At 51.5% G+C, this 63,346-nt stretch overlaps 2 protein-coding genes across 3 annotated transcripts; both read left to right on the top strand.

Moving 5' to 3' along the window:
• Positions 1–3,638: 3,638 nt before the first annotated feature.
• Positions 3,639–37,991, top strand: Bcar1 (BCAR1 scaffold protein, Cas family member). 2 transcript variants are annotated; one of them, XM_052166742.1, is made up of 7 exons: positions 3,639–3,797; positions 26,492–27,124; positions 32,553–32,714; positions 32,917–33,033; positions 34,085–35,182; positions 35,839–35,928; positions 37,094–37,991. In XM_052166742.1, exons 1-7 carry the CDS (start codon positions 3,786–3,788, stop codon positions 37,604–37,606), a joined length of 2,625 nt encoding a protein of 874 aa, XP_052022702.1. In that variant the 5' UTR covers positions 3,639–3,785; the 3' UTR covers positions 37,607–37,991. The 2 variants fall into 2 exon arrangements, with proteins under 2 accessions (XP_052022702.1, XP_052022704.1); XM_052166744.1 differs by lacking the exon at positions 3,639–3,797 and adding an exon at positions 15,394–15,493.
• Positions 37,992–56,120: 18,129 nt separating this feature from the next.
• Positions 56,121–61,517, top strand: LOC127671882 (chymotrypsinogen B). The gene is made up of 7 exons (XM_052166969.1): positions 56,121–56,236; positions 58,635–58,738; positions 58,826–58,905; positions 58,984–59,062; positions 59,300–59,480; positions 60,822–60,955; positions 61,298–61,517. The coding sequence occupies exons 1-7, from the start codon at positions 56,185–56,187 to the stop codon at positions 61,457–61,459; spliced, it is 792 nt and encodes a 263-aa protein (XP_052022929.1). The 5' UTR covers positions 56,121–56,184; the 3' UTR covers positions 61,460–61,517.
• The last annotated feature ends 1,829 nt before the right edge of the window (positions 61,518–63,346 follow it).

Consider the following 63,346-nt stretch of genomic DNA (forward strand, 5'->3'; position numbering starts at 1 on the left):
CCTCTATCTTTTTTTTTCCTTTTCCAAGACATGGTTTCTCTGTAGACCAGGCTGGCCTCGAACTCAGAAATCTGCCTGCCTCTGCCTCCCAAGTGCTGGGATTAAAGGCATGTGCCACCACTGCCCGGTAAATAGGAGCCTCTAAAGGAGGTGGAGCACAATCAGACATTCTTCAGTCAGGGGCCAGTGCACACTGGCTTCCTTCCAAAAACACAAACTGGTGGGAAAGGAGGAGTTTCACGGTGGTGGAGCACCGCCTCAGTCAGATCAGAGTCCATTATAAACAGCAGTGAGCCATGCTGACGGTATGTGCCCTGATATGAGGTAATAAGAATGGCATTTCACCTCTGTGGTTTCCTCATCAAAACCACGACCCTAAAGTAACCATGAGAAAAATATTAAGTGAATAAGAAGCTGGGGGGGGGGGGGGGGCGGGGGAGGCATTCTACAAACTCCCTGACTCAATACACCTAAAAAATATCAAAGGTCATCAAAACAAGAAATGTCCAAAAAAACAAAACAAAAAACAAAAAAAAAACAAAAACAAAACAAAAAAGCCAAAACTGTCATAGCCTGGAGGACTTACAGAACATGACCAGTAAGTCTGATGTGGGGTCCTGGATAGGGTTCTAGAACAGAAAAGGACAGTGGGGCAAACTAAGATCTGATCAAAATGTGGACACTGGGGGCTGGAGAGATGGCTCAGTGGTTAAGAGCACTGACTGCTCTTCCAAAGGTTCTGAGTTCAAATTCCAGCCACCACATGGTGGTTCACAACCATCCATAATGAGATCGGATGCCCTCTTCTGGGGTGTCTGAAGACAGCTATAGTGTACTTAGATATAATAATAAATAAAATCTTTAAAAAATGTAGATGCTGGTTAATAATAATATGCAATACAGGTTCACTAATGGTGACAAACATACCATGCTAAAGTAAAATTGTCACACAGTGTCTGAAAAGGGCTGTCAGAGACTCAATGCATCCTCCTGGGCCGGAGGCTTCTCTGGACCACGGTGGTCCCTGACTAAGGATAGTAAGGGAAGAAAGAAGCTACCTCCGAGCCCTCAGTCCCTAGTGATGTTCCCCAGGGAACAGAAGTGTCTGGACAGCTGGGTATGTTCCCTCCTCCCTGTGGTCCAGAGGGAGTGCCCGCCACTCCGGGTCCTGGGCAACCCTCAAGGACCCTCTCTAGTGTGGCGCCTTAGTCAGGCAGCCCAGCTGCGTCTGATCTGGACATCCCCACAGGCTAGCCTCTGAAGAACTTGGTGAGTCATTCTGGAATAATTTGTCTGCAAGGTTTAGTGAGGGAAGAGCAGCCGTGGCCTCTAGGGCTACAGGAGAGTCAGATCCCCGAGGGAGCCTTCTCTAGTTGCTTCACACCCTATACCCAAATTCCTGATCTCTGTCAGAAGCAAAGGGTCTGCCAGGGAGCCTTTTCCCTGAGTTTGTATGGGTCATGCTGGAGGCAAGGACTAGCTGGTTTCCAAAGCCAGACCCCACATGAGCTATCCCCTAAGACCCCATTTCTCTGTACCCAGAGTGTGGAAAGGGGTATTTTACTTACTGCTCACTCACCGACTTCTAGCCTGGACACCTAGAATAAACAGAAAGGAAGAGGAGCTAAAATCCCTGCGCATTTTCCAGCCAAAGGAAAAGAAAAGGAAGGGGGCGGAGCCTGGGTTGGAGGGGTGGGGCTTTGGGACCTCCGGCGCGTGTGGCCCGGAGCCCAGGCGCCAGGCTGAACTGCTGTTCTCAGCTCTGAAGCCCGGGTGCCAGCTGGGCGCGGGCGGGTGGGCACGGGTAGGGCCATGTGCCAGACACACACAGAATGCCCTTTGAGGAGATGGCAGCTGTCGGCCCAGGCACCCCTCCGGCTGATGTGGCCTTGTCTGCCCTCTTCTAGCTATACCTTGCACACAGCCCTGGGAACATCTATTCAAGAGGTACGGGGTGACCCTATTCAAAGCGTAGAAGACCCCTCATCAGTCCTAGAACTAGGACCTGCCTCTGGTGGTTGTCCTGATGTCCCTCTTTCTCGAATATCTCCCTTCATTGATGAGTTCCTTCTCAGAATCTACCAGGGAGTTGAGGGGACTAAGGTTGCCCCCCAAGACCTCAGGAGGGAAAAGTCTGGGGGATCTGAGGCCACCCCTGAGTCTCTGAGGAAGTCAGATACCCACCCTAGCTCCTCCAGTCACCCGGCTCTCTAACCACTGTACAAAAAAAAAAAACCAAAAACAACAACAACAACAAAAAAAACCACACACACACACAAAAAAAGCTTGCCCCTGGAACCGGAGTGATGTCTCCGTGGTTAAGAGCGCCCCTGCCCTTGCAGAGGACCCAGGTTTGGTTCGCAGCACCCAAACGGCTGCTGATAGTTTCCATAACTCCAGTTCCAGGGGATCCTGTGCTGTCTTCTGACCTCTGAGGGCAGCAGGCAGGTACACGGTGTGCACACATGGATGTACAAACACACACAAAAAATAAACCAGACGACGAGCAGAAGGAAGAGGGGGAGCAGGAGGAGGGGGAGGAGGAGGAGGAGGAGGAGGAGGAGGAGGAGGAGGAGGAGGAGGAGGAGGAGGAGGAGGAGGAGGAGGGAGCGGGAGCTGCCACCATAACAGCCTTGTCCCCAGGTACCATACTAGCTAGCTGAAGCTTTTGCCCTCTTGAGGGAAGGTTGCTGCTAGTCTGCGTTTTGGAACAGGCTCCCTTAGGAAAGCAGCAGGCTGAGTTCCTCCTAGACAAAGCCATAGACTCTATCTCCCACTTGAATAGGAGTTCATGGCATGGAAACCATTAGTTACTCTGGGTCTGGCCTTACCCAGGAAGAAGTCCCATGGAGCAGTGACAGGCTGTATGTGACTGGGCAGCAGAACAGACCACTGGGTCTTTTCTTATGCCTTTGGTAGCTGTCGGAGCTCAGAGCCTCAGGGTACAGAGAGGGAAGGTGAAAGCAGCAAGGGTGTGGCAGTCGGAAGACCGTGTGCCCACCGCTTGCAGGTGCATGTTTGGGCATCATACCAAGTGTGAAACAGCTGAAGAAATTAGGGGTGATTAACATGGAGGAAAGAAAGGCTCAGATCCCCGAAGGCCTGCCTGTTTTCCAGCCTTGGGCAGGAAGGCCCATTGTGGGTCCCTCCCTAAAAGCCACTCTAGATTTTATTTTCAGGGGGATCCAATGTTAATCAGGCTGCTTCTTGGGGGGGGGGGGGTCTGGAGCTCTCTGGGGGCTGGAGTGGACCCTGGAGGAGACCTAGGAGCCTTCTCAGCTAGGGGAGGGCAGAGGAGTTCTGGTGTAGTGCCAGGCTGATCTAAGATCGGCTTCAGCCAGACCAATCTGCTCCCAAACTAGGGGTGTAGGAGCCTTGGGACCCGCAGTGAGGGACGTAATGTGTGGGGGGTGGGGTTCTGGGCTCCAGAACCGGGTGGGCGGACCTGATGGGATTGTCTAATAGTGAGTCTGGAGGTGGCCTTTGAGAGACCGGCAAGGTGTGGGAACCCAGCCTCCTCGCCCAGTTGTGCCGACAGAAAAATGCCAGGGTCCCGGGTCCTCGCCTTTAATGCGGCCGGCGGCGGAGCAGGCGGGAGGGGGAGGGGCGGCGCGCGCAGCGCATGCGCGGCGTGGGGGGAGCGGCCGGACAGTCCGGTGGCGGAAAGCAGCCCGCGGGTAGCGGAGAGCGCCGGGACCCCGCGCCGGGGGCTGTGAGCGGCGCGGGCCCACCGAGCCCGAGCTAGCCCGCGCCGCTGCCGCAGGGCCCCGGGGACGGCGGCCAAGATGACCGTGCCGGTGAGTGCTGACCGCCTGAGACCCCCGCGCCCCCCGCCGCAGGCCTGGGCCACCGGGGGTCGCCGGAGGTTTTTTTCAGGCCGAGGTGGGGGTCAGGGTGGGGGGCCCCGCCCCATAGCCGGCTTCTCTGACCCGGCTTTTCCAGCCTCTTCCTCCAGGACAGCCGAGGAGGACGGGGGCCCGTGCTGGCCCCACGGGGAGCTCCCCGGCACGGTTGGGTTGGGCAGGGGGTATCTGGGAACCTCTTGAGAGCCTCTTGGGCTGGTGGGGTCGGTGGGGTCCCTGATTTTGCCCGACCTCCTACCAGAGTGGCCAGGCCTACCGAGAGGAGGGCTCTGTCACTCCTTCGAAACCCATGGCCAGGTCAGCTGGGCCGAGCGAAGGGTGGGAAGGTCCGTGCTGTTCTCCCAGAAAACTGCCTAGGAGGGCTGCCCTATTGTGCTCTCGGGTCCCTACCCGGATGGCCAAGCGTGGGGCGGGGTCTGTTTTGTCCCTGGAGACATCCTTACCCCAGAATGGTTGGCTTGGCTGGCTGATGGAAATAGCGTACCTCCCCCTACCTCTGGTTTGTACACTCACTTTGTGGGAAGTTTTGTTGGCCCATTGAACCCCAGGGCCTTTCGACTAGCAGCTCATTTCTGTAGGGGCTTCCCCCTTTGCTTGACACCCCGTCTTCTGTCTTCCTAACCCACTGGGCAGACTTGAGCAGCCCTTGGTCCAGTCCTTAACACTTGAACCTTGGGTCTCCTCCTGAGGTGGTCATTGATAATTCCATCAGGGCACTGGACTTAGATACAGGCTTCGGCCCACTTTACAGATGGACAGACAGAGGTGTGAGCCCACACCTTCATCCTGTCTGCCCTGGAGTAAATGGCCCGCAGCCACCATTTCTCTGCTGACTCAGGCATTTTTCCTAATGACAGGAAGGGGCAATGGGCCAGAGCCTGGCCTTATTCTGGAACTGCTCTTCATCTACTCCCGGACTGGGTTCTCGCCACCACGATGCAGACAGTCAAGTTTCTTGGCAGGGCAAGTGGCCTCTTAATTAACCCCCGTAGGGTATGGAGATTCCTGGAGAAGAGAGGGTTCTGTCAGTGCAGAGCATTGTTATTACAGAATTAGAGATCTCAGCTCCTGCCCGCCCCTAGAAGTGGTAATTCTGAGTTACAGATGAAAAAATTAGGGCTTCCAGGCAGTGCTGATGGGAGCCCCCACCCCCATCTCTTCTGGTTCAAGGCATAATTGTCTCATCTCTAGGAAGAGACAGAGAAAGCCGGCCAAGCCTCTCTTCTGTTCTGCTCTGCTGTTCTGCAAAGCTCAGGATTTTCTCTGGCTCGGGGCATAGGGCACCAGCCAGCTCCACCCCTGTGGACACTGGTCAGAAAAACAAGGCAGACCTGCTGCGTATGCTGAAGGGCCAGGGTCCCCAAGGCAGTAATGACCACGGAGTACCCCTCTGGACAGGCCTCTGGTCGGGAGGTCCAGGATTGGTATAGTAGTCTGGACCAGGTATAGAGCTCTGTATAGGACCTGCAGTCTTAGGTGGCACGCAGACCCTTACCTCACAGATTTCAGGTAGCTATTCTCTGCTCTGTGCTACAGTGGCACCATCTGTAACTAGAGAGGATAAGGGTCTGGTGAAACTTGTACAGATAAGAATTGCTGTGAAGGACTGGGGTGAAGGGCTGTCCCCACCACAATCCACTGCATTTGATTCCCTCCCATCTGCTTGTGGCCACAGCCCTCAGTAATTCAGCATGGTGTATAGCTAGGCTGTCAGTCCATTGTCCTCTCTCCTGGGACTTTGGTCATGTGTGAGGTTGTGGGGCTACGGAGAGTTCATTTCTGAAGCAGAAAACAGCATTCATTTGCTGGGATCCCTGGTGGGCTTCTAGAAAGATCTGCCCGCTCAGTCCCTGCTCAGGGAGCCCAGAATGGTGACTGGCCATGTGGTACTTAGGGACACGTTTGAGTTTTAAGCGCACCCACTCATTTGGGCAGTCTTTTCCTGGATAGAGCTGACGCAGGCACTTTGGCCCACGGAAATTACAAGATGCTAACAGGCGGCGATGGGAAACGGTGGGAAATGACGGCAGAGGGAACTTGGGCTGGTCTAGGTTGAGTTGATGTGGTTTCCTGGGTATCTAAGCAGGGCCTGAATAGGGTTTTGTTTTGGTTTTTGAGATAAGATCTCATTGTATAGCCCTGAATAGCCTGGAATTTACTCTGTAGACAGGGCTGGCCTTGAATTCATACAGAAGTCTATCTGCTCGTGCCTCCTGCTAATGCTGGTCTGAAAGGTGTGCACCATCACTCCCAGCTGTGCCGGGGTCTTAACTGTGTTATTCGACCCCTGTGGGATATGGGGGCTGGGGGAGGGGCAGGCACCATGACAGCCCTGATTGCCAGCTCATGTGGGATATGGGGCTGGGGGAGGGGCAGGCACCATGACAGCCCTGACTGCCAGCTCATGCTCACCCCTCTGCTGGCAGCTGGGAGCCCAGGTACCTGGCTCTTCATTTCCTGGCTTCCTCTGACATCTGCCTTCCTTCTGGGCTTGGCCGGCCAATACCATAGGCCTATCAGGCAGTCTGTCCTAGCTTGAAGTTTGCCCTTGAAAATGACTGGTTGCCATCTCAGACCCATGCTCACAAGTGACCAGAGGCTGGCTGCCCTGTCACAGTAAGGTGAACAAGTCCTGTGCAGAGCAGCCCCACTGCAGGACGGCGCTGCCTATCGTTTCTTTGCTGTGAAACTCAGTGGTTCTTCTAGCCTCTACCATGCCCTTTATTGGATGATGGTCCCTTTCAAGGAACACAGATGCTTCCCAGTGTAAGCATGTCCCATGTGCTGGGCCTGAGGGAGGACCATAAGTGGCCATGGTCTCGTGACCAATGGAGGTCAGGCAGGGTGGGAACCAAGTCTGACAACGTTCAGGCTGGCGAAATGACCACCATCCTGCATGGCCACGCTGATTTCAGGGCTGCAGCCCAGAGAGCTGTTGACAGCTCCCTGTAGCTCTCCAAGTTTTCTCTTTCACTGTGTTAGAGAGCAAACCCAGGGCCTCTTTGTTGTCCCTGCAGACAGCCATCCTGGGTTCACAGAGGCCCGGCAGCTCGCTCAGGGCTGGGTAGCAGAATTGGTCTAGTTTTGATGAATCTAGCAACAGTTAGTGGACTCAGTCGGCACTTGATTGAACTCGGATGGTCTTGGGGTTCACTCTGCAGCCTCCTCGGAGGAAGGGCACAGGGGGTGGGAGAAAGTGTCCAGTCCCTGACTCAACCCCCAAAGCCCATGCCATGCCTTCTCCCGTTACCCTCCCTTGTCCTTCTTGCCCTCCCCCTTGCAGGAACTGGCCTCAAACCTTGGACCCACTTTACCAGGCAGATCACCCCTGCTCACCCCCACAGCTCCCCCCAGGACACTTCCTGGCCTCATTCGCCATTGTGTATTTGAAGATGGGATGGTGTGGTTGCTAGCAGATTCTGTCACAGGACTGCAGGCTTCATGGGGCAGGACCTATGACCTCCTGACCCCTTATGAACTCTCTCTGTCTCTGTCTCTCTCTCTCATTGCCCCAGCTCACCCACCTGCGGAGGGTGTGGAGTGCAGCTCTTCTCTCCTCTCTGCCATCATGCCAGGGCAGGGAATGCCAGGGCCCTACACAAGCCTTAAGTCTCTTTCCAGGTAGCTTTATTGAAGGCCAATTAGGATTAAAGAGGCTGCTTCCAGATGGGTGAATATTTTGGTAGGTCAGGACGAAGGCTCCAGAAGGAATCATCATCATGCTGGATTCTACAACAGCCAGTTACAGAGCCTCATGATGCTTCAGCTTTCTTGGAGGTTACCAGAACTCATGGGGCCCTAGCATTTGGGGGAAATCAACAAGGGGCGCATGCAGCTCTTCATGAGAGGCTGGGTAGTGCCGCCACCATCGCCGCCGGGAGACAGCCACTGTTTCTAGCCTCTGTTGGCAGATGTGGTAACCAACACCCTTTGCTGACCCCTGCACAATCCTCTGTGGTATACCATCTCCCTCTGGTGGCTTTTTCTTTGTGGTTCAGTTTAGTTCCTGTTAAGGAAGGCCTTAGTGGCAAGGTGACCCTGGCCTCTGTCCTGCTGTGCACAGCCTGGGGTATCCTATCCTCTGACGCAGCTGTTGGCTAGCCCACCACATCTCAGGCCATCTGGGCACTCTGCCGCTGTGCTATTTGGAATGGACGGAGTCACGTGCGGGTAAAACTACTGATGTGCTGGCTTGTCCTCAGACGTGGTCTGCAGCAAGCAGTGTGGTCCAGCAATGAAAGTTAATGCAAGACCTCAACCCCAGGCTGTAGCCCTCAGTACCTTAAAATGCTAATCTAAGATGTTAAGTACTTTAAGATGCTAATGCTAATATTGGCTGTGGAAAGGTGAGTGGCCCTAGGCCACTCCAGGTGGTCAACTTTGCCCCTCCTACCTACTGCCCTAAGGATCTTTTACACCTCCCAGCCTCAGCCTCTTCATGGCTGCCTGCTTCCCTTGTTTCCTGGCCAAACTTCACTATTTTTTTTCCTTCCTTCCTTTTTGTGGTCATTGTTGACATTATCATCATGTGTGTATATGACATGTGTGTGAACACATGTGCAAGTGTAGACGCCAGAGGATGACTTTGCAGACCAGTTCTCTCTTCCTTTTATGTAGCTCTAGGGATGGACCTACGGCTGTCAGACTGGGCTCCCGGTTCTCCCTGGCCCCACTCCTTCTGTGGTTCTTACACTCACTGTTTGCTGAGTCGTCATCTTCATCTCTCCCAGGAGAGCCAGGGCCTCAACAGAGGTGATGAAGGACTCCCGTTCTGGCAGGAGAGGTGGTCACAAGTTGTAGCTCTAAGTTAATCTCTTTTTCTAGGGGAGAGATTAGGGACTAAGGGGACTTTTCTGTAATTTTATTATCAAACCCTGCCAAATTCCAAGAAGGATTTGAAACAGATTATAGTGGAAGGCACAATAGTGTGAGATCATCAAAACCTGCAGAGTTTGTAATAGATGAGGAAAGGTGAGCGTCGTCCCAGGAAGCCTGGGCTGAGTGTCATAGAGACCTCACTGTACTCCGTCTCCTAGGTAGCGAGGAACTTACGAAAAGGGCGACTCAGTGGGCTTAAGATCATAATGCCTGCCCTGGGGTCTTTCGAAGTACTGCAGTACTGTCTGTCCTTCTGGGCGTTGTTTCATTTTAGTCCATTGAGACTTTTATATTGAGGTAGATTTTCCCACGGTATGAAATGCACAGGTAGGTACTAAACGTACAGTAAATAGGTTTGGGCTGATGAAGAACTCCATCAAGATAAGGAATGTCACTATCTCCTCAGAATGTTCTCAGAGGCTCCCAGAAGGCAGCCCCCACTCTGTTTCTATCACTGACTTAGGTGTTCCTCTTCACTCTATGTTAGCTCTGGCTTCTAATAATTTAGAAATCGCCATTCACATGGGCGTCTAACTGGCTTGTGCCTTCTTGGTTGCCGAATGATACGAATGATATTATGAATATACCACAATGCATTTAGCCCATCCTCTGGTTGATGGGAAGCTGTCTTATTTGTTTAATGTGGATTTTAAAGTATCAGAACACTGATATATTGTTGGTATTAGAAAGTCTGATATCTAGTCATAACTACCAAAATGATCTGCTGAGACTGTGTAGACCACAGTGTTCCCTGTTCACAGCCCTCCATTGGGGCCAAAAGGGTTTGTGTTCTCTCACAGTTGTCACAGGTTAACATTCAACTGTTGCGTGTGTCACCTGTGATTTTCCTTGGGCCTCATCCTGTCCCAAGAGATCTGGCTGATCAGTTCTGCCAGAGTTGATGGCAGAGAAGATCAATTCTGAGCACAAGAATTCTGACTGGTTCTTCCCACCCTCCTCAACCACTCCGGCTTGGTACTCCCACTCATAAGCCACTGTGAGAGCCCAAAGCCAGGATACACCTGACCCTCCAAGAAGCCAGAGGCCAGAGCTGGTCCCAGCTTGCCAAGAGCCTCCTCCTGCAGCGCCTCGGCCCTTAGTCTACTCTTCACTCCCAAGCTGCTCACTTGCCTGTACTTTTTACATCAGTATTCACTGTTATTGATTGATTGACTGGCATCATGAGCCTTAGCAAAAGGTGCACACCTTTACTCAAGTGCCTCCTCCTTCGAGAGGCCCCCATATACCTTACATGAAACAATTCCCTACCCCTGCCACCTTTTCCCACCCTCCTTGAGTTCTTGTCACCACAGACAGGTGTGATTGCAGTTCATGCCCACCTCCCACAGCCCCAGTGTGAGTTCTCAGAGGCGGGGCTCCCTCCATGGCAGTGTCCTAGTACAACACAGCACTTGACATGCATGTGATGCTCAGACCATGTGCGCAGCTGAGAGAGGTGGATGCCGTAGCCAGTCACCCCCAGTTTGGTGTGAGGGAAGTCCTGCTCACCTCCAGCATTAGCTATGGATCTGGGGCAGCTGCGGCCAAGGAAGAATTGCACCCAAGTCCTCAAGGGATGTTTTGAGGGAACTTGGGGAACCTTTGAGCATCTGAAGAGGGAGGAGGGAGAGCAAGGAAGGCTGGGAAATAGATTTAGTAGTGTGCACTTGTGTTTGTGGGTGTGGTGCAAGAGAGGGTATGGGTCCTGGCTCCTAGTGGGTAGAACTTGATGTATGGCTGGTGGTATGGGATGCTGGCACAGAGCCACATCACAGTGCCCTCCCTGTGCTTGCTTGGTACAGCTGTGTGTGCACCCATATCAGTGCCTGAGTGTGGGCTCAGATGCTGGTAATGGTTGTCCTTACCAGTGTATGGTGCATGACCTTCAGGTGCATGACCACCACCTGAAGGGCAATGGCCAGCTGAAGGTGCCACAGACAGCTGTGTCATTTGTGTAGGCTTAGTCTAGAGAAACAAATGGGCCCTGCGCTCATGTGGGATCCACTGTGTGTGTGTGTGTGTGTGTGTGTGTGTGTGTGTGTGTGTGTGTATTAAACGATGGAGGAGCTGCTTTTATACCCTCTGGAGTCCCTGGAGGCACTGTGACCCGCTGGCCCTGTAACTCCAGCCCCCATGGCTGACAGCCCTGTCCAGTCTCTGCCCATCTGGGTATCTGTGGGTGTGGGCGTGGGTGCTCAGTGGAAGCTGCTGAAGGCGTGTAGCAGATGGCATGTGAAGTCACCTCTCGGTCTGAACTACTGGTTGCCATGGGAGAGGGAGAGCAGATGGCCCAGCTCTGGAGGTCTCTTGACCACACCCTGTCCCTGCCCAACCAGCCTAGCTAACGGAAGCAGGGCAGCCACTGGCAGCAGAGTTGCCCCCAGGGATAGGGACCAGTCCTGCTCTCCCTTGACAAGTTTCTTCTGCTACTCTCCTCCCTAAAGCTGAGGGGATGAGGCGAGCCAGATCCAGAAGCAGCTTCTAGGGCAGGCACGCTGGGCCCCAGCCTCTGGTCCACACATGAAGCAGTGGTCCTCAGGCCTAGCCCGCTCTTGTCTGCGTCTGCTGGAGGGAAGTCCTGTCTGAAATAAGCACATCCCTGAAGGGGCCACTGCTGCAGGAAAACGTGAACAGAGGGCGGCCCCACTCACCCCCTCCCCCAGCCCCAGCCCCAGCCCCACCCCTACCCCTGCTTTGTCCCAGGACCACACCTGGAGGGAGAAAGAGGATCTGGGGGTGGGGGTGGGGCTGGGCTTCCTGGAAAGCCTGTCTGTTTGGAGCCCTCTCATCCCTGGGCTCTGTCCCTTCATAGCAGGTAGCATTGCCTTCCATCCTACCTCTGTATCCATCCAGGTCCATAGGGACTTGCCAAAAGGATGACATGGGGACCCACCCAGGAAGAATCTGGCTCCAGGCTGTAGGCCCTGCCCACCTTTCTACAGTTCACTGCTGTAGTGAAGAGTGAATGCTCTTGCTCTTTCCAGCCGTGGAGTACAGGCACGCTCTTTACAAGAGCTCCTAAGAGTGTGTGCTCTGCTGTTTGGGGTGGGGTGGCGGGGGTGTCACCTGGGGTGCTTTAGGGATGTGCGTAGAATGCTGAATGGGCAGTTACAAAGTAAGCTCTCCTACCACTTCCTGTGTGAAGGGGCAGAGGTACTGCCCTCTGAGCCTCTGGGAGGTGGCATTGCCCTCTCCTGGTCCCCAGGGTGGGGAGGGTTGACTGATAGGCTGTGTCCTTAGGGTCCCTATAGCCTTGCCCAGGTTTTGAGCTTGACACTGAGTAGTCCTCTCAGAAGGAAGGAACAGCCCCTGTGGCCCTTTAGGGACAACACATCTTCCTGCCCCTGGGGCTTGCGAAGCTTACCTCCGGTCTCAGGAAATCCTTTCCCTCTGCCCCTCCCAGAGCTGGCCATCAGCTGACCTGTCCAGCCCAAGCTTCAGGAGGGGAGAGGCTGTGTGTCTTATCTTGTGTTGGTCAGTTTAGGCCTGCTCTGTTCACTCTTCTTAGTCACAAGCTGAAATTCCTCTGTGCGATTTGCTCTTTGGAAGTGGTTCTCTGTGTGCCTGCGAGGTCTTCTTGGGGCTGCTTCGTCCAGCCATTCCGCTAGAGTTGGACATTGCCCCTGGACCTCCCCCTCTGCTGTTGTAAGTGCTACAGTGAACATGGCGAGCATAAGCGGTACTGGCTCTTCTGTGGGGCCTGCGCTGCTTCTGAGGCTCAGAAGGCTAGAAAGCTCCAACCCTCGACACTCAGCGGGGATCCAGGACAAACAGTAGGAGGCAGGAGAGTGGCTACTGTGCTTACTGTGCAAATGCCCCTTCCATACCCCAGAGGATAGGGGTGCCCCTCTGCAGCCTGTAAACTCATCCTTAACCTGGCAAAGAGACTCCAGGCCACTCCTGGGATGACTGTCACCTGTCCTGGAGAGTGGCAACTGTTGCCTGGCCAGACGTTTGCAGTCTCTCTCCAGCACCACCCTCTCTGAGCAGTCCCTGTGCATACACGCCTGTGTATGCTCGACTCTCTGTGTCTGTTGCAGCTGTATGTTTGTGGCTATACTTATGTGAGCTTGTTCCAGTGTGTGCTTATGTGTGCATGTGCTGCCTCTATGTGTGCCTGTGTGTGTTCAGGCATGGTTATAGGTGACTTGACTTTCCAATATTGATGACACTCTGCCAGCTCTCAAGCTAGCTCTTCCCACAGGAGTAACCACTTAGGTTCCGCCCTATTTTACACCCTCCTTATCCATGAGCTCAACTTCTGGGGAGTGCTGGCTCAGTGCTGGGTGCAGGCTTGTTGTTGTTGTTGTTTTATTTTTGTTGGGGAGATGGAAGAGAGGTGGTCTCTTGGGTCTCAGACCCCTGTCCATCCGGAGTCAGATTGAGTGTGGCAGAGGTCTTCAGCTTTGGAGTGTCTTTGTCCCTAAGTTCCCTTTCCACTGCAATGAAGTCAGTGTGGGTTAAGGTGTAGTATCTCCACCATGCCCCACCTGGGCACAGATTGTGTGCAATGAGACAAGGACCCCTGCACTGTGTCAGTCTCATCACTGTAAAGAGGCCAGCAGTAAAGTGTGTTGGAAAACTGCTGTGGGCATGAGAGGAAGACCCATGAGTCCCTCAGCATCACGGAGGTGGGGTCGGTGTGGAGGATGGAGGACCGAATCACTGAGCACGTGTGTCCAGGCCAGCATAGACCTCTGTGTGTGTGTGTGTGTGTGTGTGTGTGTGTAGCATCCCTGTCGACCACAACCACCCTTATGGGTACTTCCTCCCCAATGGGTACTCCCCTAGCACAGTGGGGTGTCAATCCTGGGGTCTTGTTTCCAAAGCGGAAATGCCATTCCTAGGTTCACAGGCTTGGGGGGAGTTAAGTGGAAAAGGAGCAAATTTTTGAAATGCCTGAGCCCGAGCCAGTTCCCTTCCCCCACCTCCGCACTCTCACCCCTAGCCCTCTTCTGAGAGAGGATCTATCTCCCTTTCCCAGGATCCTAGCTAGTCACTGCTTGTCTGTGGTACCTTCTCTTGGCCAGGGGTGGAATAGAGGCTATCCCTTCTGAGCCTAGCCTTTTGTGTTCCTATCCATCCTGCAGAGACCTCCTGGGTCTCCAGGTCTTGCTCCTCCCCTCCAAAGTAGAAATTAAGTGACATGTTATGGACCCTTCAACCCCCACAAAGTGGGACATGTTTCCACTGGTTTAGGGCCACTGAGTAGCTTGAGGAGAGGGGGATTGTAGGAGAGAGAGAGAGAGAGACAAACAGACAGACAGAGAGTAGTGTATGGTGACCAGCAGGAGTGTTCCAGACACCGGGTCATTTCTCCTTGCCTCCTACCCCCTTATACTGGGGGTAGTTCTGGCCATTGGCTCTTAAGCCAGAGCCCCAGGGAAATGCAGATGTCTAGCTTTTCAGGAGGGTTAAGACCCAGGAATCTGGTCTGACCAGATGTTCACAGGACTCGTGAGGTGAGCGCTTTCTGGTCTGCTGTAGCCCAGCTCCTGATGAAGGAGCTTTGGGCAAAAGCCTGCCTGGTGCCTGTCAGGTGGAGGTTGGCCTGAGCATGTGTGTGTTAGCCACTCTTCTTCAGAACTCTGCTAAAATGAAGTGCAGTCTGGCTCACCGCTTCCCCACATCAGCAGCTGCTGGAGAGTGTGCAGTCAGGGTCCTGTGTGCTCTGAAATAAGGCTCGGTCCTGTTTCTCCAGCAGCCTGTGCTCGGAGACTCTGGCACCCACATTTTGCTGCTTGGGATGACATCACTGAACAGTTGGTTACCTAGCAAGGAGTGAGCACCGAGGAGGGAGGGCTGAGGCTGTCCACTGCTCTCCCCAGGTGCTTCTTCCTCTCAGTCTCAGCGCGCACATTTGGACATTGCCGAAACAGACAAGCTGGGCAGGTCTCAGGAAGATTGCTGGGCACGAGTTTTATATCTGGACAGGACTGACTCAGGAAAGGTGGAGGGGCACTCCTAGGGCAGGAGTTGGCGGGCTTCTGGTTCCTTGCTTAGTGCCCAGAGGCATATATGGAGTGGACATAGTTAGTCCTAGCTTCACTCCCCTGGGCTTCAGGGGACCAGCTGGAATCCTCAAAAGTCAAGGTGGTAGTGGTTGGTGCTGCCAGTGAAAAGCAGCAGGTCAGACTGGGGCTGGCCAACCCTGGGGTCTGTTTTGTTATGAGACAGGATCTTACCCTATCGCCCAGGCTGGCTTCCTGCTTTTGCCTCCCTATTACTGGAATCTTAGATGTAAACCATCACTCCGGGATCCTTACACACTAAGGCCTGTCTACAATAGTCTTACACTATTATTGTTTTTAGTAATTGCTTTTGGGGCGTACTCCCCCCATTTTGCGTAGGAATTCAGATCTGAATCGTATGCCGCGGACACGCGTGAATACTCCAGTGTTGTTGGGTAAGGAAGGCACAAGGCCAGCATCTGGAAGGGAAGGAGGGGCTGCACCGGAGCTGAGCGATGGGGCTGGGCGGTGTCTACTAAGGACCTTCGCTAGCCGGGCCCGCAGCCGTGAGAGGCGGGGATGTCCGTAACGGGCAGTGGCCAGCTCGGCCCGCCCACCTCGGCGGCTCATTTGCATGGGGGGACCACGGCGGCCAATGGTAGCGCGGCTGGGCATGCCGGGAGCAGGGCGGGCGGAGCGAAGTGGACGGGCTGCGAGCGGCCGAGGCAGAGACGTGAGGCAGGGCGGCGGGCGGTACGCGGGCAGCGCGGCCTCTGGCCGGGGAGCACCATGAAGTCCCTGGTGAGTGTGGACTCGGGGCCGGGCGGGCGGGGAGGAGGACGTTCCCTGCGGGCCCGAGCGAATTGTACCAGCCGCACAATTATGGAGCAACTCGGCGCGTAACCGAGTCCCTCCCTCGGTCCGCCTTTCGATTCCCCGCAGCCCATGTAGCCAGCGTGAAGCTCACCGCAGCCCTTTGGATCCTGACGTCCTCAGGCAGCCGGGCCACCGGCCCGGGTTGCCTGAGGCTAAGCCCGAGGCGGTACGCAGAGGGACTGAGAAACCGAGATTTACCGAGGGTTACAAACTGGCAGTGAGCCGTGATAAGTCGGAACCTGGGGACATCTGGGGAGTCGTTCCCAGTGTCGGCGGCAGCTTATTTTCACGACTCTGGATTGTAGAAAGGTCTAGGCTGAGAGACACTCCCGAGCTAGGGTTTGCTGTGTGTTTGGTCACGTATATATAACGACCATGTGTCCGTTCCTTGCTAAGTGAGAAAGTTTCCGATTGTCTTGGGCCAGGGGACACGCCCTCCTTTCTCCGGGTGGAGAGTTGGATGGTGACCGGCCAGGGCTGACGGGCCAGAATAGCAGGTGTGGATGCCTAGAGGATCAGGAGCCAGAAGCCAGGTGGTGCCTTAGGGAAGGGAGCCCTTGGGAAGTAACTGCCGGCACACCCTCCTGGCACCAGTACTCACCTCCCCTTTGCCCTGAGCAAGGAAGGAACCCATTGGAAACTGGGTGGAGACGGCCGGGTAAGGCAGTCCTAGGCTGTGCCTGTGAAGTCACCTTTGCTCAGAGAAGGAAGAATGGAGCTTCTGGCCATTAGTGGTTGTGCTTGAGCAGGAGAGTGAGTGCAGTGTGACCTTCCTAGGTCTGGCCAAGGCAGTGTCTGAAGGGGATCTGTCTGCACAAGAAAGACCCTTGAGGCCAGGGCTGCTCCCCATCCTGGTTGTAAGGTTTTAAGTGTAGAAACTGAGGCAGAGAGCGGGAGCAGCATGGTCTCTGTGTACTGTACCATTTGTGCTCCCTCCTCCTTGCCTGGGCTGAGGTGTCAGGCTGTACTGTGGCTCTCTGATAGAATCCATTTTTTTAGGAGGCTCCACCACAAATTTTCCCCAAGCCCAGACAGCTTTATCCTCTGCCCACCCCCTAACCCAACCTTCTCAGTCTGGAAGGGCTTTGGAAAGAGATAGTGTTAGTCAGGCTTGATATTGGGGAGTAGGAAGTAGGTGGTTATCATTCTCCAGCAGATGCACTGGGTGGAGGGTAGTCTCAGACCATCATCTGGGTCTGTGCACTCTTGTCTGGTCCTCTGAGCTCTAAGAAGAGTCAAGGCTCCATATTTTTCTTGGTGAAAACCTCCCACCTCTAGGTGAGGCACAAGGTCAGGCCTTGTAGGAGAGGTAGGAGTGGAAGGGATACGCTTGCGCTTGTGTTGTGTGCTGGAGGAGGACAGTTCCTGTGAGGAGGTACTCATACCATGAACCACACTAAGAGCTACTGCAGGCTGTTATTTACAGCTCAGGATGTAGTGTCAAAGCTCCAGGGGCCTTAAGACCTGAAGAGAGTAAACTAAGATCCTACTGTCCCTTTGCTCTGATCTCTGGATCCTGCTGTGATGACAGTCAGGGATAAGGATTACCTTATTCTGGGCCCTATGCTGTCCTTACAGTGAAGGGTCAGTCTTAACACTGAGCTTTGCTAAGGCTTTTTTTGCAAATCACCAAAGTGAACTAGAGCTCACCCACTGATAGTTTCACCAGTCCTCCGTTAGAATCCTAGGGTCAGGGAAGGAAGCAGTGGTTAGCCCACCCTATGTGGTGCGATGGGGGCTTGCAGAGGCCATATTCTTCAGTAGGAGGATTCCTTATGCCTCTTCACCTCTGCCCAGACTCCCCAAGGCAGTATCTGACACTGTGGCAGGAGTTGAAGCAGGAACCTGCTTCCGGTAGCTGGATTTAGACACAAAGTCATTTGCTGTTGCTACTGGAGCCAAGGCCAGCATCTGTGTGTGAGGGTGAATCTCAGGCAATGGCCACCCCCAGTGCAGGTGGGTTTCACAGCCAGACCTTTGCCCTGGCTGTGGGGTACCAGACATTGAGCTGGGAGCCACCTGTTGTGCCTCTCTGCCCGTGTCCTGGCACATTCTCTCCTGAGGAAGGCAAAGCTGGAATTGTGATTCCCTCGAGCTGGCTCTGGAAGGTGGGGCTCGTGCACAGGCCATTTTGAGACCAGTTCTCACACTGCTGTTCCTTATCAGTGTATCAGGGACGTGAACTGGCTGCTCAGTTGTCTATGGGACTGCTAGGGCAGGACGCTGCCAAACCTGGTTTGTCTTAGAATTCCTCCCCAGACAACAGGACAGGGAAGGGAGGGAAGAAGCGTCTCTCAGGGCTCCGTTGGATCCTGGACTGGGGCAAGGAGGGCTGCCAGGCCCCTAGTCAGTGAGCTTATGGTTGCATGTTGCTCCAGGTGGGTGCCTGGGCATGAGTGAAGAGGAATGGTGAGTATGACTGCCAGTTGGGCACACAGTCACCGGGCCTATAGCCATTGGCCACCACCAACAGCGGGGCTCTTTGGGACAAACAAACAGAATATCCCAGAAATAAACTTGGCTCACATTTGCAGTGGTTCTGAGTATGAAGGGAACCAGTGTTTCTTTAGTGCCTGCTGTGTGTGAGGCTCTGTGCTTTGGGTGGGTGCCTGTGTGTATGCTTTGGGGGGTGGGACTAAGCAGGGTAAGAAAGGTTTGTGCCACTAACACTCTGGATTCTGTGAAGCTCGACATTTCCACAAAATCTTCAATTCCACTTGTATCTCAGAACCCTAGACCTGCCTCTGTAAACCTGTCTTGTCTCTGTGAACCTGGGTGAGACAGGTGTACCCATTCTGAACTTCCAATTTCCTTTGGGCAAGATAGACATAAAGCTGAGTGACTGGGTCGTTTTGAAGATTTAGTGAGATGATCATGGGAGGAAGGAGCTTAGCCTAGGATAAATTCACTGTTTTTTATGGTTTTTTTCCTTCAGTTTTTTGAGACAGGGTTTCTCTGTAGTCCTAGCTGTCCTGGAACTTTCTCTGGAACTCAGGCTGGCTTCGAACTCAGAAATCCGCCTGTCTCTGCCTCCCAAGTGCTGGGATTAAAGGCATGCGCCACCACTGCCCGGCTAAATTCACTGTTCTTGTCCTTAGGAACCTATCAGTTGTATCATGTTGCCCAGTTCCTTTTCCAATTCCCCTCATTCCCACCTTGAGCTGGTTTAGGGCCACGGAGAACACGATTTGCTGTATAAATAAATATGAGCCAGTCGTGGAACTAGGCATGCCTGCAGAGGGTCCTTTGGTTAGTGGGCTCAGGCTGGCACTGCTTGAAAGCTCTGTGGAGAGGAAACTGTAGTGTCTTTTCTTAGTACTCCAAGCTTGTACCCTGCCCTATTGCTGGCTTGGGAAATCTCACAACACTTCAGGACTCCCCCAAGGCAGCTGGAGCTAAGAATTACCGCTGCTGCTCGGCCTCTCTCTGCTCTTCTTTGCAAAGTTAGCTGGAACCCTGCTGGGTCTGAAGCTTTCACCAGCCCCAGGTACAATTAGAGTCATTTGCAACTAGATGGTACCTGTGGGGCAGCTCTCTAGGATGAGTGTGGAATGGGGAGCACTGGCTACAGGCTGAGGGTTTCTCTTGGCTCTTCTCACAGCAGGCCCTTGCTGTGGCACCTTCCATGGACAAGCCTGCTGCTCTAGCACCCAGGGTTCTGCTGAGGACAGACTTGTGCCTCCCATGCTTGTGTTAGGAACGAGAAATGGCCGTATATAAGGGGAAGTGGGTGTCTTAAGATAGACATTGGCCTTCCTGAAGGAGGAGAGGGGTTGATGTCTGACTGGGTCCTGTAGGTGAAGGATGCATCAGAAGGTTCCCAGAGTGAGGTGGCTAGAGATTGGCAAGTCAGGCAGCAAGCAGCCTTCATGGTGTCTCTGTAACATCATGGCAACATCAACCTTCCTAATGCTGTGACATGTTAATACAGTTTCATCATGTCGTAGTGACCCCCAAACAATTTGCTATTGTTATAAATCGTAATGTAAATTGTTTTTTTGGAAATAGGGTTTGACAGAGGGTTTGCAGCCCACAGGTTGAGAACCACTGATCTAGAGAGATCAGTGTAACCTGGTTCTGTATCCCTTAGAGTCCTGGTTGTACCCATTGTGGGTTTGGAACATAACATATATAGCATATCATAGGCCATACAACTGTCCAGCTGACGGAGACTGGGAAACAGGGCGTAGGAAGCTGACTATCTTTCCAACTTCAGTCATGACACAGAATCCCTGTGATTTTCCAAAAACAGAGCCCTGTGGCAGGCTGCTAGGGCCTAGAAGATTGGCCGCAGCAGGAATGCTTAGGCTGCTGTGACTCTTACCCATCCGGGCTTATTTGGCTGTGGAAAGCCACTGTTCGGATGGCATTTATTGTCCTGGGATGGTAGAGGGATAATCCGTGGAGTCCTAGAGCAGTCAGCCCCTGCCATTCTGGAGTCACAAGTCTCTGTGTGGTTGTGCTTAGCCAGTTAAGTCACTACAGTATTACTTCCTTTGAAAGTCATATATAAGCCAGGCAGTGGTGGCGCACACCTGTAATCCCAGCACTCTGGAAAGCAGAGGCAGGCGGATTTCTGAGTTCAAGGCCAGCCTGGTCTGTAGAGTGAGCTCCAAGACAGCCAGGGCTACACAGAGAAACCCTGTCTCGGGAAGGGGGAAAAAAAAACCCGAAAGTCATATATATGCAAAGGTCTTGTCCTTCTTTATTTCTGGCACCCCCCCCCCATCTTGGCAAATTATTAATTTTATGAGCTTCACATAAACTAGGCACTGAGCTGCAGTCCTAGACATGGCAAATTATTGCTGGATGTCTTTCCGCCCTACTGCAGTGGTAAGCTTTGTGCTGACCTGACTTCAAGAATATAGGAGTGATTCTCAACTTTCTGAATGCCACGACCCTTTAACACAGTTCCTCATGTTGTGACTCCCAACCATAAAATTATTTTGTTGCTACTTTGTAAGTGTAGTTTTGCTACTGTTATGTATTGTAATGTAAATATCTAATCCTCAAGCTGTCTGATATGCAACCACCCCAAAGAGATTGTGAGCCACAGGTTGAGAACCAGTGCTTTAGGAGTTTGGCAAGAGCAGGAACCAGGGTAATGTTGTTAAACAAAAGTACAATCCTCTGAAACCAGCTGTCATCTTAGCTTCAACAGTCTGGTTGTTTAGGGGAGAAGGGACTTACCCAAGGTCACATATCTGTGGGAGTGAGAGCTAGACCTGGTCTGTCGCCTAGTGATGTGAGAGAGGGAAGGAGCAATGTGACCTTGAATAGTAACTAACTGGGGAGGCAGAGAGGCTGAAAGCCCTTTGCTTGGCCAGCTAAAAAGTCGATAGGTCAGACACTGGCAGTGCTTAGGACTTGGGTTGGGCAGGAGACAGTCTGCTGCAAGGGCTCTGGGCCAGCGCACACCAGCTGACACAAGTAGAGGAACCCTTGGTGCCAGGCTCTTGATGCCACGTGCCCAGTCCATGAGGTGCTTCCCTGGCTCCAGCTGCCTTTGACTGTACAGTTAGTTACAGCCCTACTTGGCCAAGGCGTGCTTGGCAGGCATTCAGTGAGCTTGTGCTGTAGGTAGGGAGAGAGAGGGAGGGAGGGAAAGAGAGAGAGAGGGAGGGAGGGAAGGAGGGAGGGAGGGAGGGAGAGAGAGAGAGAGAGAGAGAGAGAGAGAGAGAGAGAGACAGACAGACAGACAGACAGACAAGCTCTGGGAGGCTGGAAGCCCGAGCGCCTCCCCTGGACTGGGCAGTTTCTTTCTTGCATGGTTTGTCACTGAACCTTTTCCTCAGCAGACCCTTTTAGTCTTCATGCTTTCACTCTCTCTCTTGGTGTTTCCAGGCCCACCCAGTGGGGCCTCTTGATGAGCCTGGACAGCAGTCATAGAGGTGAGGGGACTCAGTAGTGGGGCCCTTCTGTCTACACTTCCACCCGCCTTTGACTTGGCTGGGGGGAATTTCCCTGTGACTCACTCTGCTGGCACTTCCTGTGGTCACCAGGGCTGGGGCCAGGGGGACCCAGCCAGGCAGCTTGGTGTTCTGGGGTCACTGAGTGAGGGTGGGCCTGGTGATTCCCGGAGGCAGGCTTCAGACCATATTTGGGAAATTGGTTTTTCTTGTCTGCAGCTTGGGGATGGGGCCTCTGAGCCTGGTAGGCTGTAAGGTAATTCCCACCCAGGCCTGCATCAGACTGTGGTCTCTGAACACACTAGCTGTCTGTCTGCCTCTGCTCCAGCCTGACCTGGAACCTGGGAGGTGGTCCATTATTTTTTTTTCTGGATAAGTATTTTTTTTCCTTTCCTTTAAAAAAATTGTATTTAGAATGATAGTACTTTTAAATGACAGTTTCATACCTATTTAATTTTGATTGATTTCCTCCTCAAACATACTTTTTTCAACTTCAAAATAAGGAATACTTATCAAATACAAGTTGGAAAATTCTGTAAACAAGAAGAGAGCATATCTACCCCCATTGTCTTGAGTATTTTCAGTGGTATCTGACACCTCATTTTAAAATTTCAAATGATGTTTTATTATGGCCGGGGTTTTTTGGGGGGGTGGGGATATCACTATAGACTAAAGTAACCTGAAACTTAGTCCTCCTGCCTGGGCTTCCTGAATGCTGAAGTACTGGAATTCTCTTATTTACTCTTATGCCCGCCTGGTCTACATAATGAATTCCAGTTGGCTCCTTACCTGTCACAGTGGCAGGCCTGAGAGATAATTAGAGGGAGCCCTCTGGGACAATTCTGCTTCAGAGCCTGGACTCCCACTTTGGGTTTTTGTCCCAGCGGCATGGCCCTTCCTGCTGCCTGGAATTCCAGCTCCTAATTGATTCCATGAAGGAGCTGAGGTCCGTAGGATGCTGGTTGTTGTTGGTTTAGCTTTGGTTTGATTGCGGTTGTATACCACTAGCCTGGCCCCAGGATGGTTTTACTTCTTGGGTCTAAGTAGTCAAGGCCACACAGCAAGTAGCCAAGAGCCCAGGAAACTTAGGAGGGACCTTGTAGGTCACCCATAGTTAATGTTCACGTGGAGGCCAGAGGGGTACAGCTGCCCTTCTTGAGTGCCCAATGGGGGTCTAGTCAGCCCCGCTGAGACAGTCTTCTGATCCTCTCAGAGGACAGATGTCCTAGCCACACCCAGACCTGCCTTCCTCCTGCGCTCTGTCATCTCTAAGGCCAGCTCCTGGGATGGAGGCAGTAAGTGCAGGGTTGCTCAGGTTACAGAGGGTTAAAGCTTCCCACTCGGGCTTGTGCCTTCTTCCCTGTCCACTGTCCTGTTGTCCTTCTGCTTCAAGTCACATAGCCCCATCACAGGCTACTTAGCTCCTGGGCCACGTGAAGTGCACTTTGGGAGTGTCTTCCCCATTATAGAAAGGCCATCATAGGACCCATTTCTTATAGCTGTGATAGTTGACGAGAGCTCCAGTAAAGGTGGTGGGTGCTGCTCTTCCTTTGCCTAATGCCTCTGTTTTTCCTGTTGCATCTTCCTCACGCCCCAGAAGCACTCATAGTAGCAGTGTGTCTGGAATCTGCTCCTGGATAATTGTTACTCTTACTCAAGAGGGCAGGGCTGACCCACCTCAACCTCCTCATTGCTCCCCTCCTTAAACACCATAAACACCCGAAGGACCCTGTGACCCGATCCCCCTGTGTCTGTACTTGATGGAACTGGTACCTATCAGCAGGTCTTGGTCTTTGATTTCCCTTGGATGACCTCTCTGTATATTGTAGGTTTTCTCTTGGTCTTGTCTTTTCCTGTTTGATTGTATGACCTCCTCCAGCTTCCTCCTAACTTTTCTTGTCCAGCACTAGGCCTTTTGTATTTGATTCCTGATTGGTAGTCCGTGGTGCCAGGTCAGGTCCACACTGGCTGCCTTCCTACAGTGAATTTCCTACATTCGCCTGCTGTAGGGTCTTAGCTTTTCCCCATTGCTTCCCAGCCTTTGTCCTGCCCCACCCCTGCTTAGAGTTGTCCTCATAGCTAGAAAAGAGTGCCTGTGCCTTTTAGAAGTGGCTTGTTCATATATTGACCTCTATTCTTCCTTTTCATTCTAAAAGAATTCCTCAAAAATAAAATTTAAAAGCCCTATGGCATAATAATTTATTATGAATTATTATAATGCTCTATTAAGTTATCTGAGTTTACATTATTCTCTGCTCGGTCATGAGTGCATTTCAAGACTCCCAAAGAATGCCTCAAAATCTATTAGTATTAAGCATTCTGTATACTATATTTTTTCCAGTATGTATTTGTTTATAATAGGTTTTTCTTTGTTTTTTTTTTGTTTGTTTGTTTTTGTTTTTGGTTTGTTTGTTTGTTTTGTCTGAGACAAGGTCTTACCTCGTATCCCCTGGTTGTCCTGGAATTCACTGTGTAGACCAGGCTGGCCTCAGACTCACAGAGCTCTACCTGCCTTTGCCCTCCCCCAAGTGCTGGGATTAAAGGAGTGCACTGCCATGCCTGGCTTTTGTCTATAATAGTTTAACTTATAAATGTGGTTTGGTAAGAGATGAATAACAATAATAGAACAATTTGTAATGTATTATTATAAAAGTTGAGTTATTGGTCCCTCTAAAACTATAAATTAGTAACTTTAACCTTTTCACTTAACAGAAGCACCTTTATAGCTTCTCTCTGGCAAATTTGAATTAGATAAGAGTTACTGCTTGTGTGCTTTAGGAACATTGCAATAGGGCTTTCTTGAATTTAGTAGCTGAATAGGTCTGACCCCAGATAGCTACCAAGTAACTAGCAAGCAAGAATCACTGCAGAATGGATGTGCTGGTCCCAGGCTGCTGGAGCAGAATAGCAAGAGGTTTCTTTTTTTTTTTGGGGGGGGGGGGAGATTTGGTTTTTTTCAAGACAGGGTTTCTCTGTATAGCCCTGGATGTCCTGGAGCTCACTCTGTAGACCAGGCTGGCCTCGAACTCAGAAATCCACGTGCCTCTGCCTCCCAGAGTGCTGGGATTACAGGTGTGCACCACCACTACCCGACCAAGAGGTTTCTTTATGCTTCTTAGAATTGCCTATGTCTGGGCTGGAGAGATGGCTTAGAGGTTAAGAGCACTGACTGCTCCTCCAGAGGTTCTGAGTTAAAATTCTAGCAACTACATGGTTGCTCACAACCATCTATAATGAGATCTGGTACTCTCTTCTGGTGTGTAGACATATGTGCAGACAGAACATTGTATACATAATAAATAAATCTTTTTTTAAAAAAAGAATTGCCTATTTCTGGATTTTTTTTTTAATTTCTGGAATTTTTTATTTAATATTTTTGGGCCATGGTTGACCATGGGTAACTAAAGCATGGGAAATGGAACCATCAATGATGGGCAGGCCGCTGTCCTAAGAGAATGTGAGATAAGGACCTCACGCTACACCACTGGCTGCAGTTTTTCCTTTTGCTCAGGTTTTTACTTGAGTAAAAACATTTTGTCCTCTCCAGTCTTGTACAAGGTGTGTGTGGTAAGCAGATGGCTTCTGTTGTTCTGGCTTGATGTGATGTTTTCACCAATTGCTGATTCTTGTTTGTTTTGGTTTGTTTTTGGTATTTTCGAGACAGGGTTTCTCCGTGTAGCACTGGCTACTCACTCTGTAGACCAGGCTGGCCTCGAACTCAGAAATCCATCTGCCTCTGCCTCCCAAGTGCTGGGCTCACAGGTGTGCGCCACCACCGCTGGGCTCAATTGCAGATTCTTTAAGAAGATAATCATGTGTCTGCACAATGACCGTTTGTTTCCTGTGATGTGTGTGTTCCTCCCCCACCCAGCATTTTCTTCCTTTGGAAGAACTGCAATGTCCTAGATATAGAGAGAGGTCTGAACCTTGGTGCTAGAGTGGGAAGAACACCTTACTTCTCAGCTTAAGAGATGCATTAAGTTTCTCCTGACTTTTTGGTAGATGAACTTAAGATAATGTTCCTCTTTTTTTTTTTTTTTTTTAAATCCCCAGTGTTTTAATCTTTTTTTTTTCTTCCTTTTTTTTTTTTTTGTTGTTGTTGTTGTTTTTTTGTTTTTTGTTTTTTGTTTTTTGTTTTTTGAGACAGGGTTTCTCTGTGTAGCCCTGGCTGTCCTGGAACTCACTCTGTAGACCAGGCTGGCCTGGAACTCACAGAAATCCGCCTGCCTCTGCCTCCCAAGTGCTGGGATTACCCAGTGTTTTAATCTTAAAAAACTATGATTGCTGGGCATTGGTGGCACACAACTTTAATCCCAGCACTCCGGAGGCAGAGGCAGGTGGATCTCTGTGAGTTTGAGGCCAGCCTGGTCTACAGAGCGAGTTCTAGGATAGCCAGTGCTATACAGAGAAACTCTTTCGAAAAACCAAGAAAGGAAGGAAGAAAGGGAAAAGGAAAAAGAAAAGAAACTTTTTTGTCAGTTTGTTTCATGACTGTACTGAAACTGTTCATTGGTAACCTAGTGACTGAATAGCCATATCCTTATTTGGCATAGACTGTCACATGACTTCAGACTTCAGGAATATTTTAAAATTTTTATTTTATTTAAAAAAAAAAAGTGTGGTGTGTACGATGTGCCTGCACACATACATGAGTATAGGCGCCTACAGAATCCAGAAGAGGGCTTTGGCTCCCCCTGGACCTGGGCTGTGAGTCATCCATTATTAATGCTGGAAACCAAAGTCAGCTCCTCTGCTATAGCAGGAAGCGCTGACACAGGTGCTGCCATAGAGCACTGGAGCGCCCCCACCCCCACCCCCACCCCCACCCCCAGCTGAAAGATACCCTGGGGGCAGTTCCACTTCGCTCCTGCTGGACAGAGCAAAGGCCCCTGCTACTGTCAGATGCCTCTTTTGAAAGCCACAGCTGGTGCCTCCTAACTCTGGAGTGGGTGGAGCTGGGTGAGGCCTGTGCCCAGCCTCCTACTTCATGTCCACCCATGTCTTCTCTCCCCAGAACGTGCTGGCCAAAGCCCTCTATGACAACGTAGCTGAATCCCCGGATGAGCTCTCCTTCCGAAAGGGTGACATCATGACAGTGCTCGAGCGGGACACTCAGGGCCTGGATGGCTGGTGGCTCTGCTCACTGCATGGGCGCCAGGGCATTGTGCCTGGTAACCGCCTCAAGATTCTAGTTGGCATGTACGACAAGAAGCCAGCAGGGCCTGGACCAGGCCCACCTGCCACCCCACCCCAAGCCCAGCCCAGCCTCCCCCAAGGCGTCCATGCTCCGGTACCTCCGGCCTCCCAGTACAGTCCCATGCTCCCCACTGCATACCAGCCCCAGTCTGACAATGTGTACCTGGTACCCACTCCCAGCAAGACTCAGCAAGGTCTCTACCAAGCCCCTGGGCCCAGCCCACAGTTCCAGTCACCCCCAGCCAAACAGACATCCACATTCTCAAAACAAACACCTCATCACTCATTTCCCAGCCCAGCCACAGACCTTTACCAGGTGCCCCCAGGGCCTGGAAGTCCAGCCCAGGACATTTACCAGGTGCCACCTTCCGCTGGCATAGGGCATGACATCTACCAAGTCCCTCCATCTTTGGACACCCGCAGCTGGGAAGGAACGAAGCCACCAGCAAAGGTAAGGCCAACTTGGCACAGCTGTGAAACCCCATGGGGTTAGCCTAGGGCCCTGGGCACCACAGTGCCCATACTCCAGTATCATTATGTATGTGGTCTGAGGTCAAGGAGGGAGCTAGCTGGATAAATGTACCCATTTATCTGGGTGAGTAAGGGACATCGAGGTGGCTGTAGAGGATGAGGAAGTCTTGAGCAGGCTGCCCTGAGTTGGAGAATGTTACCTACAGGCTAGACACCTGTGACAGACAGGTCTAGAGGTGTAGAGAAGTGTCCTGTGTTCCAGGAAAGGCCAGAGCAGCAAGCTCTGGGCCTGAGTGGAAAGTGAAGAGCTCGGGGAGGAGGAGCCTGCCCCAGCTCACACTGTGGCCACTTTACTCTGGTGTAAACCGGAGGGTGGGCCAGGGAAAGGCCATTGTCTGGCTTAGCACCACAGCAGAGGGAGAGCTGAGAAGAGCAGAGCAGCTCCTCTTGGAAATTGCATCTCGAGGCAGCAGGCTGGGACCAAAGAGACAGCCTACTTCCTAAGGAGCTTCAGTTATCTTTGTCCGCCCAGCTGCCTGGGAGGTGAGGTGTGAGCCCTGTCCGTGTATGTCACTTAAAGAGACTTCCCTAAGAAAAAAGGGTCATGCTACTGAAGGATTTGCACCGCACTCCCAACTCCAACCCAACCCTGGCCTTCCGGGCTACTTTGTCCTTCAGGAGTTGTCTGCTGAGTTGAGACCTAGCACATCTAGTTGTCTCTTGCTCCACAGAACAATTCCATCTCCCTGAGGCAGGACCTCTGGGCTCTAGGTTATGTCTGGGTCCTCAGTTTCTCCCCTGGTTCTTTCTCTCTCTCTCTGCTCATGGAATAGGCAGGACTGAAATAGAGAGATCTCTGACGTCACACTGAATCAGGAGCCACTTTTCCTCATGCTCATTTGGCTTGTTTTCCTAGTAACACTTTTCCTAGTTCCTGTAAGAACTAGGCAATGGAGCTGGGCCGTGGCGGCACACTCCTTTAGTTCCAGCACATAGGAGGCAGGGGTAGATTGATCTCTGAGTTTGAGGCCAACCTGGTCTACATAGTGAGTTCTAGAACAGCCAGCACTACATACTGAAGACCCAGTCTCAAAAAAAACTAGGGAATGGAATTACTAGGCCTGTCCTCCAGATGTTGAGGATAGAGTTGCCTCTCTCAGCTCCCTGGATCTCCTCTCTATCTCCATCTGCTGTTCCCTAGAAGGTCTTAACAGCTAGACAGGTGCCACAGAAGCTCTGGTGGAGAGAGCTACCTGTGGTGGGCACAGCAGCCCGTAGGAGAACAGCACGACCTAGACTAAGCCAGTTTCGTGTTCTGATAATGTCTAGTCCAGAGCCACCTGTGTCTGCTGAGACATTGGCCTTGTGCTTGCTCAGCCATGGCACAAGCCTTTGTCTTCAAAGCCACTGAGGGCCAAGCTAGAAAGCAGGTAGTGTCACCCCATGCCTGCCCACAGAGAAGCTTGGCATCTAGGTGGCCTGAGCAGGTCTGCAGAGGATGAGATTTCTTGAACCCTGGCCTACAGGCCTGACCATTTAGTGCACAGTCTGCCTCTCTAGTCACTTGACCAAAGAAGAGCAGGTAATAGAAGCCTACCATCAAATCCAGGCCCTCGGGGGAGGGGGGTGGGCGTATCCTGTGTCCAGTGAGCCTTGAAACAGGCCAAGGTTCATCCTCCCCACACACAAACTCATGTGCACAGCCATCATACTCGTCCCCAGTCAGTTCCTCACCTGCCCTGCAGTAAAGCTTGGGTCAGCTGTTCCTCTGGACTGGAAGAAGCCTGCCCTCACTCACCCAGAGGCTCGCTAGCTATGACTTTGCCTGCCTTTTGTGGAGCCATCCAGGCCAGTGTTCCTGAGACTCTGACCCAACCCACAGCCTAGGAGGGAAGCCCTGTGCCCATTCCTAAGAAGGTTGGTCTTTCCCGGGCTCAGCACCATTGCATCTGCTTTTATGAACATGAAAGCAATGCTCATCTGCCATAGAAAGTATATGATGTGTGAGAAACTCTAGAGATCATCCTGACTTGGGACAGTCACTGAGAACCGCTAGCACAGTTTGTCTAGCATCTTCTGTTTGTCTTTTACAGTGCATGTAAATACTTTTTTGCTTCATTTGATTGTTCAAGACAGGGTGGGTTTCACTGTAGCCCTGGCTGTCCTGGAACTGACTCTGTAGACCAGGCCAGCCTCAAACATGGAGATCATGGAGATCCACTTGCCTCTGCAAAGGCATGAACTACCACCACTTGGCTACGCTTCGCTTCTCTTCTCTTCTCTTCTCTTCTCTTCTCTTCTCTTCTCTTCTCTTTAAATTTATGTCCTCTCTCTTCATAAATCATGTAGCTTGATTTTTTTTTTGTTTTTGGTCCCCACCCCCCCCTGCCCCCCGAGACAGGGTTTCTCTGTATAGTCCTGGCTGTCCTGGAACTCACTCTGTAGACCAGACCGGCCTCAAACTCCACCTGCCTCTGCCTCCCAAGTACTGGGATTACAGGCGTGCGCCACCACCGCCCAGCTCGTAGCTTGATTTTATTACAAAGAGCATAGCAGCAAACACCTAATGTGCACATCTGTGCCTACATCTTCAGGTCTTACTTTCAAAAACCTGTGATGTCTGTGAAACTATGACCCCTTGTACCAGGGACTGAGGGGACAGTGCCAAACGTGTGTTACCTGTGGGAGTGACAAGGATGGGGCCAGGAGAGCTTGCCCCGGAAGAGTGGCCATCTGCTGTGTAGGCAGAGAAGGCAAGGTCCGGAGTGCCCAGGGGCCTCTGGCCAGGCACGGGCACCAAGGGCAGAGGGGCAGAAGCTCTAGACATACAGGTGGGACCCCAGCAGGGAGGGCGGCTGTCTGTGCAAGGCGGCTTCTGAAGGAGCGTTCCTGGGTCAGGGGAGAGAAACACGGGTAAGCTAAGGTGTGTTTGTCTGGGAAGTAGCACTTCTGGTCAGCAGAGGCGATGGTTGCTCGGCCAGGTAGGCCCCTGTCACCCCAGGACATTCCTGTGGCACTCCAGTCCTGGGAGGATAGGCAACTTGTCTGTGGGAGGAGGATAGACTGTGAGCAACCAAGCCAGCAGCTGGCGCAGGCTGGTGAGATGTTGTCCATTTTGCAGTGGGAAAGATAAGCAGCCAAGCTGTCTGCAGGGGTGTGGCCCCCGACAGAATGAACAGCCGAGCTAGACTCTAGTCTTTGTTCCTCCTGCTGACTCCTGCTGCTCGGGTTCCTGCCTTGGTCCCTGCAGAGCCAGGGCTGCTCTGGAGGGTTCATCCCCATTTAGAACTGACAGGCTGGGCTGTGCTTCTGGGTTTGGTCTCCCTTCTCCTTCAAACTTGTGGAGAGGTATAGGCTAGAAAGAAAAACAACTCTCCAGCTCAGCCTAACATGCCTGTCTGTCTGTCTCTGTCTCCCTCCAGGACCTGCTAATGGGGCATCAGGTGCAGAGCAGTGTAGCCTGTGATTAGCAGGACTCAGTAGCTCTCTGATGAATCCATTTCCCTAATCAGCTTCTCTTTTTCCCTGCATTCTCTTGAGCAATAGAGAAACATTTGCTAACAGAAAATTCCTAACAGAAAAACATTTGCTAGCCAACATAGCTGCTTACTGTCACCTGATGCGAGTGTAGGAATAGGATCTCCATTTAACGTTAGGCCTAACCACGGGAGTGGGGGGTGGGGGGTGGGGGGGGTAGAGGGGGTGGAGTGAGATCCTCCGGCCTGTGCTTGCAGCCCCATCTACACGAGGCCCAGGATGGGGGCTAACAAGGCAAGGGTGCGCCGCTCTCCATACTGAGGCCTGGCTTGCCTCTGTCCGAGAGCTACACTGTCTGCCCCTTTAGGGTTTGAATTCCCACCTAGGAAGCTTTGGGCCTAGAGAAGCCTCAGACCTTGCCACAGGCTTCTCTAACCTGCCACGTCCCTCCAGCCCCGGTCTGCTCTGCCATGGGCAGGTTCCAACATCTAAAAATAACCCTGGAGGGGACTCAAGTCTGGGGCCTGAGCAGGGAGATGAGTCTGGAGAGGCAGCTGCAACTCCGCCCCCAGGCCCTCTTATTGGTGGCTGGGGACACCCCACAGAAGAGACCCTGAAGCTGCTACAGTGGCACACACCAGCCTGCCAGGCTGTCTGCTAGAGGGAGCCCAGAAAGAAGCCCAGCTGGCCTGAATGTCAACTGCCTAGCTCAGATGTACTGTCTGGGAGGTTGTCAGGTCTGCGTCTGCTGAGTGCCCTGTCCTGGGGGACTGACTGGGACTGGGACTGGGGAGATGGCACTGGTGTGTCTGCTGAAGCTTCAGTTGGAGTCTAGGATGTTGAGCCCGAAGGAGGCAGGGTATGTGTGTGGAGGCCCTGGTCAACCCTGTCCCAGACATCCCCTTTGATTAGAAAACAAAAGGCCTTTCTGTGGAGAAGGCTGAGCAGGGAGCCCCATGGGGGAGGTTACCCTGAGCCTGGCTGGAGAATCTTGTGGAGGGGAGGCTGCCTGGCCCACTTCCATCCCTACCAGGCTGAGTGCTGCCGTCAGCGGACAGCGTGGTCTGGGGTTAGTGTGTGACCACAGAGCATACCTCCTGACCCTGCTTCTTCTCCCTACAGAGCTATAGCTCTGCTATGCCCCACTGCCATGGATCCAGGGTCAAGGCCCTGGGGAGGAAGCAGCTGGGTCTCTGACCAGTAATTCCCACTGAGGGCTTACGCTTTCAGGTGGGCAAGGCAGCTGTGGGTGTGGTTATGGGTACAGAGAGCATAGGGTGTGGTCCTACTTAGAATGCCTTTGCCATGTAGCTGACTGTATAGTCTAGCCCTGTATGCCTTTTAACCCTGAGGTCATTGTGCTCAAGAGTCCCTCTAAGTTATGCTGTGAGAAAGGGAAGGTTGCTTGCTGCAATTCCAGGTAGTGTTCTTTGCCTCCAGAGCCTAGAGGTGATGGTGATTAGGTATTCTCTTGCTGAGCAGAACTTTCTGAGGCAGGGCAGCTAAGAGGTATCAACAGGTATAACACAGGAGCCCTTACATGGGGTCCTGCTGTGCTCTGGACTCCAGTGCAGGCTGCCCAGTGCCCACTGGCATTGCCTCTGGAGCCAAGCCTTCATACCCTTCCTATTCCATCTTGTCAACTGTGTATAACCGTAATTGTACCCTATTCTGTTATCCAACTGTAGAGACTTCCTGTTTCATGGCCCAGAACCAAGGAGCTCTAAACAAAACCTAGAGGTCTCATTATTCACAAACACTGCATTCCACTCCAGAAGAGGAGTAAAGTACCCAGGGAATGAGAAGCAGGGCCTCCAGGCCCAGCTGTGCAGATGTGTGACTTTGTGTGTCTCACCCACCTCTCAAGGGACTCCCCTGAGGACCTGTGGGTGGGTCATAGGGCCAGTGGCACAGCTGTCATTTGTCCCCAGGTGGTGGTTCCTACGCGGGTAGGACAAGGCTATGTGTATGAGGCCTCCCAGGCAGAGCAGGACGAGTATGACACCCCACGGCACCTGCTAGCTCCAGGTCCCCAGGACATCTATGACGTGCCCCCTGTTCGAGGACTGCTTCCCAACCAGTATGGCCAGGAGGTGAGTTTTGGGGACCAGAGGCATGGGAGAGGGCAGCGACTGGGCCTTGCTCTGGGAACTGCATTTTCTCAGCTTAGCCAAGGCCTAGGTAGCACAACCTAGGTTCCTAAGGTAGGTTTCTAGGTTCTGGGGATTCCACTCTTCCCCTAGACCAGGTGTCCCTGACAGTTGTGTCACTGTATCTGCTTTTGTGCCCCCCCAGGTATATGACACACCCCCTATGGCAGTCAAAGGCCCCAATGGCCGAGACCCGTTGTTGGATGTGTATGACGTGCCCCCGAGTGTGGAGAAAGGCCTGCCACTGTCCAACCATCATTCGGTAAGGAGTCACTGAGTGCTGAGGCCGGGGCTTCTAGAGGCAGAGAAAGGCAAGGCTGGGCTTGTGCACTGGGCTTGGGCTGCTGTCTGCAGACCCTGGCTCTGCTCTGGGAACAGATACAGAAACAGAATGCCCAGGCCGTCGAGATGGCTCCGTCGTCAAGGTACTGTTTGCTCTTCTTGAGGACCCAGGGCCAGTTCCCAGCACCCATGCAGTGTCTGGCTGCTGTCTGTGACTGCAGTCCCAGTTGGTCTGTGCATCTTTCTGACCTCTTGGCACCAGGCATGGTGTGTGCATAGACATACACACAGACAAAACAGCCATACACATGAAATACATAAATTAATTTTGAAAAGAAAGTTGCCCTTCTGTACCTTAGACAACGGCCTTCTTATTATATATGCTCTGAGAGGTATCTGCAAGGCGACCACAAACTCTATCCACAACTAGAACACTAGCGTGTGAAAGGGGACCAGAAGTCATACAGAGCTGTCTTGATAGCCGACTGGACTGTAACCCCAAGCCCAGCCAGGTGCTCGCTATAGAACAGAAAGTCTGTCAGGGACCTCGAGGTCAGGTGACGTGGTGAGGATGACGGAGGCAGCATTGGCAGCATGGTAGCAAGTCTCTCCTACATGTCTGCAGGTAAGAGTTGGACACTACACCTAACACAGACAACCCTCATACTGTGGGGAGTTCTCCATCTTTTAGGTGAATAGTCAGGCACAGAGAATTAGTCATCTGGCCCAGAGCTAGACTTTTTTTTTTTTTTTTTTTTGGTTTTTCAAGACAGGGTTTCTCTGTGTAGTCCTGGCTGTCCTGGAACTCACTCTGTAGACCAGGCTGGCCTCAAACTCAGAAATCCATCTGCCTCTGCCTCCCAAGTGCTGGGATTAAAGGCGTGCGCCGCCACCACCCGGCTACGAGCTAGACTCTTGACATAGTTATTATAGCTAAGACTCATGCTCGATGTGTGCACCAGCTGCGTCTTCCCTTCAGTTCCTTTGCTGGACAGATGAACAAGAGCCTTAACCACTCCTTGGTCCCCTAGGTGTATGATGTTCCTCCGTCTGTGAGCAAGGATGTGCCTGACGGCACACTGCTGCGTGAGGAAACATACGATGTGCCTCCTGCCTTCGCCAAGCCCAAGCCCTTTGATCCAACCCGACACCCGTTGATCCTTGCTGCGCCTCCTCCGGACTCCCCACCAGCTGAGGATGTGTATGATGTGCCGCCTCCTGCGCCTGACCTCTATGATGTGCCCCCTGGTTTGCGGCGGCCTGGCCCTGGAACACTGTATGACGTGCCTCGCGAGCGGGTGCTCCCTCCTGAGGTGGCTGATGGGGGTGTCAGTGATGATGGTGTGTATGCTGTGCCCCCACCAGCTGAGCGGGAGCCTCCACTGGATGGCAAGCGCCTGTCGGCCTCGAGCACGGGCAGCACACGCAGCAGCCAGTCAGCATCTTCCTTGGAGGTAGTGGTGCCAGGCCGGGAGCCCCTGGAGCTGGAGGTGGCTGTGGAGTCTCTGGCTCGGCTGCAGCAAAGTGTGAGCACCACCGTAGCCTACCTACTGGACCTGGTGGGCAGTGCCAGTGGGCCTGGGGGCTGGCGTAGTGCCTCTGAGCCTCAGGAGCCTCCCGTGCAGGACCTGAGAGCCGCGGTGGCGGCAGTTCATGGGGCAGTACAGGAGCTCCTGGAGTTCGCCCGCAGTGCTGTGAGCAATGCCACCCACACTTCTGACCGCACCTTACATGCCAAGCTTAGCCGGCAGCTACAGAAGATGGAGGATGTGTACCAGACACTGGTGGTCCACGGTCAGGTCCTTGACAGTGGCCGGGGAGGTCCAGGATTCACTCTCGAAGACCTGGACCGCCTGGTGGCCTGCTCTCGGGCTGTGCCCGAGGATGCCAAGCAGCTAGCCTCCTTTTTGCATGGCAATGCCTCGCTGCTTTTCAGACGGACTAAAGCCCCTGGGCCAGGGCCCGAGGGAAGCAGCTCCCTGCACCCCAACCCCACCGATAAAACCAGCAGCATCCAGTCACGCCCTCTCCCTTCGCCTCCAAAGTTCACTTCCCAGGACTCTCCAGACGGCCAGTATGAGAACAGTGAAGGGGGTTGGATGGAGGATTATGACTACGTCCATCTGCAGGTGGGTGCTCACCCTGCCCTGTCCCAAAAGCTCTGATTCTGCCACTGTCGTCGCCAGGACCCTGACACCCCAAGTATCCTCTCATCACACGCACAGATCTGTGCTCAGAGGGAATTTGGGCTCCAGGATTGGCCCCTGATGAACCCTAGTGCCCTCCCTGTGTCTTGCCCTATTTTTGACTGATAACCAACTTGGCTATGCCCTTGAGGATTGAAATGCTAACCAGGATGGCTCCAGAAACCTTGAGGATGGGCTTTTCTGGTGTCCATAAATATAACTCATTCTGTGTATAGACATTCCAAGGAAACAGACACTGGGATCCTGGGGAGGGGAGTGGACAGGGGAATGGGGAGGTGGGTAAGAGGGGACTTCTGAAAAGACACCTGCAGGCCATTTTATTTGTGGGCCGAGGGCAGAATTTGGATTTGATTTCTGGTATGGGGGCCATTCCAGGAGGGCCATGGCCTTGTGGAGTGAGCGCATGCTTTGCATGGGAACCCTCCTGTGCCAAGCTGCCTGCTTTAGAAGCCACTTCTTCCTGGGACTGATATAGCTACACTGCCACCTGGTGGTCTTCCAGCCCTTGCACCCATGGGACCTGCTAGTGCCTCTGTCCTAGAAGAGACGTCTCAGTCCAGGTCTTCTCTTTCCTCTAGGGGAAGGAGGAATTTGAGAAGACCCAGAAGGAGCTGCTAGAGAAGGGTAACATCATGCGGCAGGGCAAAGGCCAACTGGAGCTGCAGCAGGTGAGGCTTCCACTTTCATCTCTCACAGTGACACGCCAGGCAGGGATGGAGCCCTGCTGCCTTCTGTCCAGCCAGGTCACTGCCTAATTAAATATGTCACTCTCACTGTGTTGCCTCATCTCGAATGCCACCTGAACTCAACTGATCCTCCCACTGCACCCTCTTGAGGAGCTAGGACCATGGCTGTGTGCCACCACTCAGTCTGATGTGACTGGTTTTGAAGCTGTCATCAGAGAGCTGAGGCTGTAGCAGTTGCTTAGTGTGCTTGAGACGTTACAGGCACAGCAGAAAAACACAATGTAGTTAATGTTGGTAACTACCATAGAGAACACAGAACACTGTAGGACTAGAAACACTGGTGACTAGAGTCACAGAAGCTGAGACAAGCTGCTTCCCCCAGTCAGCTGCTCTCCACACACTGTGCCTCCCTGTGCCTGGGAGATGACACTTGTGAACTGTCATGCTCTCCACTAATGTTGTTCTTAACTCCTTTTTATAGGTCACATAATGTCTGTTGTTGAATGTTTACATTGTATCCAGTTCTCCTTACAAATAACAGTACTGTGTTTAGCCACAGTTGTCTGTATATTTTGAATCATTTCTCAGGGTAAGAAAGTATTTCTGAAAAATACTGAAGCCATTCAGTTATGATTGTGAAGATAATAAAGTGAATACAAGAACCTCTCACCACTCTCCTCCAAGTGTAGAGAAGGAAGGCAAGGGATAGCTCCCCCTACCCCCCCAGCTGGGCTGCTCACTGGGGGCTTATGGGTAGGCGCTTCACAGCTGTGACGGTAGACGTAAAGGAGCCATGTGTGAACTACTTGGGACATGTGTGACACATAGCAAGTGTCAAGGAATGCATGTTGATTAAAGTAAGCCAGTACACTCCTGTAATTCCAGCACTCAGGAGGCAGAGGCAGCCGGGATATGTGGCAAAACTCTCCTCCCTAATAACAGTTAAATAGCTGAACGTGTGTAGCCGCAGATTACCACGTCTGAAGAAGCTGGCACGGCTTTGTCTTTCATGTGCACTCACAGTGTGTCCTCGGCAATGCTGTTGACAGTGGTGCTTCGCTCTGCTTTGGGGAGCCGTGCTCTCATGAGTGCAGGTGTTTGCACGTGTCTGTCAGCTGAGAGTCTAACCTTGTCCTGCCTCCCACAGCTGAAACAGTTTGAGCGACTGGAGCAGGAGGTGTCTCGTCCAATCGACCATGACCTGGCCAACTGGACACCCGCCCAGCCCCTGGTGCCGGGGCGGACAGGGGGCCTGGGGCCTTCAGACCGACAGCTGTTACTCTTCTACTTGGAGCAGTGCGAGGCCAACCTGACCACACTGACAGATGCAGTGGACGCCTTCTTCACTGCAGTGGCCACCAACCAGCCACCCAAGATTTTTGTGGCACACAGCAAGTTTGTCATTCTCAGTGCACACAAACTTGTGTTTATTGGAGACACACTGTCGCGGCAGGCAAAGGCAGCTGATGTGCGAAGTCAAGTGACCCACTACAGCAATCTGCTGTGTGACCTCCTGCGTGGCATCGTGGCCACCACCAAGGCCGCCGCCCTGCAGTACCCGTGCCCCTCTGCTGCCCAGGACATGGTAGACAGGGTCAAGGAGCTCGGCCACAGCACTCAGCAGTTCCGCCGCGTCCTGGGCCAGTTGGCAGCTGCCTGAGAGCAGAGGACTAAGATGTGAGACTGGGGGTGAGCAGCGCTGGGCTGAGCTACCCAGGTGTGCGTCTTGAGAGTGGAGCTCCTGCAGGTGTGGGGACAGGTGACCCCAGCTCTGCCTTGGGCCTGGTGCCCTCAGCTGTCCAGGGATTTGTACATATGTCTATCAGGGCAGGATGTGGGACGCCTCCTCAGAGAAGCTGAGGGCCTGGGTAGGAGCCTACCGTGAGCCCAATCCTCAGGGCTCCCTGTGACAGGCAAGTACGGTGTGGTGTACACATCTGAAACAACAACAACAAAAAAAAAACCCTAAAGAACTATTTTTCACTATTGATTTTTCCAATCATTTGACTAATAGTCTACATTTAATAAAATTTTAAAAATGAGAAGGAGCCTACAGAAATGCTTGAGACTGCCTAGGTGGGAAGGCGGATGTGTCCTTGACCCACCAAAGTGACTAGAAGTGGTGAAGTCACTTCCCAGAAGCTGGGTCCCTTCAGCACAAAATCAAGGCCGAGGGACCTGTGGAGAAGGCGGGGCCTGGTCTGGCAAGGCAGTGTCCTTTGTGCCTGGGAGCATGTTATAGATCCAGGGCCTGAGGCCCATAGCAGCGAGGTACCTACTGGGTCCGCTGAACCCCAAGGAGAAAGTTTACAAGCCAAGGTACTGCACACAACCTCACCTTCCAGTCTTTATCAAACTCGAAAAGGTCTCTAGAGAGAACTTTAGTTCTGGGATACTCCAAGAATCTTCCCTAGATCAAATAAGCTGGGAGGTTTGAGACCTACAGTCCTTGAGCTGGCCGCTGTCTGGGAGTTTTGGCAGCCTCTGGCCCGGAGGGGAGACTAGAGTGTATGGTTGGCATCCTGGTGGTCTCAGCCTTAACCATTGTGATATGAAATGAATGTGGGCCTCAGATTCCTTACCTACGTAAAGGAGCTAGGACTGGGGTATCTGCCACCAAGGAGGCCCACTGAGGGTGCCCAGCCTCCTACCCCAAAGCTGCCCGGGAGAGCAGAAGTGAAGGCACAGGTATTTGCTCTTGGTTTTATTTGGAATTTACTCAGATACAGAGATGGGAGGGGTTCAGCTTCCAGTACCTTCCAAACCTAGACATAACAGGCTGGAAAGGTAGTAGAGTGGGTAATGGTGCCTCAGGACAAGATGCCCACCAGGGGCCTATCAGAGTATCCTGCATAGAGGGTACAGGACTTGTTTCCAAAGTCTCGGGGTGCCTCAGCAGGGAAGGGTATGTAGAGTTTGGTAGTGTTGGTACAGTTGCTTGGTTTTACTCATTACTCAGGTCTAGGTTCCATGGTAACCCCATCTCTCACTTCTCATCTCCTAAGGGACCTAGGCAACCTCTTTGATCAGAGAGGCTCCTCCCACGATCGTCAGCACCACTTTGTCTTTTTGGTACACCAGGAAGGGTTGAGGCTCAATAGAGGAAGCCAGGGGAGCAGGGTCTCGGCAGGTCAGTGAGTGGAGAAGGCTGTGTCATGCAGGAGGGGACGGGGGTTGTACAGGGATCCTCATGCTGGCGATCTCACTGCCCCCGGGCTTGCAGGCAGAACACACAGGGCACAGCCACCCGATGGCACTGTGTGAGATCTTGGTTTCAGTCATAGACCCTTGATCTACCAGCTCACTGAAAATAGCTTTGGGTCTTCACGAACATCTGTGCAACAGCTGCTGTCAGGTTCCACTCCAGGCGAGCTGGGCCTCAAGCTGTCCCTGGGCAAGGAGCCTGGCACTGTGGCCCTCTGAGGTGTGTGGGTAGATGTCCCTGATAGATACAGAGGGGACTTAGCATGTGTCCCTTTTCTGGAACCCCTGTCCGTGATGGCAGACACGGTCCATGGTGAATTGAGGCCTGGGTAGCACAACTGTAGAATCTATAGGACAAAAGTTAGACATGCTTGTGCTCACAGGAAGGCAAGCAGGGACCACACTCTGGGACTGCTTACCCAGAAAACTCCCAGCTGAGGGCCAGCGATGGTGGCACACCCGCCTTTAATCATAGCGCATTATGAGTTTGAGGCCAATCTTGTTTACAGAGCAAGTTCTAGGACAGCCAGGGGCTACCCAGAGAAAAACTTGTCTTGAAAACAAAAACAAAATCCTCCCAGCTGAGACCACAGGGCAGAGCTAGTCACTGGGGGCCCTGGCTTCCTGGGCGGTTACGATCTTTTGTGCAAAGCTCTCTCCAGGAGCCAGTTATTAGCTTTTTTAATTTGTGTTTGATGAGTTTTGAATTTATTTGCCCGTTGAGGAGACTTTATAGCCCAAGCTAGCCTCCAGCCCAGCCAAGGGTGACCCTGAGCTCCTGTTCAGCTGTTGGGTGGATTTTAAGGTTAATTTTTAACTCTGTGTGGACCTGTGTGTGGGTATAGGCACTTGAGTGCAGGTGCCTGAAGAGACTTGGGCTCCCTGGGGCTGGAGTCACAAATTGTATGTGTGAGTGTTTGCCCTCATGTGCGTTCCGTGAACCACATGTTCTTAACCACAACTTAAGTACCAAGCGTTCTTAAACCACGAGCCGTCTCCACAGACCCCATGTTTGGTGGGTTTTCAATCTAGAGGATTTTAAAGAAGTGGGAAATTAAAATTCATGAATACCTTTGGAATTCAGGCCCCTAAACAAGACCGATCTCATCCTCTCATGAGCCCTACAGGGACACAAGGCATTGTGGGTAGTGTTGCTCTAGGCTCTGTGGACTTGGTCTGTGGCATGCTGATGTTCAGGCAGACAGGGGACACGGGCGTGCAGACAGTTCTTAAGGGACACTGTATGGACAGTCATGGGGGACACGGGCGTGCAGACAGTTCTTAAGGGACACTGTATGGACAGTCATGGGGGACACGGGCGTGCAGACAGTCCTTAAGGGACACTGTATGGACAGTCATGGAGGACACGGGCGTGCAGACAGTTCTTTTGGAACCAGGCTGGGCAGAGCTGAGTAGAGGACGCCAGGATTCTAGGAAATGGCATAGGGCAGTGTCCTTCCCGATGACAATCCTAAAAGGCTACTAGTTCAGCATGCGGAGCTAGGTGATCAGAGCATGACCGCCATGGACAGGGTGGTCAGTGAACATGCTCACCGCAGGCCACAGCAAGGACGTGGGGGCTCCAGACCTGTGCAGCCCCCTAACATTCAGGTATTTAGTCTCTCCAAGGCCTGTAGCTCTGCTCAGCCCAGCAACCATCCTCAGCCCCTGTGGGGGGGGAGGGGGTAAGGGCTCGGACATCTAAAGTTGGGGCCTGGGGCTCAGAAGTTAGGTTTAGGAGCTACACAATAGATAGCCTCTGCCCAGCTGTGTACACGGAGAATGTCATCCTGTCAGAGCTGAGTCCTAGGACATGCTGCTCCTGGGGTGCTGGCTGCTATGTCCCAAGAGCATGTGTCAGGAGAGAAACCCAAGGAGGAGGCCCACATCCACCAGGTGACAGGGCCACCTGAGCATCAGACAGGAGGGGCTTGAAAATGAGGAGCCTTATGGGCGGCTGAGCAGATGAACAGGATCAAGGCCAGAGGGGGACCAGGGTCCATCCACTTGAGTTTAAGACTCCCCTTGTAAGCCAGGCATGGCGGCACATGCCTTTAATCCCAGCACTCGGGATGCAGAGGCAGGTAGATGTCTTGAGTGTGAGGCCTGGTCCACAGAGTGAGTTCCAAGACAGCCAGGGAGTGTAGAGAGGTCCTGCGTGAGATGGCCCATCTGGCTTCCAGGATGTACTAGCACGCCACCAGGATAGGGTGGGGCTCTTAGAGCAAACAAGCCCTTACACCATTCCCCTGCCCTCCACTCCTTGTTGCTGGGTGTTTGGGCCACAATGGGTAGGTGTAACCTAAGCTTCCCAGACTTTCTACTCACTGAAGCTGATAGCTGAGAACTACCCAGAACAAGGTCTCCGTAGTGCGCAGCTGGGAGAGCCCCACCTGATGGCCTTTCGGTCACAGCCTGTCTCCACATTTCCCCTTTATCACAAGCCCTTGGGCTGATAAAGCCAGTGACTCTAGCGGGGCCTGGAGAGAGTACTGTGGGGAAGAGTCACAGAGCCACAGGTGTCTGAGGTCAGAATGCGCCGGTTCCCACATGCCTTCCCCCAGCCTGGGGCCCCTGAGCTCCAGCAAGCAACAGCCCGGCTGCCTCGCTTGTAGAGGAGCCAGACTCCCCTCAGCTAGATCCCTCCCTGTGACATTCAATTTCATCTGCCTGTGTCCTTCCTTACTACCCTCTGGGGAGGTGGAGCAAGAAGGGACCCTTCCAGAACCCCCCACAACTTATCTGACCTTGTAGAGCTTGAAATTCAGGAGCAGAGTGCAGCCTCAGAGGCCCCCAAACAGGAGGCAGACGCTGGCTGGCACTCCATGGTTCGCCGAGGCTTCGTGGGAGCAACACCATTTGACTTAGCTGGCTGCCAGGATCTGTGGCACCCAGAATGTAAACACTGTGCCGTGGGCACACATGGCAGGCATGAAGGTAGAGCCAGTGTCACTGCCCTAGGACATGATGCCCGTAAGAGCGCAGGCTCCATCCTTCTAGTAGATCAAGCGGCCAACAGAGTTGTACTGCAGGGAAAGGGAAAGGGAAAGGGCTTCGATCTGGCCATCAGGCAATCTAAGCCACTGAATGTGACCCTGGACCCCAGGGCTAGACCTGACACCTGTAGACAATGCCGCTCATGCTTACTGGGTAAATTTACGAAAGACCCCAGTTCCTGTGTAGTCGATTTCCTCAGAAGTCAGGTCTACCCCCAGGGCAACATCATGTAACAGAAGTTCAGTAGATCTGGTTTGATTGAAAGGAAGTGGTCATGGGGCCACTGGCAGAGGGGAAGACCTGGGCATCTTCTGGAATCCTCCGGCCTACCCTCAGCTAAGGTTATCAATGATCCGACTGGATTCTTGGCTCCTTGATCATGTTGGGCAGATTTGTTCAGGGAAAACTGAGAAGACCCTGTAGAAAGGCCCACTTGGTACCTCCATCACTTTCTCTGCCCAAGACCTGGCCTAAGGCTTTTGCCTGAATCTCCAGCAGGGTGAGAGGGGAGGGAGGAGAGGAAGAGCCCAGGGGGCAGTGTTGTGCAATGGGTAGCGCCAGTGCAAACCGACTCATCTATGATCATGCTACTCCAGAACTCACAGTAAGCGGTTGAGGAGGTGGGGCAGACTGGACAGCCTGCTGCAGCCTGGCCAGGGTGTGTCTGTCTGGAGAGGCAGTTGCAGCCATCACTGAGTAGGACACAGAAGACACCGTCTCAGAGAAGTGCACAGGAGTGGCCAGCTTCAAGCAGCGTAGTGTGTCTGTGGGAAGTGAACGTGTTGAATGTGGTGGTCGGGAAACCTGCCGGTAAGAACCAGATCCCTGGGACAAGTAGGCTGCCAGGAAGGAGACAAATGTCCAAGCCTGGAAAGAGAATTCCAAGGCCAGTCTCAGACACACCGTGCCCCATCCTTCAAGCCGCCCAGGGCTTCTCCTTCCTAGGTCTGCTCCCCTAGCGATCCCTCAGGGAGCCCCTGCCTGGCCAGCAGCCCGTGTGTGCCTTTGCAGTCTTCAGGACCAGGAGGGTCTCCACATCAGAGTCCTGGACAAACTCTCCAGCCACCATCATGTCAGACATCATCCTAAACATTGAGATACATGGGGCATGAGGACGAAAAATAGGCCTGCCCCCCTCGCCCACCCCAAATGGAACAAAAATCAGGGCCTCGGGGCAAGCCAGGCCTCCCTGATGTTACAGTAGGTAGTGGTGATCCCCCGATCTGCCGTGATGAGACAGCCCCACAGAAACGGACACCAGTGCTATTCCGGGGAGGAGAAAGAGGGGGCCAACTCCTACCTTTGCAACAACCTCAGATAAACAACACCGCAGAGTGTGACCTCAGATTCCCAGAACCCCCCTCTCACCTGTAGGAGGGACACCTACCAAAACCAAGAGCCCCAGTGACAATTCTCCAAAGCCTGAGAGTGGTAACTGGAGGGGGGGACCCAAAGTTGACTCCAAGGACTTTTTTTTTAGAAAAAGTATTTATTTATGCAGGGCGGTGGTGGCACATGCCTGTAATCCCAGCACTCTGGGAGGCAGAGGCAGGCGGATTTCTGAGTTCGAGGCCAGCCTGGTCTACAGAATGAGTTCCAGGACAGCCAGGGCTACACAGAGAAACCCTGTCTCGAAAAAAAAAAAAACCAAATCCAAAAAAAAAAAACAAAGCGCATTTATTATTATATGTATGTAAGTACATTGTAGCTGTCCTCAGACACACCAGAAGAGGGCATCAGATCTCTCTCTTTTTTTTTTTAAAGATTTATTTATTTATTTATTTATTTATTATACGCGTGTACACTGTAGCTGTCTTCAGACACCCCAGAAGAGGGCATCAGATCTCATTACAGAGGAGCCACTGAGTGAGAGGCTCAACCACACGGTGAGCCATCATGTGGTTGCTGGGATTTGAACTCAGGACCTTCCATTGAGCCATCTCTCTGGCCCCGCCCCCTATCTCCCCACCCCCATCTCCAAGGACTTCTTAAGTCTTGCTTCTTTTTGCCCCCTGCCTCTTTGGAGGGACAGAAGATTCTCTTAACACTGGGAGATGAGCATCTGGGTGCTGGTGACCTGGCACATTTAGGACCTTGATATTTGACCCTTTAAATGTATGTGCTTTGGGGACGGCGTCATGGCTCGGCAGTTAAGAGCAGTGGTTGCTCTTCCAGAGGTTCCGAGTTCAGTTCCCACTAACCACGTGGTGGCTCAGTACCATCTGTAATGGAATCGATGCCCTCTTCTGGCAGACAGATGGACAGGAAGACAGAGCACTCAGGTGCTTGGTTTCATTTTTAATGTCTTTGCTTTGATGCATATCAAGGACAGAGTGAGAACTCTGTCACTCATCTGTCACACGTCTTCACACGAATCCTGCACACTGATCCTGCGAAGCTGGCAATGATGTGACCTTTGCCTCAGTTACCGACACTGAGACTCCGTGCTGAGTGACTGACCTAGGCACCGATGGGATGCGGGTCCAAACCCCGGGCCTGCCACTCTCCTCACAATCAAAGACTTGCCAGTGCTGAGGAGCTAGTGGGAGGCTGAGTCCTCCTAACAAACGCAGGTCACACTGAGTTAATACCCCCAGGTGAGCAACTTCTTCAGAGGAAGAAGAGGGACCTCTGATTGGCTGGGCATGAGGAAGAGGGTGGGACCAGCAGCTGCCAGATTCTGAAGTGATCCTGGCCTGGGCCCGGAGCAAGTGATTCAGAGCCATGCTTCCGTGGCTCCATTGTAGAGACAGCACTGGTGGGGCTCAGGAGAACAGACTGTCATGGACCCTCAACCCCTTAGTGAGCAAAGACAAGGGGTCAGCCTTCCTGCCTAGGTCAGGTTCAGGTCTTCCAAAGGTAGAGGGCCCAGCAAGAGAGGTGCCCCAGGCAGGCCATGGTGCCGTGGACCCAGATGTGTACTGTGCTTGTGTGGGAAGCTGGGAGAGGTTTATTATATCCTTGCCTGCAGGCTGGGCTGTATTGCCTTAGGTACTGAGGTGATAACCCTGTCTGTGCGCTTGCACCTGGGTAGACAGGATATTCCAAAGCAGGGCTGGCGGGGAACCGAGAAGAATGACATCTGCAGGCTACAGGTGACCCTGGGACCAAGGCCGAAAGGGAGGGCTGGCCCTGGGTCTCCGTCCGCCAAGCCTGAGTCTAGAAGTTCCGTGGTCCCAGCGCTCGCCGGTTGCTTGTGACCTTGAGGACCTTGGACAAATGATTTAGTTGGTCTGTTTGTTCAGACAGCCCCTCCCCCTTCCCTGTGGCAGCCAGGTGTTGGGGCGCACACCTGTGATGGGCTGTGCTAGGAAGTGGAAGCTATTAGCAGTTTTCCATGCTGATTATCTAGAACTTTCTTTTAATAGCAGTACAGAAAGGTTCAAACCCTGCCCCTGCTCTGAGAATCGCCTTCATGAAACCTCCCTGCTTCTGAACAGCCGAAAACCTGGGGGCTTACATAAGACGTGGGGCCCGCATCACAGCGTGGTGTGACTAGACCCAGCTACTTGCTTCTTTGCCTAATCCTTCTCTCCCAGGCTGATCTCCAGCTGATGGCCCCTGAACTAACCAGAAATCCCACTGTGACCTGATCAACACCAAGCATCCACGCACCCTGCAGCCCACACACTTCTTCCCCTGCCCACAACTCGTTTGGAACCCAGCTACTCTGAAGGTTTAGACAGGAGTGTGGCAAGTTCATGGCCAGCCTTGGATTCTTAGGGAACCATGCCAACTAGGCCCTGGGGACAGCTGCCCTGAGCTCTTTACCTCCCATGTGGGCCTCCTAATGTTCCAGGGACAAACACACAGTGTTTGTCCTGCCATTCTGATGGCCTAGACAACATCTCCTCCAGAGATGCTTTCTGTGCCCTCTATGTTCTTAGGCAGACTGTCCTCTCCAGAGTGGGTCCCTGGCCTTTAAATAACGAACTTTAGGGTCTGGAGAGATAGCTCAGCAGTTAAGAGCACTGACTACTCTTCCGAAGGTCCTGAGTTCAAATCCTAGCAACCAGGTGGTGGCTCACAACCATCCTTAACGAGATCTGCCACCCTCTTCTGGTGTGTTTGAAGACAGTTACAGTGTACTCACATATAACAATAAATAAATCTTTAAAAAATTAAGAAACTTCTCACCTCATGGTGATGTATGTTTTCCACACACACACACAAGAATGTTTGTATATGCAAGTATTTATACACACATATACCTATAAGTAAATAGGTCAGAGAGATAAATATAATAACTTGCCCACACCTGCCTGACACCCAACCTGTGCTAAGAACAGACATATCACAGTCATCAACACCCCAGATGGAACACCAGGGACTCTCTGTGTCCCTAGCTCCTGTGTTCCTAATGAATGCTTCCCACATCCCTCCCTGGGCTAGTTCTCAGAAGAGGTCATGGTCATGTGGCCCAGGTTGGACTATGGAGTGTCTGATGTTCTCCACTTGTAGACTCAGCCCAGGTGGCACCTCTATTATGTTTTCTTTCCAGATGTCTCATGGTGCCAAAGGAAGCCACCATACAGATGAACGCAGAACCGCAGATTGCAGCCAGCCTGGAACCCACCTGCTTAGCCTGCCCTGGAACCCCCAGTGTGGGGTTCTCTTGGTGGCTGCTGTCAGTGCTGTGGAAGCCAGACTGTTGCTTTTTCAAGATCTATTTATGTATTTATTTTTAATTAATTTATTTTTATTTTATGTGCATTGGTGTTTTGCCTGCATGTATATCTTGTGTGAGAGTGTCAGATCTTGGAGTTAAATTAGTTGTGTGCTGCCTTGTGGGTGCTGGGAATTGAACCCAGGTCCTCTGGAAGAGCAGTCAGTGCTCTTAATCACCAAGCCATCTCTCCAGCCCTGATTTGTTTTTATGTATATGGGTGTTTTGCCTACATGTCTGTCCATGTACATGGGTGCTTGGTGCCAACAGATGGTATAGGGCCCTTTGGAGCTTGAGCTGCAGCCAATTGGAAGCCACGTGGGTGCTGGGAATCCAACCTGGTTCCTCTATAAGAGCACCCAGTGCTTTTAACCACTGAGCCACCTCTCCAACCCCATTCATTCAAGACGCTTTAAGAAGAATATTTTGTTCCAACTTTTCTTAGAGAATCTCTGGGTCTTCAGAAAATCTGTTAAATTAGGCCTGTGATCACCCCAATAACTATTCACCTAGTTTTACCAGCAGTAGCTGGTCTCTTGGCTACTTAATGGATTCTTTTTGTTGTTGTTGTTGTTGTTGTTTTGTTTTGTTTTGTTTTCGAGACAGGGTTTCTCTGTGTAGCTCTGGCTGTCCTGGAACTCACTCTGTAGACCAGGCTGGCCTTGAACTCAGAAATCCACCTGCCTCTGCCTCCCAAGTGCTGGGATTAAAGGCATGCGCCCCCACCGCCCAGCTTGGTAGATTCTTTTATCTTCCACCCTTTCAACCAACTAACACTAGGTAGGAGAGAAAAAAAGGAGGGGGGTAGGGACTGACAGTTTCGTTAGACTACTTCCTGCTGCTTAGAGGTGTCAAGTTCCTTAGGGCAAGTTTGATTTTCACCCTCAGGCTGCCTAATTTCTTCTTTTTGTCTCTTTGCACAAGACTACTTGACAAACCACAACCAACCAGGTAACCAGCCTCTTCTAGCAGGGCTCTAGCATTTATATACCACAGCTGCAGAAACTGGCTGCAAGTAACAAAGCCATGCCCCTGCTAGAGCACGAGGAAAATCACAGTCAGCTGCTGTGGACAGTCTAAAGCAGCCCCACCTCCCACACCTGGGATTAAAACAAAAACATTCTTACAGTATTTCTGTGGGATTTTTTGTTTGTTTGTTTGTTTATTTTTTTTGTTTTTAAGAAACCAAGATTCTGACGGCAACCGACAACATGTTTTGACACATGTTGGTTGATACACACAGGTTGACAGCATCTTACCACACAACCCTGACTGTCCTGGAACTCATATGTGGGTCAAACTGGTCTCAGACTTGTGACAATCCTCATGCCTCCCTTTTGCTAGGACAGTGGCTCTCAACCTTTCTAATGCGGTAGCCCTTTGATTACAGGTCCTCACATGGGTGGTGACTCCTAACCATGAAATTATTTTGTTGTTACTTCATAACTCTAATTTTGCTACTGCTATGAATCATAATGTAAATATCTGACATGCAGGGTATTTGATATGCACCCCCACCAAAGGGGGTCAGGACCCACTGGTTGAGAACCACTGTCCTTGGATTACAGGACCATGTCAGACTGCACTTGACATGCATTTTGCCGAACTACTTGAGAGTTAGCTACAGATATCACCATGTTTTATTTATTTATTTATTTTTAAGCAGAAAGGCTGACCTCAAATGCACGTGCCTCATGCTACAGTGTCTGGAATGATGGGATTTTTCAGGCATGCGCCACCATGCCTGGCTCTGTGGATCATTTTTATTTCATAGGATTGTGGGTAGCAGTGTGTGTGTGTGTGTGTGTGTGTGTGTGTGTGTGTGTGTGTGCTCAGTCTGGACACCAGAGGACCAGAGGTAGTAGAATCAGTTCTCCACCATGTGGGTGCTGGGACTGGACTCAGGTCATTAGGCATGGTGTCAGGCACCTTTACCACTGAGTCATGCCACTGGCTTAAAAATGTACCTATGTTGGGGGCTGGAGAGATGGTTCAGTGGGTAAGAGCACCGACTGCTCACCTCATGAGTTCAAATCCCAGCAACCACATGGTGGCTCACAACCACCCGAAAAGAGATCTGACGCCCTCTTCCGGTGTCTGAAAACAGCTACAGTGTACTTACATATAATAAATAAATAAATCTTTAAAAAAAAAAATGTACCTATGTCTTAAGTCTTACACTTTTTTTTCCAGTCCTGGGAATTAACTTACGCCTTGTTACACTCACATTCAGCACTGGGGGAGGGGGAGGGAAGTGCCGGGGATTGAACCCAGGTTCTCACGCATTGTGGGCAAACGCTGTACTGCTGAGCTACCCTAACCTTAAAAAAAAAAAAAAGATTTATTTATTATATGTAAGTATGCTGTAGCTGTCTTCTGACACACCAGAAGAGGGCGTCAGATCTCATTACGGATGGTTGTGAGCCACCATTTGGTTGCTGGGATTTGAACTCAGGACCTTCAGAAGAGCAGCCAGTGCTCTTAACCATGGAGCCATCTCTCCAGTGTTACACCCCAACCTAAATAATAGAAATCTTACTTACAGGATGGATGGGACTTGAATGCACTCTTTAAGAGCAATTACAAGAGGCTGTAGCAGTAGGTCAGTGCTAGAGGGCCCACACAGCAAGTGCAGAAGCACCAGGCTGAGACTGGGTGTGGCCCATTTACACCAATGCTGTGGCTTGAACATCAACATGGCGGCCCTTAAAAGGTCCCACCCAGCCCAGGTTGCTCTGTGTCCTATTTGTTCTGGCTCCTTGACTCTGTCTCTCTCTATTTCTCTCTCATGTTCCCACTTGGAGACAGCCTTTTGCTGCCCTACCCTGACCCTGCATCCCCAATAAACCTCTCGCTTAGATCATTTTAGCAGCATAGCACACCTCGGCCTCTAACCTGCCAAGGTACCTTTTGCAACTTGACCCTAAGAATCCAGACACTGATGTCCTGTTGTGGCAGCACAAGCCAGATGCAGGAAAGAGCTAACAACACAAGTGTGACATCATGCCAGGTTGTTTGGGGTTGGGGAGGTTGTATTGGGTGACGAAGACTGGGACGCGGTGGTGGTTTGATGAGAAATAGCTCCCATAGGCTCATTCGTGTGTTTGAATGCTTAGTTATCAGGGTAGCAGGACTTGGGAGTGATTAGGAAGTGCGGCCTTGCTGGAGTGGGTGCGGCCTTGCTGGAGTGGGTGTGGCCTTGTTGGAGGAAGCTAGTCAATGGGAGTGGGCTTTGAGGTTTCAAAAGCCCAAGCCAGACCCAGTTGTTCCACTCCCTCACTTCCTGCTGCCTGCAGATCAAGATGTAGGACTCTCAGCTCCTTCTCCAGCACCATGTCTGCCTGGATGCCGCCATGCTTCCCAACATGATGACAATGGACTGAACCTCTGAACTTTAAGCCAGCCCCAATGAAATGTTTTCCCTTCTAAGAGTTGCCATGGTGGCATGGTGTCTCTTCACAGCAGTAGAAGACAGAGCCTTAGCTAGGTGTGGAGTGCCTGCCATTTTGGCCAGAGTATCATTGTTTGAATTCTGTTACTGTTCTGCTTCCTGAGTCTGGCTGTTCTGAGGGGGCCAGGGTTCTGTGTTCATACATTGTTCCTTGCGTTCAAAGTCCATACATCATTTCTTGGCAAACTATGGGCAAGGAGGTTGAAAGAGCTGGGTCCATTTCCCAGTCTCCTGCTCTTGTGAAGAGAGAGAGAGATGGGGACCCAGTCGGGGCCGGTTCTGAGAAGAGTTCACATCTCCCTGAGAAGCCCCCAATCAGGGTGTGCTTGGAAGCTTTTATACAGAGGAAGGTTGGCTTCCTCAGCGGGGAAGGGATGACAATGTGTCAAGGGAGACTCAGGCATCAGGTCTGCAGCAAATGCCTTAACCCCATGGGAAGAATCTGCACTATTTTTAGATTCTTTTTATGTGTATGAGTGTTTTGCTTATACATATATATGTGTACCACAAGTGTGCCTGGTATCCTAGAGGTTGTCTTTGGACGAGGGCTTGAGATCTCCCCTGGATCTGGAGTTATAGAGAGTTATGAGCCGCCATATGGGTGCTGAGAATCAAACACAGGTCCTCTGGAAGCAAAGCCAGTGCTCTTAATTGTAGTGGGTTGGTCTGATGCTGTTTGTATTCTGATGTTAAATACTGGCACCCAAGTGAATCCTAACATAGTCGGTTTAACTGGTCAGTAAAAGGCTAGAGCCTATGATTGGGCAGCGGAGGGAGAAAGGTGGGACTTGAAGATCAGGTGAGGGGTTGAAGGGAGAGAGAAGGCAGAAGAGAGGAGATGGAAATGGGGGAGACCACCAGGAGAGGAGATGGACCATGACCTATGGCTAGGAGAAACTGCAAGTAACAAGGGACTTTTAGCTGGGGAATAAGTTAATAGAGCTTCAAACCTGCCCAATCTCGGCTTATGACTTAGAAATAAAAATAACTGGGTTACGTGTCTTTTATACAGGCTAGCTAGAATTACAAATTCATCTTACACTTAACTGCTGAGCCAGCTCTCCAGTGGGGGGGGGGGGGGCGAGGGGATGCTCAGCTTCAACACACAGATTAGGGAGGGGCTTTTGTTTGATTTGGGTTTTGGCTTCTTGGTTGATCTGGATAGGACTACACTATGTCAACCTGGCTGATCTGGAGCTTGTAATGTAGACCAGGCTGGCCTCACAAACTCAAGAGATCTGCCTGCCTCTGCCTCCTGAGTGCTGGAACCAAAGGTGTACGCCACCACTCCAGTCTTCAAACCTTCTTTTATCTTTGGTCGTGAATTTAGCCCTTAACAGCTGAGCCATCTCTCTAGTCCCAAACTTCTTTTGATCACCCTGAACAGAAGCTTTACCCATTGAACCCCAACATTCAATTCTAGTCTGTTCTCTGTAGACCCTGCTAACATGTAATTTGCCACAGGCACCTCACACTTCCATATTTCTATAAGGGACTCCTATAACCTCCCTTGTCTTTATGTTTTCACAAATTATCTACATTGGCTGGTGGCTATACTGCATTCCTTCTTATAACTGAATAATATTCGATTGTGTATTTATTCTGTATTTTGTGCATAAAGCCACTCATTGGTTAATTGGCTACCACTGGCTATTGTGTGTGAACGTTGCTGCTGTGAACCACCATGTGTGACTGTTTGTTCAAGTCCTTGCTTTTGAGGATTTGTTCCCCCACCCCCCCCCCCCCCGCCCCCCCCATGGAATTGTTAGGTCATTAAACGATGCTATTTTTAGCTTGTGAACTCTTTCCCTCAACAGCTGCTCCACTCTCATTCCTTCCCAATCTCACCAGCATTCCTTCCTTCCTTCCAGCGTTTTCGTTTGTTTGTTTGTTGAGACACTCTATCAAAGAGCTACAGCCACAGACCCAATTTTGTGCTTTAAAATAGAGGCTAGTCATGGTGGCTCATGTATCTAATGCCAGCATGGAATTTAAGGCCTCAAGGGCTACATGATAAATTCTCGGTCAGCCTGGGCCATAGACGGAGACTCTGCAGGCATCCCAGTAGTCAGGAAGTGACGCCTCATGTGGCTCTGCGTTGCCCTTTGTGGTCCTTGATGGCCTTTCCCCATCTTTTCCTGTATTCATCAGGCTACCCTGTATTCATCATTGTGAGTTCCAGGCTAGTCCTGACTATAGTCCGGTCTCCAAAAGCAAAAACAAAATCTCCAAGTAATTGGAGGAGGATTTCTGTTCGGTTAAGACCAGCAATGCCCCTGCCTCTGCCTCTAGCATGTTGGAATGACAGGTGTGAGCCACCGTGTCTGATCTGAAAACATTACCCTGAATTTAATTTAATTTTATATATATGAGTGTTTGCATGTACATACGGGCACCATGTGTATGCCTGGTACCTGCAGGGGCATTACAGATAATGGTCAGCAGCAGGTTACTGAAGTTATAGACAATGGTAACACGTGAGTGTTGGGGGCTGACCCTAGGTCCTCTGAAAGAGCAGCAGTGAGCTTAACTGCTGGGCTATCTCTCCTGCCCCAAGAAAGCATGTTTTGGAGAGTCACAGCTGAATAGACAGGTAGAGAAGAGCTTTAACAAAGCCATGGTTACAGAGGTGGGAGCCAGCAAAGGCTGGCATATAATATATACCTAGTGCTGAAAGGGACAAGGTTAACAGAAGTTGGAGAACACAGAAAGAATGGATAGATAGTGGAGAGGACCTCCTAAGGAGAGCGAGACAGCCACCTACCGCCCTCTTAGGAGCCAGAGAATAGATCCTCTTCTCTCCCGAGGCAAGCCAGCCTTACCCAACATCTGGCTGAAGTCTTATTTTACCAGCTGAGAGTTGAGAATCCCAGCACAACAGTCTCTGTAGAAGTTGCCTGCAGAGACAGTGCTCTCTTTGTATGGAATGTTTCAGATGAGGATGTTAAAATAGGAGTGGGCATGAACCTTGTCCCTCTCCAGCAGTAAACCTGCAGTTTTCTAGGAATCTCAAAAAGAAAGAAAGGAAAGGAAAAAGAAAGAGACGAAAATCCCATTTACAAGACTAGACATGAGACATGTCCCAACTCCCTTGGGCAATCCTTGTGACCCTTGGCTTTATCTTATCAGATTGCCTCGTCCTAGGTACTCTAAAATCTTACTTATCAAAAAGAAGAAGCTAGAGATAAAGAGAAGAGAGACTCCACAGCAGCCCTTTGGGATGGAACTTAGAGCCTCTTCTCCTGTCTGGAGCCAGACTACCCTTGTCCTTGAGTCTGGCATGAGTAGCTCTCACAGAAGCCAGACAGTCAGTAATTTAAAGCTGCTTTTGTCTTCTGTTCTGGAAAAATTCCCTAGGTATATAAAGTCCAAATGGGGGCCACCTGCTTCGACAGGCTGTTGAGAGAAGTATAGCATTTGCTAGATTGCAGTAAGTCACTCTGGCCTGGAGCTGAAGTGTGGATTCCTCCCATCAAAGTGGATAAGGGTCACACCCCTGGGCAGCTGCATAGATGCTACCATGGAGAAAGAGCTATAGCAGCAGCAGCACCTGGGAGAGCTGGAGGCCCAGGGTCTGCAGGACCCTCCCAGGGTGACCTGACTGTTGCTTTAGCTGCTGGAGAGCTGAACATCCTGGAGGAACATCTGCTCACCCTGAATCTGTGAGTTAAAGACTGAAGCAACTTCAAATGAGCAGCTTTGCCTCAGCAGGCCAAGGGACGCGGTCTTGTGACTCAGACTCAACTCTGCTACCATCTTGCAGCCTTGATGACGAGAGGGCCTCAGGGCCTTAGATGCAGTCTCCTTTACAGTTCCTGCCTGATTTCTTTCCTTTCAACATTGTTTTTCACACATGATCTCCAACCCAGGCTAGATACAAACTTGCTATATAGTTTAGGCTAGCCTCTAAATATTTTATTTTTATTTCTCTCTCTGTCTCTGTCTGTCTGTCTGTCTGTCTGTCTCTCTCCCTGTATGTGTGTGTATGTATGTGTGTGTGTGTGTGTATGTGTGTGTGTGTCTGAGTGTGTCTGTGGCTGTGTCCAAGAATGTGCACTTACATGTGTACTCAGAAGGCGATCCCCTAGATTAGAGCTTCAGGTGTTGCAAGCCATGGGACAAAAGTGCTGGGAATAAAACTCTGGTCCTCTGGGAGAAGATCAAGTGCTCCCTAACTTCTGAGCCATTGCTCCAGTCTCTTACATAATAGTTGAAAAGACAGAGCTGAGCCTGAGGATAGTCCCTAAGCTACCCTCAACCTGCAGGTCTCTGTATCCTCAGTGCTGGGATCATAGGCACACAGAGTTAGGTGTCACTATACCTGCCCCATTGGCTTTCTGTCACCTATCTGGACTGCAAGGCCTGTGTAGCACCCTCTCCATCAGCTACAGTCCTGCCACTGAGATCCTCAGCGTCTCCCTCCTGTCTCTGCTTCACAGTCTCCCCGAGTTAGTGTGCCCTCTTGTCCCTGTCTTTTCTGTCCACACAGCCAGAGGCAGCATTTGCTCAGGAGCCTCAGCCTGCAACAGTGCCTGGCCACAGGACAGAGAGACTTCCGTGCATCCTGTTGAGAATGTTCATCTGTACTTCCTGCCAGTGTATCCCTCACACCGGTCTCAGCCCCCACAATCTGTGGCAAAATATAGAGCTTCTTCATTTTGCAGAAGCAAAGCTGTGGGCCAGTGAAATGGCTCGGTGGGAAAAGGAGCTTGCCACCAAGCTTGACTCCTACACGCTGTCCTTTGTCCTCCACATGTGCACCACCCATGGGTGTGTGCAAACCCCCATAAGTTAGTGCAATTATTAAAAATGCATGTTGGTCTTTTGCCTGCATGTCTGTCTATGCCTCATGTGCATGCACTACCCAAAGAGACAGAAAGGGGGAGTTGGATTCCCTTGAACTAGGGGTTCAGACTGAGTGGCCATGTGGGTGCTTGGACTCAAACCTGGGTCCTCTGGAAAAGCAACCAGTGTTCTCAGTCCCTGAACCATTACTCCAGAATGGTAAATAAATCTTTCTGAAAAGAAACTAAAACTTTATACAAAACAAAGATTGTATCTCTCTCTCCTTGTCCTTCTTGTCTTCTTTTGAGACAAGCTCTCATGTAGCCTAGGCTAGCCTAGAACTTACTATGTAGCTAAGAGTGTCCTTGAACTTCTGATTCTCCTGTCTCCATGACTGGAATGCTTAGATTACACTATACACCAGCACTTCTGGTGTGTGAGGTGCTGGGAGCTGAACCCAGGGCTTCATGTGTAGTGGGCAGGCGCTCCGCTGACCACAGCAGCCCTCACGGGGGTTACTGCCCTGTTGTCTACACTCATTCTTGCTTCTCCTCTCCATACCTAGACTGTTTGGTGGGACTGGAGACGGGGTGATCCTCCGATGGTCCTGACTAGCCATGTAACCCTTTGTTTTAAATGAGTGAAATGCATTCTTGGTCATGGGCCATCAACTCACTTGGAGGCCCTCCAGCCACCATCTTCTTTGAATCTATCCTGGGGCTGCCTCCAGTTAAGAGCTGGGAAGCCTTTCTGTGCCATCGGGATGAGCACCGAGTCTCCTAGCCCACCTCCCAGAAAGTCTGCATGAGCAGGGCTCTGCAGTGCACATGCTCCTGCTCCAGAAGGACTCTTGCCCACAGTGCCTTGGGGGTGCTGGGCACTACCAATGCTCACGGGCACTGTTAATCGGGGCAGCTGCCCTTTTCCCATGGGTTGAGCAACTCGGGCTAAGAGCCAAGCAAGACTGTGATAAGGATCCTGGTCCCCACCTCCATCCAAGGTCTCTGGGTAACAGGGAGGAAGCTCTTGGACCTTACTGGTTGGATAGGGTCATGGGGATTGGGCAGGGCTTGGGGACCCTAGGGGACATAAAAGCACCTCAGAGTCGGCAATCCTCACTTCTTCAACAAGCACCATGGCATTCCTTTGGCTTGTGTCCTGCTTTGCCCTTGTGGGGGCCACCTTCGGTAAGTGCTGGGGTTCAGCTGGCCAAGCCAGGCACCATCAGATGGGGAGATGGCAGAGGGGGTTTATCACAAAATAGCTGATACCCAACCCATCCTGTTTGAATCTCATCTAAGGACCAGTAACCCTGAAGCCTCAGGGAAGACAGGAGTCCTTCTAGGACATTCTTAGCTTAAGCCCTGCTTCAGGAGCAAAAGACCCGCCTGGGTCCAGCTGCGGTGTGTAGATCCAGATATGGCTGAGGTTAGGGTGCTATGGAGGCCCAGCAGGAGCTGGCTGGCAGATGCTCAGTGTTTCGTTTTCTTTCTGTTGTTTGTTTTTGTTTTCTTATTGTTTGTGACAGGATCTCACTCTGTAGCCCAGGTTAGCCCAGAGTTTACTATGTAGCCCAGGCAAGTTCAGACTTAGAGCAATCCTCTTGCCTAGGCCTCCTAAGTGCTTAGGTTAAAGAATCATGTTTCCACATCCAGCTCACTATTTTGCTTTCCATTTATAAAAGGAGGAAAAACGAAAGTGGGGGGGGGGCGGGATTAGATAGACGCTAGAGCTAGTCTACAGTCCTAGCACTTGGGAAACAGATATTCCTAAGAGATACAGTGTCTCTTTTAGTCCGTCCTGATCCTCCTACCTCCACCTCTCATAGGCTAGGATTACAGACATGTGTCCCCCACCGTCAATTTCAGAGGTGCCCCCCCCCAGCCCTGCTATTTTTGTTTGTTTGTTGGTTGTTTTTTTTTTTTGGATTTGTTTTTTTCGAGACAGGGTTTCTCTGTATAGCCCTGGCTATCCTGGAACTCACTCTGTAGACCAGGCTGGCCTCGAACTCAGAAATCCGCCTGCCTCTGCCTCCCAGAGTGCTGGGATTACAGGCGTGCGCCACCACAGCCAGGCCATTGTTTTTGTTTTTTTTAATTGCTGTTGCTTATCTTTTCCTGAAACGCGGTCTTACTAGGAGGCTCTGCCTGCCAACTCCTGGGCTCAAGCTATTCTCCATCTTCTGCTTTCAGAGCTGCTGTGATTACAGGCATTTGCTACTTACTTACTAATCCAGCCTGGGATACTTTGTTAAGAATCATAACCAAGATTCAGCTCGGCTCCCTCCCTGGTCCTGTTCTGAGTCATTTCTCTTCAGGCTTACACGAATTCCCTACATATTTATAAACCCATCCCCAAAGAGCCTTAAAATTACATAAATAGTAGTTGACTCTGTCAGTTTTACAGTATGCTCTTTTCCCACTCAGAATGTGGTAGATCCAACCATGTCGCCATGGAGACCCGGCTCTCTCACTTATATACACTCCACTGTGAGAATGCATCACTCTCATTTCCCTTTTTTTTTTTTTTTTTTTTTTGGCTAGCCTAAAAATAGATGGTTGTGACTTTGTGGGGGTATTTCAGTCATCAATGGAGAATCTTGTACATGTCTTAGTCTCTGTGCTCTAGAGAGACAGGGGCTGGCCACTTGAGCGGGTCAGAACACTCCAGAAGTGGAGAGGCTGGTCAAAGGGGCCACAGCGTCCACTGTACAACCAAACTGTGAGCATCTGCCAGCCACCATAGCAAGCGTGTCGCCTGCATGCTGAAGACGCCTGACCACTCCCTCCGCTTGTCTCCCTCTTCTGTGATATGTTCTTTCATGGAATAGAATCAAAGTCCTCTTTTTCTTCCTCTTTTCTTTCTTCCTTTTTTAAGACATTGAGACAGGGTCTCACTTTGCAGCCCTTTCTGGACTGGAGCTCTTATGTAAATCTGGCTGGCCTTAAACTCAGAGATCTCAATTCCTGTCTGCTGAGTGTTGAGATTAAAGAACTCACTCTGTAGACCAGGCTGGCCTCAAACACAGAAATCCACCTGCCTCTTACAGGTGTTATTGGCATGGGCCACCACCGCCCTGCAAGTCTAATTTTTTTTAAATTAAGGAACAAAGCCCTGCGGTAGTGATATCCCCCCTTTTAATCCCAGCACTTGGGAGGTAGAGGCAGGGGATCTCTGAGTTTGAAGCCAGCCTGATCTCCAGATTAAGCTCCACGACATCCAGGACTACAAAAGGAAAATCCTCTTTAGGAAAAAAGTGTGAGGGGAGAGGGAACCAAATTTCACAGGATTATAGATATTGAAACAGGCAGGCACAACAGAAATGTCTGGAGTTTGAGTAAGACAGCATGATGGTCCAACTTGTTTTCTGTCCCTTCTCCTGGATGGAGACAGCTCTCCCTCTCTCTCTTCATCCCTGGGAGGTTAACTGGGGTCAGAAGGGTCAGAACTCCCTCTATGTGAGGGACCCATGAGCCAAGAGGTTTAGGGGTTCCAGATGTTTCCAGAGGGGGTGGCAGGGTCTCAGTGGGGTCCTGGGTTGGCTCAGGAGTTCTATCTACAACATTATTACTACTATCTCCCCAGGCTGTGGGGTTCCTGCTATCCATCCGGTGCTGACCGGTCTGTCCAGGATCGTCAACGGAGAGGATGCTGTTCCTGGCTCCTGGCCCTGGCAGGTGTCCCTGCAGGTGAGAGGAGGATTCTGGGAGCATGAGTGCCTGTAGTGACGTGCTGCCAAGGTGGGAGCCACTGACCTTACTTTTCCCCCTCCCCAGGACAGCACTGGCTTCCATTTCTGCGGGGGCTCCCTCATCAGCGAAGACTGGGTGGTCACTGCTGCCCACTGCGGGGTCAAGTGAGTCCCAGGCTATTTGTGGATGGGGAAAGGATCAGACCTATTCTTCATCTTCACCCCATGTGTCTCATTTCCTAGGACATCCGATGTGGTGGTGGCTGGAGAGTTTGATCAGGGCTCCAATGCAGAGAATGTCCAGGTCCTAAAGATCGCCAAGGTACACAGGCTGCTGGGTGCATGAGGGGCTCTGCCCACAAGCTGGGCGAGCATGCCCAGGAAGGAGAAGCCCTTGGCTCCTTAAAGGGCAGGAGCACAGTGGAGCTGGGGCCCGTCTCAGAATTCTCTTTCTCCATCTGTTCAGATGGAGTCAAAAGGGAAGGAGCTTGTCCCCTGGAATAAGGCAGAGCACAGGTCTCCCTTCCCCAAGTCTTACCTGAGCTTCTCATCCCCACAGGTTTTTAAGAACTCCAAGTTCAATATGTTCACTGTTAGTAATGACATCACCCTGCTGAAGCTGGCCACTCCTGCCCAGTTCTCTGAGACTGTGTCTGCCGTGTGTCTGCCCAGTGCTGATGATGACTTCCCTGCTGGAACACGGTGTGTCACCACTGGCTGGGGCAAGACCAAATACAATGGTGAGTGTGGCCTGGCTGGGGCTGGGGCTGGTCATGGGTCACAGCTCTTACAGCTGTGTCCCATCTGTCTGTCTGTCTGCCTGCCTGCCTGCCTGCCTGCCTGTCTTCCTTCTTTCTTTTTGAGTGAAATTAATTTATTTTATTTTGTTTATATGAGCACACTGTCGCTGTCTTTAGACACACCAGAGAGGGCATCAGATTCCATCACAGATGGTTGTGAGCCACCATGTGGTTGCTGGGAATTTAACTCAGAACCTCTGGAAAAGTAGTCAGTGCTCTTAACTGCAGAGCCGCCATCTCTCCAGCCCTTCCTTCCTTCCTTCCTTCCTTCCTTCCTTCCTTCCTTCCTTCCTTCCTTCCTTCCTTCTTTCCTTTCTTCCTTCCTTCCTTCCTTCTTTTCTTTCTTTCTTTCTTCCTTCCTTTCTTTCTTTCTTTCTTTCTTTCTTTCTTTCTTTCTTTTTATCTCTCTGTCTCTCCCTTCCTTCCTTTCTTTCTTCCTTCCTTCCTTCCTTTCTTTCATTCTTTCATTCTTTCTTTCTACCTTCCTTTCTTTCCTTCCTTCCTCTCTGTATTTTGGTTTAAATTTCAATGATAAAAGATGTTTCCATTTCTTTTTTTTTTATGGTTTTTTTGGATTTGGTTTTTTTCGAAACAGGGTTTCTCTGTATAGCCCTGGCTGTCCTGGAACTCACTTTGTAGATCAGGCTGGCCTCGAACTCAGAAATCCGCCTGCCTCTGCCTCCCAGAGTGCTGGGATTACAGGCGTGCGCCACCACCGCCCGGCGATCTTTTCATTTCTTAATTCGAATTATTAAAGGTGGTTCTGGTGCTACACTAATCCCCAGCACTTGGGAGGCAAAGGCAGGCAGAGCCTGTGAGTTCCAGGCCAGCCAGAGCTACATAAGACACTGTCTGAAAAAATTATTAATTCATAATCTATAAAATTAACAGTTATTATGTGTCAGTTAAGACTTAATATTTAAGATTCATCCAACACACACACACACACACACACACACACACACACACACACACACACAAGGGTTGCTGATAAGATGAGGCCTGAAGGAAACCCTCGGCACAGCAGGAGGGATTGAGTCTCTCTGAGCCTGTGCCCAATTGTACATCCCATCAGGGGTCTCTTAAGACTTCAGTAGGGTGGGACCCCTGCTCTCTTGAAAGAAAATCTTACACATCCATTACACATGGCCAAAAAGTCCAGGCTTTTTTTGAGGTGGAACCTAATAGCAGCTCTCCCTGCAGATGCCTGAAAGGACCCCTGGTGGTATCCAGTAGGCTGGTAGGCCTAGGGACCTGACTCTATTCCCTCTATCCCTGCAGCCCTCAAGACCCCCGACAAGCTGCAGCAGGCATCCCTGCCCATTGTGTCCACTGATGAGTGCAAGGAGTACTGGGGTTCCAAGATCACCAATACGATGATCTGCGCAGGCGCCAGTGGCGTCTCTTCCTGCATGGTATAGCCTCCCATCACTGACCCACTCACAGACCTGCCTAACCTGATTAGGCTAGCGGAGAGCCCAGGGCCCAGGAAAGGATGGGCTGAGGCTAATAGACACCCCTAGAGGCACCTCTGCCCAGACTGGTGCTGTACTGCCCATACCGACCCCACTCTTGCCCTGTGAGCTGTATGTGTGTCCTACAGAGGGAAGATAGGGGTGTGGGTCCCCTCCAGAAGTACAAGAGCACAGCTCAGGTGTCAGTGACCCCCAAGGAACTGCCCTACACTTTGCCTAGCACCCCACCAGGTCCAGGTACCCTTGTCAGGTTTGAAGACGGTCCTTTACCTTTCTCTGCAGGGCGACTCTGGTGGCCCCCTGGTCTGTCAGAAGGATGGAGTCTGGACTCTGGCAGGCATTGTGTCCTGGGGCAGTGGTTTCTGCTCCACTTCCACTCCTGCTGTGTATTCCCGAGTGACAGCGCTCATGCCCTGGGTTCAGCAGATCTTGGAAGCCAACTGAGTTCACCATTCTTTCCTCCCCCTCTGTGCATCTACAATAAAATCATCTAATTAAATCATTCATTCTCTCTTTGTCTTTGTGGTCCAGAGACTGGAATGATTCCTGTCATCTAGTAAGGGAACAGGTTACTGGCCCCTCTCTCTAAGCTACATATAACCAGATAGCCCTTCTTTCTGCCTCCCCCTTCTTAGAACCCGCCCTAGGTCAGAACCCCAGCTATTTCTATTGGATCCACCTAGACCTACAGCATTCTCTGGAAGGCAGTAGTCCTTGGCCAAACTCTATCATCCCCAGCCCTGAAGGGTCAGTCATCTAATGGTGGTGAACCTCGTGCTGGAGACGCTCTTCTCTGCCTTTAGGTTCCCGCTGCCCATATCCTATCAGCATCCTTCCTCCTTCAAAATGTATCCCTCCCTGCCTTTGCTCCAGCTTCATGTGAATTCCTCATCCCAGCTCTGGATGTTAAATCACCACCCTGTTAGCGTCCAGATTCTCACCTCTCCCTGTGTGCAGTATTCTCTGCCCTTGTGGAGTTCAGAGGCCAGATTACCTCCATGGTTCAATCTCTCTGTCCAGTTGCAGATGCAATGTCGCCCCCTTGTGTCAGGGCTGGTCCTGTGAGGGTACCTGACCTCAGTAGTGATACTCAATGCCACTTAGGCAGAATGACAAAGTCTCATCTCAGTCTTTTCATTTCTTTCTTGTGTAGTCTTCAGTCGAGTGCCCCCCTCCCAGCGGTCTGCCAATGTTACTGCTCACACAGATTGCACTGGGTAATTGATTACTCCTTTACCAGTTACATTGTTTTCTTTACCGATTACAAAACATTATCAACTTCATTTTGTGTGCACGTGCACACATGGGAGGGCATGTGGAGGCCATAAGGCAGTTTGCTGGAGCTGGTTCTCTTCTGCCTAGTGGATCCTGGGAATTGACCTCCGGTCATCAGGCTTGGTAGGAAGTGTCTGACTGGGCTATCTCGTTTTTCTATCTATCTATCTATCTATCTATCTATCTATCTATCTATCTATGTATGTATGTATCATCCAATATACTGATTAAACTGTCTCACCGTTAAATCTCCATATCTTCTGTCCTTTGCCAGATGGCTTGCTTTCTATCTACCTGCCTGTATTGGGAGTCGAACATAAGGCCTACCTGCAGGTAAGCCTTTGTTTTGTTTTTGTGGGTGGTGGTTTTTTGTTTTTTTTTGTTTTATTATTATTTTTTTTTTTAGGACCCATTCTCTCTTGCTGTGTAGTTCCCCCTGGCTGGGAATTCACTGTGTAGACCAGCCTGGCCTCAAACTTTTTTTTTTTTTTTTAAATCCACCTGCCTCTGTGTGCCTTCCTCTCCCAGCCTTGAGTGGGAATTCCTGTGTTAGCCATAATCCCCCCTACCTAGGGTGGAGCACTGAGATCAAGGAGAGGTTCCTCATTCTTCCAGATCTACAAATTCCTGAATCAATCAGGTGACCCACCCAGCCACCTGAGCGGTGGAGCCAATGCCCAGTGAACAGTCAGATCAGCTCCCCCGGACACACCCTGGAATTTGGGGGAAGGGTCTCGCTTGAAACTTACATTCTGAGTCCTCCTTTAAACCTTGGGACCTTGATCAGCAGTGCTGTCTTAGCCTCTTCCTTCTCTCCTGCCTTCCCACACATCCCCAGCTTCCCTTCCAGGTAACAGCGGGCAGTTACGCCTCTGCCTCTGGAGAAGTCCGGCTCAAAAGTGTGTGCCACCGCATCAGGCCCCCTTGCTGCATTTAAGAGGGGTTTTGAGTTTTCTTTGGATGCTTTCATGACTCTGCTTGGCTTGAACCTGTTGGTGTTTGGGTGTTTCTTTGCTGCACTAGGGTCAGAACCTGGGGCTTGTGACTACCAGGCCA

Source organism: Apodemus sylvaticus, chromosome 21 (genome assembly GCF_947179515.1).
Source record: "Apodemus sylvaticus chromosome 21, mApoSyl1.1, whole genome shotgun sequence".
NCBI lineage: Eukaryota > Metazoa > Chordata > Mammalia > Rodentia > Muridae > Apodemus > Apodemus sylvaticus.

Bases quoted from the DNA above. Each gene is read 5' to 3' on its own strand.
- LOC127671882 (XM_052166969.1), top strand. From the start codon at position 56,185: ATGGCATTCCTTTGGCTTGTGTCCTGCTTTGCCCTTGTGGGGGCCACC. The intron at 58,906-58,983 runs GTGAGTCCCAGG...CTCATTTCCTAG, and splicing joins GCTGCCCACTGCGGGGTCAA to GACATCCGATGTGGTGGTGG. The intron at 60,956-61,297 runs GTATAGCCTCCC...CTTTCTCTGCAG, and splicing joins GTGGCGTCTCTTCCTGCATG to GGCGACTCTGGTGGCCCCCT.
- Bcar1 (XM_052166742.1), top strand. The intron at 27,125-32,552 runs GTAAGGCCAACT...ATTTGTCCCCAG, and splicing joins GAACGAAGCCACCAGCAAAG to GTGGTGGTTCCTACGCGGGT. The intron at 33,034-34,084 runs GTAAGGAGTCAC...TTGGTCCCCTAG, and splicing joins CACTGTCCAACCATCATTCG to GTGTATGATGTTCCTCCGTC.